Genomic DNA, 69,252 nt, shown 5'->3' with positions numbered 1-69,252 from the left:
CCCGGCTGTGGGGCTCGGTGCCCGCAGAGCCCCCGCGATCTTCGCAGCTGCTGCTGAGGTCTTGGTGCGGCTGCACCATCGCCTGCAGGCCTGCAGGGCCTCCCGCTACAGGAGTTTCCCCCTCGAGGGCAGTTCAGGCAGGAACAGCATCTTCGCACAGAGAAGGAGGCCAGGCCTGGGAAGGGGGCTGCACCCCAGTGGCACCCACAGCCCTCTGGGTCCAGGGGCCACCAAGGGGCCGGGCTCTCCTGCCCACCTACCCAGCTCTCCCCATCAGATGCTGAGCAAGGTCTTCCCTCTGACCCTCGGGCAGCCATGAGCTGCTCGGCTGGCCCGGGACACTGACGTCAGGACATATGGTCACTTGGCCACAGTCGCCCAGCAGGTCCCATGTGTCACACCGCCTCTGCACCTTGGCTTCTCCTGGGAGGCCTCCTGCCCTCAAACCCATGGCCCATCCAGGACCCCAATGGCCCCCCTCCCCATCCCACCGCAAACCCCACCTGCACAGTCCTAGTTCCCTGCATGGTTGCTGAGCTCCGTGGGGAGATGCCACCCAAGAGGGGCTGCGTCAGCCCAGCCCTTGTCCCCGAGGCGTCCCCAAGGCTCGAGGCTCAAGGACGCCACGCCGGCGCACAGCTGGCACTGGGGGGACCGACAGTGCCCAGCAGCCCTTCCCTGGACCACTCTGGACAGGAGCCCTGCCCCAGTGTGGGCCTGGCACAGCAAACCCCCATTTCCTGGCTGGGATGAGAGCCAGCCTCCAGGGAGAACTCATCGTGCGCACATGAGCCCATCCTCCCGGCGTCCTTGATGACCCTGCCCCTCCCCCAGGAAGCACCAGGGGACAAAGCCTCGCTGGGCCCCTCCGGGATCTCGCCGAGATGCCGGGGGGGGGAAGCTTCACTCAGGAGTGAGAGGCCTATTCTGGGGTAAGTTGCCAAAAGGGCATAAAAGCACGTTCCACAGCTTTTGTTCTTTGTGACAGCTCCGCTCCGAGTCACGCCGCCCCAGAGGAGCCAGCGGCCAAGGACACGAGCCTGTGCGGGCAGGTGTGAGGCTGCCAAGGGTCCCCATGTGCGCTTGGAAGGCGCCGTCGGGGACAGGCTTCATATGCTCGGGGCCCTCCAGGTAATTACCCTGGAGCCATCATTACAGGGGGCAGAGAAAAGAGAGAGAGAGAGGCAGAGAGAAAGAGGGGAGGGGCTGCAGGACCATGCAGGGCAAGGGGCCGTCTGACGGGAGGAGGGACACCTAGTGGTTATGGCCTCTGGTTCTGGAAACTTCTGCCTGTATTTGAAGCCCAGTCTGGCCTGTCTGTGGCTGTGACCTCGGACAAGGCACTGACTTGCCAGTCTCCCTTCCAGCCCAGTAAAATGGGGCTAATGACAGTGGTCTGGGTGGAAGTGTCGCCACGAAGAGGGACTGAGAACACAGTGTCGGGAGGGCTCGGCACCAGCCTCCACAGCGTTCTCCAAACACCACCTCCAGACCTTGTTTTTAGAACAAGCCTATGCCCCACCCCTCGCCCCCTTTCTGGGCCAGGAGGGGCATGACACTACGGAGCGCAGCAGTTTCTAGAATTTACTGCCATGCTTCCCAAGGAAGGAAATTAGGCAAAGCCCTCAGGGGGATGATAAAGCGAGTCCAGGCGCCTGCTTTCGACAGGTGCCGCACCCCTGCCCGGTGGGAACCCTCCGCAAAGTGATCCAACTGCTGTATCCATTCTGCAGATGGCAAAGTGGAGTCGCGTGGGCCCGGAGCTCACGCACCCCACCCCCACAGGCCTGACGCAGCAGCACGGAGCTCGCAGCCGACTGTCGGCGACACCTGTGCAAACGGTCAGCTCAGGGACACGCCTGGCTGCGTCCTTGGGCTTCCCCCCCCCCCCCCCCCCCCGGGAACACCTGGAGGCGGAGCTGCACCACCATGCCATTCGGCGCCGGTCCCCCAGCACCTCCCTGCGGCGGGATGCGCCCACTGCTCTCTGCTGCCCTTCAGCCAGGCTCCAGCGCCCTGGAGCTGTACGCCCTCCCCCCCAGGGCGGACACCACGGGGACGGCCACGGCAGCGGTTATCAGCATGTCATTATTAATTATTAATACATCAATACAGTTAATACAGTCCCGCCTGAATAATTCACGCATCGGCGCTCCATCTGTGGAGGGCGTAGTAGAAGCTTGTCAGGACTGTTCTCAGGCCAGGGCGTCCCCAAATACGGCGAGTCTCCGTGTTAACACCCTCATTCCAAGTTGTGCCCAAAACCAAGCAAGCGTTTTAATTAACTTGCTGAGAGTCTGATGAACGGCGCTCGTCTTCCAGCTCGAGGGTTCGTGTGATAGAGCTGGGGCTGTCCTCCTCGGGACAGACAATCAGTGCCTGAGACTCCGAGACACACGGAGGGGAGGGGACTGGGCGCCGGGTTCCTGCAAACCCACGTGTGCCCACGGGCGGCCTCAACTCCCCGGCCCGCCCAGCGCAGGGTCCGCCTGGGGACCGGCGGTGAGCAGTGCAGCAGGAGCTGTCCGCAGGCAGGTCCTGAAAAGGCTCTGACAACGTGGCATTTTTCTACTGTTGAATGAAGCGCTGTGCCCACAGCCTCTGGCCTGACCCGGCTGGCCTTCTCGGGCAGGTGTCGCTCAGGTGCAGAGGGCAAACGACTACCCAGGGTCCCTCCACGAACCACTGGCCCGTCCTGGAAGTTCCTGTCCCCGAGCCTTCCTCTGTGCCCCATGCAGTTCCCTGAGCCATCACTTCCCAAGCAGGGAACTCCTGGCGGGGGCAGGAGGGCTTTCCGTTTGGGGGTGATGAGGCACGTGGTGTACAGATGCTATTTTTATTATTGTGTTAATATTATGACAGAACTGATTGGAAACTGTGTTCACTGAGAGTGGCCGAGGTCACTGCTGTGGATGGGGAGACACCCACCAGGATGGCTGAAGGTTTGGAGGGGGGCCTCTTGGAGGGGGGACCTCTGCTGACCTGGAAGGAGGGACAGGAGTAAGGCTGGCGTGGAGACCACGGCGCCTTCCCCCTAGTGAGAGACTTGGGGTCCAGGGGAATTTGGATGTTCAGGGGAGCACATCCTGCATCCCGGGGGGCTCCCCACTTCTCTGTGCCCCCAGATTCCCTGCTTGTCAGACTGCACGAGACAGAGCAGGGCTGGGGGTGGAGGGGTGCCCCTCGTGGGCTGTGAACCCCGGGCCCTGCATCTTTGGTCCCTCACCCTCACCGTAGGAAGAATGCAGGGCAGCCCCGGCTTACAGATGAGGACAGGCTTGGGGACCTTCCCCAAGGTCCCAGACCAGGAATTTGCTGAGGCTTCCGCACGCAAGCCCAGGAGGCTTCAGGGGGCACATGGCCTCCCTCGGGGCTTTGGCCCGTGGGCTCCTGGCGCCGTCCTCAGTGCAGGGCCGGCTCTGCATTTAGGTTCACCTAAGAGGCCTCTCCTGATCTCCCAGCGCGCTTGGCCCCGCCCCTGCTCTGCTAGCTCCCATCTCCCTCCCCGGCTCTCATCTGCCTCGGGATAGCGGCCACATGGACAGGAGTCCAGCCTGCAGCTACCAGGGTGGGCGAGGCGGGTGGTGGGTGGCAGCCCTGCCCCACACGAGCTCAACCCAGCTCTCAGGCTCCAATGTGTCTGATTTGCGACAAAGTAACAAGGACAGGAGAAGCCCGCTCCTTGGGGCAATTTCCCTCGTTCTTGGTTCCAGGAATTCACTCTCGGAGGGGATGCTGGCCTCTGCGGCCTGAACAGAGAAGCTTCTCGGACAAACCTGGGCCAGGGACCCAGTGCCCTTCAGTTCTGTGACAAAGGTCAGATGTCCGTGGCCCTGGTTTTCCAGGGACCCAGTGCCCTTCAGTTCTGTGACAAAGGTCAGATGTCCGTGGCCCTGGTTTTCCAGGGACCCAGTGCCCTTCAGTTCTGTGACAAAAGTCAGATGTCCGTGGCCCTGGTTTTCCAGGGACCCAGTGCCCTTCAGTTCTGTGACAAAGGTCAGATGTCCGTGGCCCTGGTTTTCCAGGGACCCAGTGCCCTTCAGTTCTGTGACAAAGGTCAGATGTCCGTGGCCCTGGTTTTCCAGGGACCCAGTGCCCTTCAGTTCTGTGACAAGGGTCAGATGTTCGTGGCCCTGGTTTTCCTCAGCAGACGCCAGCCGGCCTGCCTGCAGCCCCGCCACAACTGCCAATGACTTCAGCCCACCTTTGTGTCTCTGGTGTGCCCAGCAAGGAGAGGGCTGGACCTGGAGTCCCCACTGGGGCCCCTTCCACTCTGTGCTGGCCAGAGACCCCTCCCCTCCCTGATGGACTGAAGCGTCCAGCCCCACCCTCGACAGGTCTTCAACCAGAGCGTCGGCCCCCCTGCTCCTGACCAACCAGCTGGCTGGGGGAACGTGGGCTTCTGCCCGCCCCCCACGCCCCTCTGCGGCCTTAAGAGGAAGGGGGACTGGAAGGGGGCACGCCAGGTTGGAACAATTACCCTGGCAATGGTGCTACTCTAAAACCTCCGGAAAACCTTGTCCAAAGGCAGAGGCAACCCCAGATACCCTCAGAAAAAGTTCAGAGCCCCCCAGACCTGCTCTCCAGGCATTTTCCAAGTTCTGGGGGACACAGAACACCCTCCTCTTCAGCCCAGCCCCTGGGGCCCTCCGGAGAGATGCCTGCACCAGCCCCCAACACCAGCAAGGGGGCAGGTCAGGAGGAACAGGCCCAGCCAGCGAGAAGCAGATCGGGGAAGCTGCCGTTCGGCTCATTCGGGAAGAGCAAGTGTGTGGCTGTCGATCGGATGTCTTTATGTAGACGGGCCACTTAGCCAAAGCGAGGGGCGAGCAGATTCACACACGTCGTCATCGGTGTCTCTGCAGCCATGTCGGGCTTTCATTTAACAGATCCAAGCGATCCCGTCAGCCATTATGGCCCCTGGTTGGTGCTGGAAGACGCAGAAAGCCTCCATCTAGAAGTTTCCGTATGGTCTGGCCCTGCTCCCCCGAGAAAGCCCATTTCTGGCGGGTGAGCTGAGAAATACGGTCCAGCTGTGTATGGGTGGGAAACGCCTTGTGATCTGTTGTTTGTCATGTGTTTTTCACTCCGATCTTGACTGGGAGCAGACGACCCCACCGTCTGCCAGTGAACTTACTGACGGACCTCGCCCACAAGCTGGAGACAAGCCACCCACCCCGGATGCCTGTCAGGGCTCCGCACTGCCACTCACCGCCAGGAAAGTGCCCCGTGTCTTCAGACACTTGACCCCCTCGTAGGAGGTGCGCCCCCCAGGGGCCAGTCTGTGTCCTTCTGTGGGCCTCTCTCACTGTGGACGCAACGCAGGCCTCGAAAGCGTTACTAAAATCCACAAACACAAGCCCCTCGACGGCCCTCACATTGTCCATCCTGGTCTCAGTTATGTTAAGTTTACAAGATGTGTGCTTCTTCTCGTTGACGTCCGCATTCTAATATTTCTACCGTCACTTATTTTTAGAAATAAAGTAAGGCCAAAGCACAGTAAAGCAGCTGGACAGCCACCCGCCACTGCAGCAGGACGGCTGAGCTGTGGGAGTGAGCCCAGCCCTCGGCCGGCCCTCCCGTGCCCGCGGCCCTCAGCACGGCGGGATGGCTCCACGGGCAAGGAGCCTGGCTCTGTCCGCCCCGCATCCTTCTTCCCCTGTTGCTGACAGCTCCCTGGTTTTCCTTTGGAGAGCCTGGGCCATTCTGGTGGGTGGCCTCCTACCCTGCCCCCCCGGTGAGCCGTCGAGCGACCCGCGCCTGGCCAACGAGTAGCCACCGGGGCCTCTGCGGGTTCCCCTCCCTCCCTCCCCCTCTGCCCCCCACCATTTCTTCCTCCCGTGCTGCCCTGTTTGGATAGATGAGCCTGGAGCTGTCAGGGGCCGCCTGTGCCCCCACCTGGGGAGAGGAATGAAGGCCCGGAGGAAAGGGAGCAGAGACGTGGAGAAAACAGATTCCTGATGACACAGTTTGAGGTTCTGGATCCAGCCCTGTGTTTGGACCCCTGGGCCGTGGGAGCCGGTAAATTTCCCTTGGGTTTATATCCGCAGCCAACACAGTTTGGACCACGGGAGAGCGAAGGCAGACGCGTCCCTGTGCCTGCAGTCGGGCTTTGGCCCCCTTCTCCCGGGGGGTCCACAGCTCCCAGGCCTCCTGGAAAGGCAGTGTCCACCCCAGGAAACGAAATGCTGCTCGGCCATGGGAAGAAAGAGGCGCGCGGCGAAGAGGCACAAGGACAGCACGTCGCGAGGCAGGTGCCAAGCGCACCAGCACATACCGCGCCGTTTCGTCATTCAGACTTCTGCAAAAGGCAGACCCGGTCTCCGGTGCCAGAAAGTGGATCAGTGGGGAGGGGAGACAGGACCCCACGCTTCATGGGCTGCAGGGGAGGCCCCTGCCCCCGAGGCAGCAGAGCAGAAGGGTAGTGAGTGGCCCTGGGCCCGGGGAAGGGGAAGTGGGAGCCGGGAGCTTTCCTGGAAGAGGGCCTGGGTCTTCAGGGAAGCAGGGGGCTTGCCAAGGAAAGCCCACACAGGCCCCGGCCTGGCCGCCGCACTCTGAGCCTCTCTCCCAAGAGCTCGCCGTCCCCACCCTCCCCGGGTCCACCACGGGTGCTCTGCCCCTTCACCCGCAGCCCTCGGGCTGCCCTCGCCCCTCCCCTAAGCCCACCTGCCTGCACCTGCCCACCCTGGGCTGCCCCCCGAGCTGGGAGTCCGTGTGCGGGGGTGGCAACGCGCGTCCACGTGAGCGTGTGCGTCGTGTGTGCCCACACGTCTGCCGGGTAACTGTGCGCTCCTGCGTCTGTGGGGCCCCAGCTGTGAGCGCTGGGGCTCGGGGCAGAACCAGACCACCGACGTGACAGGAAGCAGCGCGCTTCCCCTGGCACTCGGCATGACTGCCGTGCTTGCTTGAGAGCCTGGCAGTGGGAGGACTTCCCCGGAACAGGGAGAGAGAGGATGACAAGGCAGGTTGGGCCCCCGCCTCCAGTGGGGCAAACCTGGAAGCCGGTGTGGGAGGCTCCGTCTGCAGAGGCTGCTGAAGTGACGGGGAGGACGCTTCCCAGCCGGTGGCCCCGCAGCACCTCTCTGACCCCACGTGTCCTCGTAGGAAGGACCCGCCACCTTTCCCACCATCACCAGCTGCCCTTCTTACACTGAACCATGGGGCTGGTTACTGGGCGAGCAGCCATGTTGTCAACGAGAGAGAGAAAGATGAATCTCTTTCAAACAAGGATTTCCTTTTCTTCACTAAAATGTAATGGACATTTCAGGGCCACCTTGTAAGAAAGAAATATCCAGGGCAGGAGCAAGGACCAGGCTTCCCATGCAAAAGCCACAGGCTCCTCCCCGGCACAGACGTCCATCCCCTGGAACGACTGGACACCAAGTGGAAAAAACAGGGAGTCAGGAGTGGGGTGGGTGTTCTCTCTCCCTATGAGCTCAAAATCCAGGATGAAAGAGAAGCCCTGAGATCAAAAGCTCGGCCTCTGTAAGGAGTCGGGGTAGTGGCTGTGGCAGCCGGCGTCCCAGGATGTGCGTCACTTTCCTTCTTCGTCAAGAGCTTCCAAAGCCCCTGAGGTCACAGGTTCTCCCCAGAAGCGTGGAAGGCCGGGTGCTTGGTCCTCCCGTCCCCGCCTCCTGGGCAGGTCCCCGGAGGTACCTCTGCCCTCACCTGGAGGACAGCCCTGGCCAGGCACACAGAGCTCAGGGACCCCAAGGCCAAGTGGTGGGGATGAGAGACACCTGAGGATGCTGGCAGGCACCCCAGTCAGCAAGGCCTGGGGAGGGGCAGGGCGCCGGGGCTGGAGATGGACACGGCGCGGGGGAACAGAGTGGAGGGGAGTAAGTCCGCAAGCGCTCGGGCACAGGGGGCTGGAGGGAGACCGGGGCCGGGCCGAGGGGCCGAGCGGGCAAGCTGGAATATATTGGAGGCAGTGGAATCCCAGGAGGTCCAGCCAGGGTGGGGGATCATTGCTGGAGGGAGCCCGCGTGGACATGCACAGGGCGGCAGAGGCCGCGGCGGGGCCGTGCACACATCCCATCAGGTACATTGCTGTGGACACAGCGAAACCCCCGAACCGCCAGCAGGAAGATGAGCAGAGGGGCTAAGACGTCGGGGACGGGGAGGGCTGGGCCCCGCAAGCCCTCTGAGCATGGGGGTGGGGTCACCTCCCACCGTCACCCAGGCCTCGGCGTCAGGCTGCGCCAGGCGTCACCCTCCAGCACGGGCCATTCAGACCCTCTCCCGGGGGATGAGAAAAGATGGAGCCAGAGCTGGCGAGACACAGAGCCTCCACCCCAGCACGGGAGCCCCGGTCCCCGCCTGCCCGCTCTCCCCCGAGCCTCACCACCGCGCAGCCGAACAGTCCCCCCAACGCAATGAACGCTCAGCACAGGCGACCACGTGTGGGACCCCAGGGCGGCCTGGCCAAGGGCCCCCAAGAGGAGAGCCAGGCCTGCATGTCGAGCTGGGCGGGGGCTGCCGTGTGACCGTGGGCGAGCCCCTCCCCCCTCTGATGCCCAGGTGCTCAGCTGGTGGCTGCACCCCACCCGGATGGACTCGGGGCCTGGGATTATGACAAGAAGACGGGGCACAAGGCAGGAGGCTCTGTGGGTCCTCAGGACGAGCCTGCGTCCCTATGCCGTGCCCCACTTGCTGGGTCCCGGTTCCCTGGAGACCCCTGCTCCAGAGATGGGCACTCGCCTGCCATGGGGTGGGCTGTGATGGGAGCGGGGCTTCCTGGGGCCTCCTCTCGTTTGCTCACCGAATGTCTACTAGGCAGTGATAACAGCAACAAAACGCGGGCCGTTTCTGTGACACGGCGCGGAGCACGTGTGTCTGCTGCTCACTTACCATCCAATCTGCCCAGGGTGGCGCCCACGGCCCAAGGCGGAATCCCAGCCGGCTGCTTTCCCGCTGCCTAAAAGCTGAGAGGGGCTGTTACGTTTTTGAAGCTCAAGGAGGGGTAAAAATCAAAGGGAGAATAATATTTCACGACCGGTGAAAATGACCTGAGATTTCCGGTGTCCACCCACCCAGGCCTGTTTGCCCGCACGCTGCCCACGGCGGCTGGGAGGCCGTCGGCCCTTGGCTGGCCCTGCTCGGCATGGCGGAGGCTAGGTGGTGTTCTTGGTCATTTAATTCACAGCACCCGTGTGGTCACCTGCGGTCAGTGAAGCAGAAGTTGACCTGGGCCAGGACGGCAGCTCTCGGAGTCCTGAGCCCGCACAGCCTGGGTGGGCGGGCCAGGAGCCAGCAGCACCCCATCTCCAGGGATTCGAGCTGAGGGCCGTGCTATGGGTGGAGGTCGGGGCATCGTTGCATTTACAGGGGAGCTGCAGGCAGGAGCGGGTGGGGTCTGGGGCTGGGGCGCCCGGCCAGCTGGGGCAGCGGCTGGGCTGGACCCTGGGGTGACCCTGGTCTGTTCTGAGGCCCTGCCTGCTGGGGTGGGGATCCTCTGTGGCAGTGATTTTTGGCTGCGGTGCCGTCACCACTGGCAGAGTCAACATGGGTCAGAATCAGAACCACAGGCGCCGCAGGGAAGACGGGCAGCACGGGCGCGGACAGGAAGGAAGGGACAGGCTGGGCCTAGGGGGGACCAGGTGTCGCCATCCACGGCCAGGGTCATGTCCCGAGTCAAACGATGGCTCATATTCAACGGGCCTCTGCTAGTTTGAGGGCTTCCTGAACAGGTGCCCGGCCAGCAAATTGGCCCCTGGTCTGGGCACAGTATCTGCACAAAAGCCTCCCACCGGGACGGGTCCTCCATTCCTGGGCTGCTGACAGCTCCGGCCACCACGGGAGATGGATGTGAACTATATCGAAATCAATTGAAAGCTAACTGACCAGCTTCTGGGGCGATAGCCAGCTTTGTGGGGGGCGGCAAACTGCAGGACCGGGGTTTTCCTTTCCTGAGGACGAGGGGTGGCCCCTGAGTCCCCAGCGGGTGCAGGATTCCACACCCAACTGAGAGTTGCTTCAGCAGGAAGGACACGGGGAGGCCAAGAGCCCCAGATCCTCAGTTTGGGGGGGTTTCCAAAGCAGGCTCACCAGCGCGGGCCCAGGCCCTGCTTCTCCCGTCCGCCCTGGAGCCCCATCAGGAGCCCGGTGACCCAGCAGCCGGCCCAGGACATGGGGTGGCTGAAGTGACACCAGGACACACGGGCGCAGGGACTCAGCGGGCCGCCCCCCCAGCCACCACCCTCTGCACCCCTAAGGTCATGAATGCCCAGCACCTCCTCCTAGGCCGAGGTCGCTTTGAAGGAGGAAGCAGAGCAAGCCCGGGACGGCAGGACGCAGGCTCCAGACCCCAGACCCCGGACCCCGGACCCTGGACCCCGGACCCCAGACCCCGGACCCCGGACCCCAGACCCCGGACCCCACGCAGTGCAGGCTCCTGGACACACGCTCTCAGGTGACGCTCTGGTGTGGAAACGGACATTTATTTTCACGGTCATCTGGCGAGGACAGCAGGGGCGGGGCAGCCACAGCTCTGCCGCCACATCGCCCTCGAGGGGAGGGCGTCTCCGAGGAACCCACCTCGAGGAGGGGCGTCCTGGTTCCCCGGCCGAGCTGGGCCCGCGTGGCCGCGTGTCCTCCTGCCAGGCCGACGGCGCCATCAATGCTCAGCTACAGCTGGTTGAAGGGGACCAAATCCATCGCACAGTTGATTTGGTTCCATTTTACCAGCGTCAGCAAAGCATTTGGGTCCCGGGTCCGCGGGAAACAGCGACGTCGACGACGAAGGCGGCTTCCGTGCGACGTCCGGACGAGATGGGGCCACGGGGTGTCCAGGCTCCACGCCCCCACCCTTCCCTGAGACCGCCTGCGCCGAGGGCCCCCCAAGCTCTGCCAGTCACAGCTGGAGTGGGAGGGGGGCGCGAGGGCGGGCGTGTGAGGGTCACGCACACACCCAGACACACACACACCCCGGACACACAGACACCAGAAACAGAAACACCCAGACACCCAGACACACACAGACACGCACAGACACCGGACACATGGACACACCCCCACCGACACACAGGCAACACACATAAGCCCAGAGAGACACACACTCCAGAAACAGACACACCCAGACACACACCCACACTCACGGACACACACATCCCCCAGACACACAGAGAACACACACACTCCCAGACAGACACACACACACCAGAAACGGACACACCCAAACACACACACACACACACAGATACATAAACACACCCCCCAAACACACAGAGACACACACCCCAGAAACACACACGGGGACAGAGAGACACAGACACATGCCCCCAAAACACACACAGCCAGACACAGACATGCCCAGACGTAGACACACACACTCACAAACTCATCTTTACAGACCATTTGCACCCACTCGTTCTCAGAAACACACGTAAGCGCACACGCTCACAGACACACACGCCCCCGGCCCCCCTGCTGGCCCACCAGGACTCCCCGGTCGGGACCATTGGAGGAAGCTGGGGTGGGGGGCAGGCAGAGGCCCCTGTTCCTGGCGCTGACGCCCCTGCCCCACAGCACCTCCCTCCCTCCCCTCCCTCCACTGTTCACTCACGGATTCTTTAGCAATCCTGCCTTTCGTCCGGCGCCCACAGCACCACCGCTAGTTTTGGTCCTGGGGCCCAGCTACCACCATCTGGACCTGCCCTCATGGGCGAACATCCTGGGGGCCCGGGATCCCGCAGTCTTGGGCCCTTGTCCCCTGCCCCCATCACATCCCCAGCTGCAGCTGAGGCAGGACCGGCCCCTGAGCCCGCCTTGGGCGCTGGCTGAGCAGAAGCCCGGCTTGCAGGGGCCTCAGCCCAGCCCGGCCCGGAATGGGTGGCTGGGCTCCGCCCCACGGAGGGGGCTGTGGTTGGACAGGGGCCCGAGCCTTTCAGGGAAGCCAGCCCCGTGTGGCGACGTGAAGGAAGACGGGAACCACACAGAGGACCCTCCCCAGGGCCCGGGCTCCTGGCCTGGGGACCCACAGCCTGTCAGAGTGTGAGGGTGGTCCCCTCAGCTCCCAGCACAGCCCCTGGGTCAGTGTGAGGCCAGCACGGGGCCAGCCCAGCCCACGTTTGCCTGATGACCCTCAGTGACTTGGAGGGGACAAATTCCCCTTTAGAAAATTAGGTGTCCTGCCAGCGCCCAGTTCATCAGGAGTCGGGCAGGGGCGGGGGGTGCCGGTGCCGGGAACGTGACGCCCTGTGTGTGGACCTCCCTCTGAGCACAGACCAGCCCGGCCGGGCCGGGTGACCGCGCTCACCCCTGCAGCCCCCTCTCCGCCCGCTGCCTCTTCTCTGGGGCCCTTTCTGGCCCTGCCTCCTGACACTGTAGCCGCAGATGCTCGGGCGGTGGCGACAGGCGGCACGGCACGGTGCCCACCCTCCAGGGCCACTCCAGGATGCCCAAGACCTCAGCCCCCACCACGCAGGCCGCCACCTTCCCCTCCCGTCCCTGCCGCACTGCCCGCTCCCCAGAGCTGAGCTGGGCTGTGCCGCAGGGTCCCCCTCTGTGCATGGCCCTGGCCTCTCCCCTCAAGACCACCTCCCCAGAGCTCGCAGGGAGCCCAGGGGTGGGTGCCAGGCGCTCTCAGCCTCACGTCCCGTGACAGACGGCAGAGCTCAGCCCCGGAGACAGAGGGGCCGGCTGGACCCAGGCTCTGCAAACACCTCTCTTTGTTTGACTCCAGGAGCACAGAGACGGGGGGCAGCCCTGAGGCTCCCCAAAGCGGCCGGCCCCCAGCCCCGGTGAAGACACCGCGCAGACGGAGCCACCCAGCCGCGTGTATCGCCTCTGTCGATGTTCCTAATGAAGCGGAAGGTGTGACAAGCAGTGGGATTGACCCGTCGGCCCTGCGCCCCGGCCGCCACGTGGGGAAGAGGAAGAGCGCCGCGCAGCTGCACCCCGTTACCCACGCGCTGGCTAAGTCCTTCCCAGGCCCACCCAGGCCCCGGCATCAACTTGGGTGCGTGACACACACACACACCCCACGTCCCCTGAGCCGGCGCGTCCCTACAGCCCACCGTTGCTCTTTGATTTCTCTCCATGTGTCACTGCGTCTGGAAGAACTTCCCCAAATGCCAAGCCTTTGCTTCCTCATCAAACTCTCCACTCCCTGGCACTCCCCTTGCACATTTCTCTCCACTTCCGGCCTGGCCGGGTCCCTGCTCGAGGCCATTGGAAACCAAGGCAGGAGAAGGCAGAACACCAGGCCAGAGCCTTCGTCCAGAGCCCCGATTCTTCTCTGCATCTGCCGAGGAGCACGGCAGACACTCCACCCGTGGGCACCACAGTGAGGGTGCAAAGCCTCGAGCGACCTCGGGGGACAGCCGACGGCCCTGGGGCCAGGGCTGTCTCAGTGAGCTTGCCCCCGCCCCCCACGTGCCTGCAGGGCGTGAGCACCGAAGACGCCGCCTGCAGCCCTGTGCAGTTCCAACTAGGAGGGCAGGGGGCTCGGGGGTGGGGGGGGGGGCGTCGCCTGCTCCCCAGACTCAGCCCACCCGTCTCCCCACCCCCGGGCCACTCTCCTGGGGGCGGTGGTTGGATGTCCAGCCTCTCCCTCCCCTCGCCCCCCATGCCCTTGTCCAGGGAATGTTCCAGCAATACTTTGCTGAATACTTGATTGTGCCTTTGAAGGGCACTCGGGACTGCATCTCAGCACAGCGGGGTCCACTGTGAGGCGCACCTGCAGCCCGGGTGCCTGACTGTCCTCCTTCTCTGACAGGCGCCCTGCTCGGTTGTTTCAAGTCACTTTGGCAGACGTTCCTGCATCCCTTCCCCTCTGCATCCTGGGGTCTCTCACCTACCATCAGGGATCCCAACTTCCTTGCAGTAGTTTTTCTTTTCTATCTGGAAAATTCCAAACGCTAATGTCCCACAAGCCCCAAGCTCCCGAGCAGCCCGTGGCTCAGAGACCAGGTGCCCCACGAGCCCAGCCCCCCAGGACCCCACTCCCCTTTCTCAGGCCCTGAACTCACCTCCCCTCACCACGTGGCTGCCCCTGCCGCTCCAGGGCCTCTGACCCTATAGCGCCAGCCACGCCAAGCCCTCTCGGTGACTTGCAGTCGCGTCACAAACTCTGCATTCACGTGAGCGATGCCTCTTGCCCAGGGCAGGACCTGCCCCTGGGCCGTGGCTGCGGGGTCTGGCACGGAGATGGCCGTGTTCTGGGGAATCTACCACTCGCCGGAGAGGCGGGGCTGCGGCTGGAGCTGGCGGGGGTTTCGTCGGCACAGCCGCCCCCGCCCCTGCCCTTCTGCCTCTCTTTTTACCAGGGTGTGAAAGGACGAGGCTGCGGCTAATACAGTTTGTGCATTTTATGAACCAAACAATTAAACAGGTTTTAAAACATCTGCTGATGGAATCATTCCACACAGGGAAGTACACTCAGCATTTTTAAGCAGCGACTGATACAAGATGCGGGGAACCACTGCCGAAAACACCAGCAGCCCCGTTAAAATCAATAGAAAATTAGATGCTATGAAAAATGTGATATGTGTCTAATTAGTTCTAATCGGAGCAAACAGCCCCGACAAAGGGCAGCGCTCCGAGATTTCGCCAAGATTTGCCGCCTGCAGGAGGCTCTGGCCCATGCCGGCCAGCCTTGCCCAGCGGGCCGGTGACACGCTGACACCCCCAGGCCCTGAGCTGTGGCGGCCACCTCATCCAGGAAGTCCTCCTGCATTTGATAAGGCCCCAGACCCAGAATGCAGGCTCAACGAGCAGGCACTAAACTCAGCACAACCTTGCCAAGTGAATTCCACCCCGGGCCACCCCTGCACCCCCAGCGGTGCCCAGGTCTGACCTTGGTGGAGCAGAGGGTGACCTTGGGTTCTGGAGCACTACACGCCAAGCTGGGAGCCTGTGGGGGCTCCCTTGGCCAGAACCACACAGCCCCTAGTCTTTGTCACTCCGTGCCCTGTCACCACTGTCACAGCTCAGTGGGGTCCCCTGGCCACTTGCCCCTCAAGGGTGGACGGGCAGCCTCTCACCCATGCTGCCCCACAAGCCCTGGCCCAGGACCTCAGAGAACAGCGTCCACTTAGGGCAGAGGATACCCCCCAGAGGAGGGCTCACAGTGGGCACTACGGCCAATATCCTTAGTGAAGACGTGGCACAGAATTCTGCTCAAGGGTGACCAAGAGCCCAAACACACCTGAGGCCCCAGACGCTGCCCTCAGAGGCCACAGGGATGAAGTTCTACACCCCAACCCCAGTCACCACAGAGCCCAGAGTCCCAGACAACGGCCCCCTCCCCTCCAGCCCATTCGCACACCCTCGGGGAAGGGGGCAGCCGCTGGCCACGGCACCTCCCTGCCAGGTTCCCCCCCCTCCTGACCTGGGCGGGTGTCACTGACTCATATCTGGATCTGTTTTGTGGTTTTTACTGCGGAGTTTTAAAAATGTAAACATGGACAACCTAATATTTTTTCGGTGGCAACATTACCTAGTAACACTCAGATTCACCACTAAATTAATTTTTAATTCCAGATTTTGGTTAATTACCGAAATAAATGGCAAAGAACGACGGTTAGTCCTGGGAGTGAGGGCAGCCCCAGCCAAAGGAGCCCTTCCGGGGGTTCTGTTCGGGCTGCTGGGACCGTACAGGGGAGTCTCGAGGGAGATCCACAATGAAGGGGCAAAAGGAACCCGCGCCCCTCAAAACCGCTCTGTTTCTTATTATCGCCAGCACTGACCCCCGCCGGAAGCTGACCAGGACCCACTCAGCCCAGCTCAATAACTTTTCTGTCTACTCCAAAAAAAGGTCTTATTTCTCAACGCTGATAAAAGTTTAATACAGAGTTGCCCGGGTTTTTAATAAACTTGTCAACAAAAGAGCAGAACAAATTGATGGGCCCCTCCTAGAGATAAATTTCACCTCAAATAGACCCAAAGAGCAGGAAGGAACGGGGCAACGGGAGACGGGGGCGGGAGGGGACGCACGATTGTTTTGCTGTCCTTTGCAAAAACGGCAAGATAGATTTTTGTGTCTTATTATCTCAAAGACAGGGCCGGGGTAAAAGCTGGTGTGATCTGAGGAAAGAGAGCGGCTTGTGTGAGAATCGGATGTGAGAGCCCTGAGGTCGGGGAAGGGGGTGGCAGCTCCGGAGCAAATTGACAGCCGATGTGTCCAGAGGTAAGAAAAAGGCACTCGGCACCACAGGGCCTCGCAGGAGCCCCACTGCATCCCACCCGCCTGCAGAGATGAAGCCGGCACCGCAGGGCTCAGCGTGCAGGGGCGGCCGTGTCACCACACAGATAAACTAGCTGGACGTCCAGTGCGGCGGCCCACGGGCCCGGGACGCAGTGGAAGGCCCGAGCCGCGCACACGCATCGCCTGTGCTAGCTGTCCCTAAACTCTGCCCAAGTTCTCTGTCCTCCCCCCAGTTTGGTGAGATCTTCTGGATGGGGAGACGCGGAAGTGTAGTCTGGACCGCGGGACTGGCATCTGTGCTTCGAGGGGGACTCAGCAGGCCCTATATTCCCTCACTCAGGGTCCCCTGCTCCACTGGCCTTGGGGGGCAGTTTGAAATTCCACTGTTAGAGATTCACTTTTTGGATTAAAGACGGAGAGAAAGCAACTTCCCCTGGTAAGGTAGAGACAAGCTACTGGCTGTGAGTCCTCTGGGGCACGTTGCCACGTCCAGCACAGGAGGGAATGGCCAGAGACAGATGAGGAGGGACCACAGGGAGTCAGGGCTCGGGGTACCCTAGCGCCAGCCTCTACCTTCTGCAGGACTAAGCCCCCTCCGCCCCACACAAAAGCCTCCTCAGCCCTTCAGTGGGCAAAGGCTCTGCCACGCCCTTGGAGGCAGACAGCAGGAGTCTCCAGGTACCACTGGATTTGATGCCCACAAAGGGGGCAGGTGGGGAGGGGAGAACAAAACGCGGGCCGGGGGCAGAGCTCAGAGCCTCACCACCTGTCCTGTCGTCGCCACCGCAGCTGCGATCCACCGGGCACTACGGTGGCAGGCGGGGTGTGAGGGGGCCGCCCCGGGCCTCCCCCGCCCGGAGTCATCCGAGTTCAGCCTCTGCAACGGGACAGCTGAGAATGTGGACTATTTATACCAGCCACGGCGGACAGGCGGCTGGAGGGACACGCAGCCCGGTCGCCATATGTGGGCATGACCAACGGTGCGCAGGCCTGCCAGGGGGATGGGACCCAGAACTGCATGTCTGTCCTGGGTGTCCTTCGACCTCCAAAAGTCCCCACGGGTACGGGTGACAGGATCTGGGGACAGCTGTCCTCTCCCCACCCTACTGTTAAAAATACCCTGGCCACTGTCCCTCTGTCCCCCAGAGCCCTCCCGCACTGGCTCGCGCACACACCTGCCTCTGCCCCACAGAGCCCTCCCGCACTGGCTCGCGCACACACCTGCCTCTGCCCCACAGAGCCCTCCCGCACTGGCTCGCGCACACACCTGCCTCTGGGCCCAGCCGTCCTGACTGGCTCCCATCCCACGCTAGAGGCTTGACCCCACGGTGGGGGGACCCCAGACTCTCCACAACCAGGTCCTTTGGAGTCGCCTGGATGGGGAGAAGCCAGTGACCCTCCCAGCAGCACTTGCGTAGTGGGCCTTCTCGCCTTTGTTTTCTGCCTGGGCTGGACACGGGGGCCTGGGAGGTGCCTCTGTGCCCAGCGTCGCTGGCCCTCACTAGCACACGCACCCAGTCAGCCCACCCCCTTAGCCTGGGAAGCAGAGCTGTCCTGAGAGTCAGTGGGGCCTCTGAGGACCTGGGTGGGTGGGCCCAGGGAGCTGGCGCCTTTGCCAGAGCCGCTGCCTGAGTCTCTCCCGCTAAGGAGCAGCGGCGGGGCTGTCAGAGTCGGCCCTCTCATCCCTGCCCTTGAGATGCGCAGCCCTGCATCCCGCAGCTGCACCTCCACACTGCAGCCACCCGGGCAGCAGCTCTGCAGCAGCCTGCACTGCTCCACCCCCCAAGCCTCCACTGCCGGCGGGCCGGGCCTTCCCGGAGTCAGAGAGGCCTGGAACTCGGAGCACTAAAGGCAGAGTCCCCACTGCGCAGCCAGAAACACAGCCCCGGGCAGCCCAAGCGCCGCCCGGCCAGGTCCTGGCCTTGCAGGGCCGGTTGAGAGAGGCCCGGAGCGCCATTCGGGCCAGAGCGAACAGCACGAGCTTCCGGGAGCTGCCGATGCTGTGCTGGGGGCCCCTTCCCTTCCCAAAAGTCACGCCCACCTCTTCTCATCCGGGAGGCCGGCCGCTGATACGACAGTGGGCAAGGCCAGGGTCCCTCAGAAAGCCCCAGGAGCCCCAGGCACGGCCACCCCGAGAAGCAGTGGACATCAAGGCGGGAGCAGAGCTGCAGTGGGTAGGAGGCCCTCTGCAATGGGACGTGCAGCCAGCCGCACGAGGCTGAGTCAGCACAGCGCTCACACAGGACCATGGTTAACCTTTATGCTAAGGTGGAAGCAATTAATGCAACGTGCTGGCCCCGCCCTCTGGCCCCGCCCACTCCCCCGCCTCCCCAGCCTGCAAACTGCTCCAGGCCCATCTTCCCCGCCCAGTCCTGGCCCCCAAATTACTCAGGTTCCCTCATTTTTCATTAGGACATTTTGGGGGGGAAATTTGCCATTCAAGCAGTGTCCACCCTGATGGGCTGGGGCTACGGCAGCTCAAGCATCCGTCCTGCAGGTCAATCTAATCATCTCACTCGCAGTTTGCTCTTCAAAATATTTTTCACGTGGGGCCGACGGCTGTAGAAGAGGTCGCTGATACCCCTTCACGGACGCTTTCACCAAGCCCCCCACCAAGCCTCCTGCCATCTAGTGCTTTCTTGCATTTGACGAACCACCAAACCACAGCCACAAGGTGTTCTTTGGAAGCCGGCCTCGAGGGACGAGGGACGTGGCCACCTGGCTCCAGACGAAAAAAGACCCTGTTCTCCGTGCACAACACAGACGAGCATGCCCACGCGCACGCGTGCAGCGTGACGGGGCTGCCCCTCCCTCCTGACCCTCAGCCCGGACTCAGACCTGCTTTCCCTCCAGTGCGGAAGCTGCACGTGGAGCGTGGCTGGAGTCTGTGAGCCGTAACACAGACACATTTGACTAATTTGGCCCTGACTGATGAGCTCCACAATTCTCGGACCTACTGTTTCCACCAGTGGAGCCTGGGGCTGCCATAGAACTGCCGTGGGCCAGTCCTGGAGTGTGTCCGGGAAAGCCGGGAGGCTCCCTGAGGACCTACCCCTCTGCAAGCTCAGAGAGAGGGACACTGGCCGCTGCGCCCAACCTGGGTGTCTCCCCACAGCCGCACAAAGCCACCTGGGTCCCCCGGTTGGCGGGCGAGCCCCCTGGGTGTGGGGCTGTCCTGCTCTCACCCCACCCAGCTCACCCCAGGCTCCCCTCCCTCCGCTGGAGTCCCCGAGCCCCCACGGCAGTCTGTCTGGGGGGTGCCTGTCCAGCAAAAGCCCCTCTGGGTGGAGCACAGACACCGTTCCGCCGGCCTCTCCCTCCCTCACACAGAAAGGCCCGAGGACCCCACTCAGCGGATCGCCATCCTCGCCCGGGGGACCGTCGCCAGCCCCTCCCCTGGAAAGCCAAGAGCCGGAGCTTCCAATACAGAAAACACAGCCCCGTCAGCGTTGCCGCGAGGCAGCAGGGCCACTGGGCGAGGGGCGCACACCGGGGAGGGGGTCTGGCAGGAGGCATCCCGGTGGCGCCCCTGTCTCATTCGGCAGATGAGAGACCTGACGTGATTTACAGCTGAGGAGGCCGCGGCTCTCTCCCTGCAAACTCTAGTTTTACTGCTCAGTCAAACCTAATTCCAAAACACTAATGCTTTTATTTAAACACCACATCCTGCAATAAAGCCTTAATGTGCAGCGGGATGTATGGAGGGGAAGCAAGTGCGTGTCTGCGGCCGGCCTCAGTGGCCGTGGCCGGCTACTTCCCTCCCTGTGGCCGGAGCTGGAAGCAAGCAGGGCAGAGATGACCTTCCCGGGGATACTGGGCGCTGACCCCTCTGGGCCTGCTGGCCGGGAGGAAGGCAGTGCCCAAGGACAGTCCCACCTCCCTGCTGCGGGGTCAGAGGCGGGGAGACTTGAAAACGGGGTCAGACCCTCAACCACAGTCAACTCCCCAGGAGGTGGCGGCCACACAAGAGCTTGGAACTGCCCACGCCTCCTGGTCCCCAGCTCCTAGGAAGGGCCTGAGTGGCTCAGGGAACTGGCTGCTCCCAGACCTTTCCAGCAGCTGGAGGAGGAGGCCTGCTCCCTCCCTCCTCCCTGTTCCACCCCTCACCCCCAGGAGCCAAAGTCCTGCCAAAGGTCAGGGTGCAGGAGGGGCTGGGGCACCTGCCGTGGGCCCGGGCGGCAGTGCCAGGGATGGCAGGGAAGGCAGGATGACTCACACTTTGGAAAAATGGCCCTGAGGCCCATGGAGAGCGTGCCCTGGGTGGCGATGCCGGCCTCATCCCGGCTGCAGACGCCGCCGCTCCAGGAGCCAGAAACTGACAGGGCCACCCCGTCCCCCAGGGCCCCCTGCCCTTTGCCTTGCCAGGAAAGGACTCAGACTGCGGAGACAGGCTTCGAGGGCTGGCCACAGCAGCTGTCCCCAGTGCCTGGGTGGCCACAGTCCAGCCATGGGACCCACAGGACATCACCCCAGCCCCTGTCCTGACTGGGACCTGGCTGGCGGCAGGGTAGGTGAGATGGGTCCTGGTCTGCACGATGCCAGCCAGCGTGACCCCGCCATCCTTCACAGATCAAAGTGCTTTCAGCTGGAGTTGCTAAAGTCAGAGAGCAGCGTGAGGCCTGGCGGGGTGCGGGGGGCAGGAGGCAGGCCCAGGTGGGAGCCGCACAGGTGCCCGAGGTGTCCTCGAAATGCTGGGCCGGGGTATTTCAGAGGAGGGAGAGAGGCCTGGGGTCAAGGGGCCGAGCCACAGGGTGCTCTGCCTTGCAGGCGGCCGGAGAGCAAAGACCGAGTGTCTTTCCCTCAAAGACCCTCTCGCACGTGGCCGCACAAGCCCCTTCCCTCCCGGCAGCTGGCCGTCCTTTGGGGAACAGGCTACTTTGCTTGGCCTCTGAGCAGTTTTCTGCCCCCATCACACAAACAGCCCTTTCTCCTGGCAAATGACCCTTCCAGGTGGCAACAAGTGATGCCCAGGGCCCCGCTGCCCTGCCCCCTTGCCTCTGCACGCCCCCCGGGGACCCCACGCCTGCCACGGGCCACGTCCCCTCTGCTGCAGTCAGCACGCTGAATATTTAATGTCTGGCGAACGCTTCCACCTGCTGACACAGGCAAAGTGACAGAACAATACCGGCAGGGGACAGGCTGGCCACCGACGCCCAGGCAGCTTGCCACCGAGGCCCAGCCCAGCCACAGTTGCCGGCCTGTCTGTCCCCCGGGCGACCCCACAGGCACGCGCCGCCCCCTTCCTCCAGTGAGAGAGTTCCTGACCTGAAATACATACTTCTTTACATTCCATAGCTTAGCAGGTCCATATGGGCACATAAAGAAGTATGTTTCCCAAGCAGGCAGTTCAACGGCACAGCTGTGGCGCTTGGGGAAGGGTCCCCCTGAGAAGGCTGCACAGAGGCCGTGGCTCTTCCACCCGATCCAGTCCCTGGAGCCAGCACGCCCCACCCCGCGCCCCCAGCCCGTCTGACCTCGGCCCTCTCCTCGCTCTCTCTCCCTCACGCGCACGCGCACACACACACGCGCGCGCGCGCTCGCGCACAGTCAGGAAGGGCAGAAGCAGACAATGAGCTCCAGAAAGTCGCAAGAATCCCTCTGGTCGCCGCCGCAGTTGTTTAGTTTTGCGTCAACAGCACAAGAAAGGACCCAGGCGGCCACCTGCCACCCTCACCCCAGCAAGGATGTGTCATTCCCTCCTAGAGACCGTGCCCGAGCCCCCCCTGGCACCCTCCCCCTCCACCTGGGCGCCCCCGTCCTGACCAAGTGCGCAGGGCGGGCTGTGTGAAGAGACAGCCGCTCAGGAGGACCCCTCCACGAGGGGCCAGGGCCAGCAGGGAGCTCAGCGCTGCTGGCCATGAGCGCAGACGACCAAGAAGCAGACAGGCCTTACCTGGGCAGCTGGGCATCTTCCTGGGCAGGTCCCTGATGATTCGGCCTCCAAGGGCCAGCGCCCCTGACAGCCGGGCTCGTGCCCCTGTCTTTGAAGTTGTGCACGAGAAGGGCGGCTGCAGGTGGACCTTGCGTCCTCGGAGTGCGGCTGGGAGCTGCTGGGAAGTGGCCCGGGCTGCGGCCAGCTCCCTCAGTGCCTCGGCCTGGCCACAGTGCAGACGCCCAGCCCAGTGAGGGACTGGTGCCGGCTTGGCCTCCCGCCTCTGGCCGCCTGCCCCTCTGACCCCCTCGCTCCGTCCCTCTCTCTCTCCGTCCCTCTCTCTCTCCTCCACCCTTCCTCTGCCCTCCACTCCTGGCGCATCCCCACCTAAAGCGATGCTTGCGCCAGTGGACAGCTCACACGGGCGCCCAGGGCAGCTGGTCCTCACCTGGCTCTTTGTGGCCTGTGCCCAGCCTCCGCCAGGTCTGATCAATACCAATTTACAGTCAGACGCAGGGGCTGCCTTCCTGTTAATGAATTTCCCTGGTGCTCACCGCTTCTGATGAACCCGATAAACAGGGTTTAAGTAAACTTAGCAAGCGACCAGCTAAGCGCTTTGGAATACGTAATTGTGTCGATCCTGTTTTCCACAGCGTTTCAGAATTTCCCTGTGACGGAGCCGCGGACGCCCCTCCTTCCCCACCACCTTCTACGTCCACCGCAAAGCCAGGAGCTTGAACACCACAAGAGTCTGGAGCAGAGTAGCGGGTCACTGGGGTCCGGTCTCCATGCAGGAAGTGAAGCCACCCCAGCCCAAGCCTGCGCTGGGAGGACAGAGGAGCCCACAAGGTGTCAGGAGCAGCGTGGGACAGAGGCCTTGCCGTGGCCCAGGTGAGACCCACAGGTGAGGAGACAGGACAGGGAAGGAGGACGTCACTGACTGCCGGACGCTCGCTGGGGGCAGGCAGCCGACCGGGTGCAGACACAGAGGGTCTGCCTGCTGGGCCCGGGTCCTGTGTGGCTGGGAGCTGACCCCGGCCTGAGGAGGAAGCCCTGGACCCACGTGGACTTCTGATTCTCCCTCCGTCAGCAAGACGAAGTGTGGAGTGACCCTGCCCGCCCCTCTCCACCGGGCAGCCCAGCCATCCCTGGGTGGATGGGCCCAGAGAGGGTGTCCCGCGCTGCTGCCACCCGGGGCAGGGCAGTGTCTGCAGAGCCTGCATCATGCAGAGGCAACTGGGCGATTTCTCAAGTCCCTGGGCTTGGCAGCAGCCCTGGGCGCAGCTGGGTTGGCGTTTATATGGGGGGGCGGGTGGGGGAGGCATGATCAGGGCTCCAAGGGGCGCCCCCACTAAAAGGGAAGAGCCACCCGGCAGGAGGACACGGGGGAGCGATGTCCCACTTCCACGGGGCTGCTGCCTGTGTCATCTTCACGGAGCCAAGGATAAATAAAGGGCAACCGAGACAGCTGCTCGGGCCCCCGACTTCTCCTCAAGCCCCCCAAGAGTGGAGAGTGCCTCGAGAGGACCTTGCGCGATAGCTGGAGTCTGAAGTCTAAGCTTCCCAGCTGCCCTCTGACCAACGAGGCCTCAGAGGATGGGAGGCATGGCCAAGGCTCAGGCCCAGGATCGCCCCCCCACCCCCATCGCCACCCCCAGGCGTTCGTATGGATGGTGTCTGGAGGTCAGGGGAAAGCTGGGAGCCCCAAAGGGCAGGAGAGTCACCCCAGGTCCAGCCAGAGCCCCAGCGAGCTTCTATCCACTCAGAAATGAACTGCAGCCACTTTTCAAAAAGTTTCCCACCTTGATAGAAAAGGAGAACCCAGCCACCTCCAAGGGGACCCCACAGGGGCAGTGAGCTGGCACCGGGCCCCCGTGCCAAGCCCAGGCCCTTCAGCTGTGAATGCGCCCAGCCCCCAGCGGGGTGGAGGTCAGGATCTCTCGCAGGAGACCACTGGGCTGCTCCCCCTCCAGCCCCAAGTCTCCGCCCACGTGTGCCCCTGCGGCGCCCGCCCAGCACAGGGACCCTCCCCACTCTGACCCGGGCTGTGAGAGCCGCAAAAGTCCGGAGTCCCCACCTGGGGCAGCCTCACCGCAGCCCCTGCTCCGGGCGGGACCCCTGCCCCCAGCGTTTCCACGGTTATTGCTGCAAGTTCCAAGGTAAGTTTCGCCTCGTTCCCACCCGAGCTGCGCTTGGCTGCGGGTTAATCACACCTTCCGCCCGGCCCCCGCGGCCCCCACCCCAGCGCCTCGACCCCCGCGCACCCCATCTGGAGGCGCCGCTTCCTTGCAAAATGCCCTTATGTCAAAGTTCTTGCCTCCCGGCTGGACGCGCCCTCCCTGCCCTGCTGGCTGCTGGCTCTGCAGTTTTCCAAATGCGGACGATGCCACGAGCCAAGAGAAAACTCCAGAGCACCCCCGGCTGGAGCCACGCGGCGCCGGTACCACAGCTCCCACCTCGCCGGCGGGCACACCCCCACCGCAGCGGCCGGCAAGTTTGCGGGGGCCGTCCGGGCGGGCTGAGCGGGACTCACCGCGGAGCCCCTCCAGCCGGGCTGTCGACCGCGGCCGTGGGCTCAGGGTCGTGGCTCCCGGGTACGATGCGCCCCGTGCGGCTCCCAGAGAGATGCTGCTGCAGCCGCGGCAGCGCCATCCACCTTCTCCCGGAGCCAATCGCGAATGCAGGGGTGGGGGAGGCCGGAGCTCCCGACGCGTCCGCACTTGGGGGGCGGGGTGGGGGGGGCAGGAAGAAAGAAGACACCAGGCACCCCCCTCTCCGCACCCTTGCCCTTCCCCCAGCCCTCCTCAGCAGCGAAGACTTAGCAGGGAGGGAGATCTTGAGAGAGAGGGAGGGAGAGAGGGAGGGAGAGAGAGAGAGAGAGAGAGAGAGAGAGAGAGAGAGAGAGAGGGAGAGAGAGAGAGGGAGAGAGGGAGGGAGGGAGGGAGGGAGGCTATGCGGAGTTACCAAGAGCGACCTCGCAGCCGCACACCTTGAGCCCTCCCTGCCTGGGCTGTGTCTGCAGGACGCCCCTGCACCCCTGCACCCCGGCCGGGGTCAGCACAAGGTAGAGGTCAGGTGAACAAAAGGGGAAGGTCCCAAGGGTGTGCAGGCTCACACAGGCGAACGGCCGGCCCGCACGCGAGACCCACACAGGTGGGGGAGGGGAGGGGAGGGGAGGGCTGACCCGAGGGGCCAGAGCAGGCGTGGCCCCCTCCTCGGATCAGGAGCCGGCCTCACCTTTGCAGTCCTTATATACCCGGACAAGCATCCCAAACACGCGCCCTGGCCAAGTGGCCCCTCGGGCTGTGCTCTCTGACCATATTTAGTCAAGCAGGGGAAAAAATAGCCTGTCAGCTGGGCCGCGGCTGGCCGGCCACCGGGAACAGGGTGGGAGCGCCAACGCCATTGACGGCCGGTCCTGGGCCCAGGCTGCCGGGCTCTTCCCCTCCCGGCCCCTCCCCACGGGCCTCCCACCGGCCGTCCCTGCCCTGCCATCCCCCTGCTATTTTTAGCCCAGCCCAGTACAGACGCGCCTCGCGGCAGCCGGGCAGACACCTCTCGGCCACACAGCCCGCTCCTAGGGGTGCCCTGGGGCGACTCGGCGGCTCCCGAGACCCGCTGCCCCTTCCCCATCCTTGGCCTCCAGCGGGCTGGGCGCCACCGCTGCCCCCTCCGCTTGGCCCTTTAGCCCGGAACTGGGGCCCAAATCAGGGGGTGAGGGACCGGCCAGTTTTCCAGAGGCTCCCAAGCCAGGCCCGTGATGACGACAGGTCACCTTGGACAGAGAGCCAGGTGATGAGCTGGCCACACTCTACCCTGCCTGCAGCCGGGGCCACGTGGGAGCGGGACACCCCGCGTGGGTCCGAGTGCTGGTTACGCCTGGACACCCCCTGGGCTCACGCCTGCATGATGTCATGGCTGTGTGCCGGCACAGCCCACGGGGACCATCCTCAGGGGGCCAGGACACAGAGGCCGACCGTCCCCCGCCATGTGTGGGCCGGGCAGGTCTCCTCGCCTCCCTGGAGTCCCCCAGGACCAGGACAGGGGACGGCAATAACGGGGTGGACCCACTTCCCCAAAGGCTAGGTGCAGGGTTCACGTGGGGAGGGGGAGGGGGCAGTTAGCATCTCTGGCCCGAAGTGGCCGCCCAGAGCGTGGGCGGTGAGAGGCCCGCTGTTGTGGACAGTTATTTCACAGCCCTCCGCCCCTGTGCCGCCTTGCAGGCATGGCCCAGCCAGGGACATGGGGTGTCTGTGCCTCTCACCCTGAGCGCAGGGTCCCAGCCCTGGGACCCGGTGTGGTGGGGACGTTCTTTGTGGATCACCCCCTGGGATCCAGCCTCTCCCCCCAGAGCGGCCCAGGGTGGGGAAGGGAAGCTGGCGCATCCCAGCAGTGCCATGCGGGCCGGGCCGGGAGAGCAGGGGCGGGGGCTGGGGTGCCACGGGGGTGGCCCTGGAGCAGGAGCGGGACTGGGAGGAGTGGGGGGCTGGGGGCGGGCCCAGCGCTCCCGGGAAGCTCTAAGCGGCCCTCGGGTCACTCTGGGTGCGGGGCGTGGACCCTGGGAGGTTGCAAGCTGCCCCCATCCAAGTGCATTTCTGGGAACCCAAAAGCCACTTGTCCTCCAGCTGACAGTGGGAGAGCAGCCAGTGTGCGGGGCAACAGCGGAGCTGGTGCTGCACATGCCCCCTGTGCCCGCTGTTCCCCTCCCCACCCCCCTCCTCTCTCCGGGCAGGCAGTGGGCGGGGGAGGGGGGCTCACAGAGGTTGAGCAGGGAGGGTCAGGGAGTCCAGGGACCCTTGGCTGGGCCTGAGGTGGGGGTCACCCCTGTGAGTGACGCTCTAGGCCGTGAGGGCAGGGAGAGGGTGTGGAGCAGATGCTGCCGTGAATCACCTCCATAATCACCTCCTGTGGCAGCCCAGCCCTTCCAGACCAGGACGGGGCACAGGACCCCCTTCCCCGGAGAAGGGGTGGTGTGTGTGGACCGTCCCAGGGGTCCCCAAGGTCCCCAGGACCAAGCCAGACGACAGAGCGCTCTGTCCATTTATCCACACAGCCAGCTTCTACAGCTATTCCAGAAGCTTCTCTGTGGATTACCTCTATCTTCAAAGCACCCCTAAGAGGTAGGTGTCTTGCTGTCCCCACTTTACTGGGGAGGAGCGGGGCTCAGAGGGGGAGCTGACTTGCCCGAGGTCACACAGTGGGGGCAGAGCTGGGCAGCGTCCTGCGGTCCGGCCACTGCTCCGGCCCCCTCACTGGGGCAGTAAAGACAGACCCAGCGTCGCCTGCCTTGGGCACCGAGCTTTGGATGTCCTCAGGAAGGCGGTGAGTGACGTGACGGCGCTTCCCGCGTGAGGATGGATAAGGCAACCCTCCCTCATTCATTCACCAGCAAGGATGTGCAGCTCGCCCGCCGAGACCACGTGGGGCTGGCCGCGCGTGTCCGGTGGAACATTCCACCGTGGCCGGATGTGCCTGCTTCCCCCACGGGCCACCGCGCTGCACGTGGCTGCCGAGCGCTCACGGGCGGCTGGCGGGGCTGCAGACCTGATCTGCGATTTGATGTCATTCAATTAATTTTAGTTTCAGTAGCCACGTGTGAGCAGCGGCTACTGTGCTGGGCGGTAGGAGAGAGAGGATGGGGAACGAAGCAGGAGGTCCTGGGCCACAGAGAGAGTAGTTTGGGGAAGGGATGGGCTTGTAGGTCAGAGGTCAGGGGAGGCCTCCGTCGGGGATGGAGAGGGGCCCAAAGGACGTCTGAGGTGCAGCGGCTGAATGTCTGGGGAGCACCCAGGCAGAGGGCGCTGGCAGGACAGAGGGCAGGCGGGAGGGCGGACGGACCTACGGTGGGGCTGGGCACAGGTGTGGTGCTCAGGTGGGAATGCTGCTCAGGTGGTGGGAATGCTGCCGGGGGCAGGGATGAGCCGCAGAGCCCCAGGCCACCAGGGGTGACGCTTCTTAGCGATGCTGCGGTCCAGCGGGGAGGGGCACTCAGGTCCTGGCCAGACCTTGAGAGTTTGTCCGCAAGATTTGCTGACCCAGGGGAGATGGTTACAGAGAAAGGGGGGAGGGGTCAGGTGAGCGGTCCCCGGGGAATAGGGTGCCTCTCCTGAGAAGGTGGGAGGGAAGGAAAGGGCAGGCAGGGACTTCGCTTCGTGGGAGGGACCTCTGCCCAGAGCCGGCCCACCCCCCACGGGGCAGGAGGTACCCGAGTGGCTGTGAGGGGTGGAGGTGCTCCCTGCTCAGAGCCCCTTGCGGGGCTCGGAGGGGTCCCCACGACCGGCCTGGGGGACCGTCTCCCAGTGAGGAGCCCCTGGAGCTCGGGTAACTGGAGGCAGGTGTGGTTTCTGGGTTCCTCGCCCAGTGGACCCCTCGCCCCTCACCCCTTGAGCCGAGGTCGGGGAGCCGGGAGCAGCTGCTGGAGAGCAGTGATTTCCTGGAAGCGCTGAGGACAGTAATGGAGCCTGAGCTGCCCCTGGGGGAAGTGGCTTCTGCCTGAGAGCATTTCCTGAAGCTCCATCCCTGGGGGCACAGGGCGGGGGGTTAGGGTTGGGCAGGCAGCCCTCCCGTGCATCCCACCCCATCTGCCAGCCTGGGAAGAGAGGGGGTGCAGAGCCCAGGAGGCCCCACAGAGCCTGGCTCCAGCCTCACTGAGAGGCCCTCGGGGGCCTGGGTGGGACGGGACAGTGAGAGGCCACTCTGACCTCAGAGCCTCAGCTTCCTTGTCTGCGAAGTGGGGCCACAGCCCCTCCTGGGTGGTGAAAAGGCTGCGGTGTGGACAGAGCCCCTGGCCGAGGCCCCAGCCGGGGAAGCCCCCAGACAGGATCACTGTCTCACCCACCAGAGGAGCTACTGGGTGGATGGGTGGATGGATGGATGACCTCATCAGTGGGTCAGTCAATGCCTCGGCCACTGGGCAGCCGGGGCGGTGGGCAGCACGTAGGGGGCAGGGTGAATATGGCTGGACCCATGTCAATGTACGTTCAGCTCTGGGGGTGGAGGTGAGGCTGGGGTCTTATTTGGAGCGGGGAAGGGCAAGGCTGGGCCAGTGCCCTGGGAGCCACAGTCAGAGGGTGGAAGCCCCTTCACCCTAGCCTGGGCACCCACCACCCCAGGAGGCACCCAGAGCCGTTCGCAGCATCAGTCCCGGGTCAGCGCCGTCCCCTCTGACGAGACCCTGTTCCCGCTCACTTTGCTCTATCCTGAGTCTTTAAACAAAACAAAATAAATCCTGGGTTTTATTTTAATGTTTCACTTGTGCTCTCCGGCAACAGCCAACACAGTCTCTGCAATGGCCTCTCTCTGCTGGGATGAGCCCAGCTTTCCCATCGGAGCACCTGAGCAGTCAGACGTCTCTCCAGCGAGTCCACGGAAGACGCTCGTCGTCACCAGAACAATGACCGCAGAGGGACACCGCCTCACACCACCGGGACGGCTGGAAAAAACAAGAGCCCCAAACCAGAACATAACAAGGGATATTGTTATCAGCGAGGATGTGGCGAAATTTGAACGTCAGGTGTTGCTGGTGAGAATGTAACACGGCGCAGCCACTGTGGGGAATCGTCTGGCAGCTCCTCAAAAAGTCAAACCATCACAACCAGCAATTCTGCTCCTCGGTACGTGCCCCCAAATGAAACAAGGACCCAAACAGGAACTCGCACACGAGGGCTCACGGCAGCCAAATGGGGAAACCCAACGCCAGCTGCCAGTGGGCGGCCAAACTGCAGTGAAGGGATTCAGCCACTGGCCACATGTGGATCCACCTAGGAGACACGGTGCTGAGCGAACAGGCCCAGACGCAGAAGGCGCGTGTCGTGCAATCCCATTACACGAGCCGCCGGGGCAGGAGACGCCACCGAGACCGAGCAGACGGAGGGAGGGGGAGACCAGCCACCTGACGGGAACCGGGCCCCCTTCGCGGGGAGGAGAACGTCCTGGAACCAGAGAGGGGTGGTGCTTGCACGGCGCTGTGACTGTGCGAAATGCCACGGAACTGTTTGCTTGTAAATAGCTAATTTTATGTTGTGTGCGTTTCACCTCGATTAAAAAACAACAGAAAAAGATAAGTGAGCTCAGGGTCCAGCCCCAGCCCCTCTCCCCACTGACCCCCACCGCCTGGACGCAGGACCACCCAGACCCGGGCATGGCCCCTGGGCTGTGAAGGCTGAGCTCCTGCTCTCTTAGGGGCCTGAATGATGGACTCTAACCTGTCCCAACACCCCGACACCCGGCTCCACTCAGGCCGGGGAGGGGGCGGCAGGAGCAGGGAGGAGGGGGGTAGAGGCGGCTGCTGCCCCTCTGGGCTAAGGATGGCTACGGGCACAGACTTTGGGAGGGTATCACGTTGCCCAGTCCCGTCGCTGCTGGAATATTCCCTGTGGGATGGACAGAATAATGCCCCTCCCCAAAGAGGTCCACATCCCGACCCCCGGAACCTGTGAATGCATCACCTTCTGTGAACGCATCACCTTATGTGAACGCAGCTTCTCTCCTGCCTGGATGGCGAGACCACAAACCTGGAGGCACAGAGGGGCTCCTATAGCACCTCGGGGGTGTCTGCACTCAGCCGGTCGAGAAGACGTCCGCCCGCAGGACTTCTTGGGGCCTTTCTGAGGCCAGTGCCAGTGTGCATGTCGAGTGCCCAGCAGCCCAGCCTCAGCTGACCACCCCCTGCTCTGCTCGCCCATACCCTCACCCGCCAGCACACACAGGCACACGGCAAACCCCAGTGCCCAGACCCTCAGGTACACACACATACAGAGGCGCACGCACACACACACATGCACGCACGCACAGGCATACGGCAAACCCCAGTGCCCAGACCCTCAGATACACAAACGTGCGTACATAACCGTGATGGCAGTGGGAAAACCTCCCTAACAGCTCGGAAAGAAAGTTAGATTTCATTGCCATGATGTCAGCAGAGAGCAGTTTGCTTCCAGAGACGTCCCAGCCAGAACGGTGGCAGCTTCACCATCGTGGAGACGCAGTATACGTCGGGGACCTGGCCATGTGCACCACCGGAGCCCCTGTGAGGGTTAGTGCAGCTTCGGGTCAGCAGGGTGGCCTTGGACCTGCCCTGCAATGGGCCCCCACCAGCCCAGAGCTCCGGGGGGAGGTAAAGGAAGGCCCCGAGAGCAAGGGGCACTGGAGGGGAGGAGTGCTGGGGGTCCAGGCTGAGCTCCGAGCCCTCAGGGGTCACCCTCCTGCTCTGAGGGCAAAGACCATCCCGTCTCTTCCTCCGCCTCCCTCTCCACGCCGCCGTGTGTGCAGGGTGTGACAAGGGCTTCTCCACCTGCAGAAGCCTCCCCCATGCGGAGGACTCACACGGACTCATCTTAGAAGAAAATGAACTGAAGCCAGGGAGTTTGCTCTGAGCCCCAGCGCCGGTGCCCCGCCCCCTCCTCACACAGACATGTCCACAGAGGGACCCTCACCACCCGGCTGACCTCGACATCGCCCCTGAGGACAGGGCTGGTACTCCCACTTCCGCCCGTGGCCGGTCCTACAGGGAATGAGAGGCAGGAAGGCGAGGAAGGGGGGTGGCCAGGTCCCCTCACCCCACTGGGTCCAGAGGCCCCCTTGGGGAAGTATTTTTCTGGGTCAGTCAACAGACTCGTATTTCCAGGGAGAAAGAAGCCCCTGATCATAAAGCCCGGGCCGGGGTGTGGGGAGGTTCGGGGGCCGTTTCTGGTGGCGTTTTAAGGAATCCTGCCTTAAATGTGGAAACTCATCACAGCAGAGAGCTTTCCCGGCCCCTGCAGAGCTGCAGCCGTCAGAACAGTCTGTAAAACAGAAGGGCTCACAGCTCTGCAGGCGGGTTCTGGTGCCCAGCGCAGCTGGGGGACCGGGCAGCTGGTGGCCTCACTCCCCCGGGCTGCCTGCCCTTTCTGGGGGCTCCTGCCCCGTCACGGTCATCACGTGGTCGTCCCAGTCACCGCAGCCAGTGCTGAGTGCTGTGCGAAGCCTGGCAGAGGCCTGCTCTGCTCTCCCAGGAGTCTGGGGAGCAGCGCAGAGTGGGAAAAACATGGCCTTGGTGGCCAAGAGAGCCAGGGAGTTGGGAGACAGGCCGTGCGCAGGAGGGCTCTGGGGGGAGAAGGGGAAGGGTCCCAGATGCCCACGATCATCGTTCATCCTGCGTTTGCAAGCAGAGCCAACTGTTTCCAACCCTGCCTCCAACCCTGCAGCGCACCTCCGAGGGGCCTGAGCCGGTGTGGACACACAGAGCAGACCGGGCTGGAGAGCCCCGTCTGGCTCTCTGGCGGGAAAGCCCTTCTGACCACAAGTCGCACGTCCCTCTTCCTTCTGAGCCAAGCAGAGCTCCCATCCTCCATGTGACACGGGAGCTGGCTTCTGACCTACAGGGTGAGGGGAATTGACAGAAACACAGGCGTTTAGACCGTTGACCTGCAAACCCATTTAGCCCCCAAAACGTTTCCCCTCCATAGTGTTGGACGTGGGGACAGAATGTCCACCAGGTGGGCAAGCGTCACCTTACCTGGGCACAGGCTCCGGCGCATTTGGCTAACTGGACTCTTTGTGTCCAATGCCTAGACATGCCCTGTGCGCCATCCCTTCCCACCCGCTCTGGGCAAACACAGGGGTGATGGCTGAGGGGCACCTGTTCCCTGCCCCCTCCCCTCCCTGGGGAGCCCCTCAAACTTCTTCTCTCCCCAGGTAGACCTCAGGGCTCTGGGGCTGCCCTGTTGGACGCCCCAGGCCCAGTGGGGCCCAGAGCCCTGGTCATCGCCCAGCGGTGCGGGCAGGGCCCCAGAGCCCCTAATGCCCCTTTCACGCCAGGTTGCTATCTGCTTGCTAAGGCTAGCGGTGGGGGGCATGGGGGTGGGTGCGGGGGGGGGGGGTCCCGCCACTGGGAGCCCAGCCCGGAGCCCTGAGACAAGGGGAGCCTGGGAGTGTTGCTCCAGCAAGACCTCAGCCACAGTTAGCTGGGGCCCTCATCGCTGCCTTATAAATATTCATTCTGCCATTGTTATAAAGGTGCTTTAAAAAAAAACGCCAAACTCACGTGGAGTCAGGGACGGAACCGCTGCCGCCACGCAGGCCGCCACGCCAAACCCCCTGTTGGTGAGCCGCAGCCGCCACCGGGATGGCTGCTCGGGGCCCACGTGGGCGCTCTCTGGGGTTTTGCTTAATTTGGGACAGTTTTTTTTGTTCCCTGCATGTAACATTTATAAATGTCACAGTGTGCCCAGGCTGCTCTGTGCCTGTGGGCGTGGCCTCCCAAGGGGGCGGGCCCTGCAGCCGTGTGGAAGGGGTGCTGTCGCCCTCCCCTCGGGGGACCCTTCTGCCTCCACTGGGGGGTGGCCTCCTTCACTTCAGCTTCCACACCCCGAGGCCGGAACCCCCGCCCGCTCTGCCAAGTTGTTACAGCCCATCTCGACCCCCCCGAATGGGCACAGGGATGCCTGCGCCGGACTGGATCTAGGATAGAGCCGGAGGTCGCCTAGTCCGGCCCTCCTGTCACCAGTAGCTGGATGCTTTGCTTAAATGCTTCCTGTGATGGGGTGCTCACTACTTCAGAGGTGCCCTCCCCGCCTCAAGGGAGCCGGTGATGGCAGGTCACACAACAACGATGCTGACCATTGGTCAGGCTACTGAAGCCCGGCGGGTGGCAGGCGCAGGGGGAGGCCCCTGAACCTGCACGCCTGTAAATGCCACCGTCCCCAGAGCCGGCCACAAACACAGCGTCAGCAGAAGGAGCGGCCGCCCTTCACAGCCACAGACCCCCAGTATGTGTTGGGGGAAAGGGACCCCAGCCTGGCTGCAGGGACAGCTCAGCAGCCTCCCTCCCTCTCCACCTGCCCTTCCTGGCACAGAGGCTGCTCTGCTCTTGGGCCCCTCTCTGGGGCCACGTCAGACACGTCCACAGAAGGCTGATCACAGACGGACACCCGCCATGTCCGGCTCTGCCCCAGCGAGAAATCCTGGGCCTGGCGGGGCAAAGGCTGCCCCATCTCCGGCTCCACCACTGGTGACGGTCAAGGGGATGCCAGCGGAGGCTGGTGCGTGTCCAGCAGGAAGTTGGGGTCTCATCACAGGGTTCCTGACAGAGGCCCCAGCATCGTGGGCAGGCACGTCTCCACACAAATCCCCCAGCCACGCCAGAGCCTCCCAGGTCAGCCTCCCAACTCCTCATAAACACGGCCCCTCCTGGCCCTGCAGGCGGGTCTCCATCAGCCCCGGACGTTAGGGTAGGCAGACGTTCCTCAGGGTGGGCACAGCCCAGCGCCTGGCCTAGAGAGGGGGCCGGGTCAACCCGCCCACACCATCCGGGTCAGGGCCAGTCCCCCCAGAAGAGGATGTACCGCGTGTACCGCTCGGGCAGCTGCGCCCGGCAGCGAGGCCTGCGTGTGGACCCCTCACTCCCTCCGCGCCCTGCGCGTCAGATGCCAAACCCGCATCTGGCCGTGGCCACCCCCCCTTCCCCTGGAGCCCCCCACTGGCCTCTGCCCTGGCCAAGTTTCTAAGCATCTGGACCAACAGAAGTTCCCAGGCCAGGGTGGGTGCGGCCACACTCCGGGGCCCCTGAGGAAGCTTTTGCTTCTTGACAGTGCGGGTTCCCTGATAGCAGGTGTTCGGACAGTGAGAACCGGGGCCCTGCGGAGAGCCGTCCCACTTACCAAACGGAGCCCTGCTCAGTCCTGACGGATGGCTTAGCCGGATCGTAAAACTCCGGCGGAAGTCAAATTCAGGTTCTCAAAACCTTGGAGATACTCCTTGAATTTATTATGTGACCTGATAAATCATTGAATCCGAGTCCTCGTGGATGTGGAACAGGCCCGGCAGGCGGGCTGGAACACTTCGAGTCCCGAGGGTCGCGGCGCTCGCCTGCTGTGAGCTAAGGTTCCCCGAGAAATGCTCTTCTGGGAACTTGCGCTGGAAATCCAGAATCCCCGGGAGGCTTTCCCGAGGTCAGAGGGCAGCAAAGCCTGAGAGGCTCCCGGCGTGGTCTTTGGGACCCTCTGTCCCCCTCGGCCCAGGGTCTCGGCTGTTTCTCTGGCCACCCCTCCCTGGGGAGCTCCCCCAATTTCCTCTGAAAACAAACCTGTGGGAGGCGGAATCCCTGCACCATGCCCCCCAACCCCGCCTTGCGCAAGGGCAGGACCAGGAACGTGGTGGGGAATCACTCCCAGGCTTAGGGCGTTAATCTACCAACTGCAAGTTCATCAGAAGGAATGTTCTGCCAGGTGAGCCAGCCCTAATCAGGCGAGCCCTTCAAAGGGAACAGCACAGAAACACGTTGTCCTGCTGGTCTCGGGAAAGGAACCGACAGCCAGGTTGTGGCCGGCCCATGGGGCCACGTGGCAGCCCCCAGCCCCCAGCCCCCAGCCACAGACAACGCGGAGTTGCAGGAACGAATCCCACCAATAATCTCACCGAGCCTGGAAGAAACCTCAGCCCCGGCCACACCTGATTTCAGCCCAGGGAGACCCTGAGCACAGGAGCCACGCCGGGCTTCTGAGCCACGGGGACTGTCAGAGAATAACTGGGTGGTCAGCTGTCCCGCAGAGCAGACAACTAACAAAACACCGAATCTCAAACTCAGGACACAGTTCAAGTCACGTCCATTGGCTCCCCTAGGGAACCCGGGCAGGTGATCTCCGCGTCCTTGGCCCCTTCCATCTCCCTGGGGCAGCTGGGCCATGTTGAGAAGAATGCTGACGTACGCCTAGGCTCCGTGGGAAGGGCACCACGGGGCAGCGATGCCCCGTGGGCGGTAGCACGTGGGCCATATATGCAGGTTCAGCTCCACTGAAGGCTCACAGTTTGAGGGGCCGTATGAGAGCCTGCTGGGGAGATGCCCCGACAGGTGCTTCCTGCCCACGCCCCAGCCCCCACCCCCAGGACGAGAAGAGAATAACAGATCCTGTGTGTCACAGGCCCGGCTATTTTCACTGAGATGATGGATAGACAGTCCTGCTTTCTGGTCCTGGCAGCAGTGAGCGTCTTGCTCCAGGACAGCAAAACTGGGAACCACAGCTGCTGGGGGTCCCATCCACGGCGCCGTGAGGAGCCCCCGTTACCCTCCCCTCCCCCCGTTCATGACTCTGTGCAGGTCCCCCTGGTCCATTGCCTCTCCCCCCCCGAGATCCTTCCTGGCCCCCAACTCCTCCCCCAGCCGGCCCTCCACCGAGCTCATCTCACCTAGATTTTTGAGACTGTCAATCAGCTAAACCATGCTGGTGTTGGGGTCATTGCCTGATGGGGCAGAGTGCCTGCAGCCGCAGGGGGTGAGGCAGGGTCGGCCCAAAGGGGCACCCACGTGGGCACCCTCTGGGGTTCTGCGGTGGGGGATCTCTGCAGTGCGCTAGGCCCTCTGGGGCCCGCCTGTGTAGGGGGGCTCAGCCCCCAGAGGCCTCCACCCCTGAGGCAGCCTCTCCGAGCCCCAGGAGTGACCTTCGCCAAGGCTGCGAAGCCTGCAGCCGGTTCTGCTGAAGCACCGCGCGTTCACGGTTATGAGCTATTTTATTGCCCAGTCAGTAAAAAACCTTCTGATTAGGTCATTGCAGAGGCAGGCGGATGCCAGAAAATATAAATTTCCTTGTGTCCACCACTGACCCCTCCACCTCCACGCCGGCCTCCGTTCTGGTTCCTTCCCCATGTTTGCATTAATTACTGAGACACGGCAGCCGTGCCAGGCTGCTCCCAGGCCCCAGGGCTCCTTTCCAGAGGCCGGGGGTGGGGGGTGGGCAGGTGGTGCTGGAGGACATGGGGGTGTTCTCGGCTGGCTCTGGGATGGGGAAGCCCCCCGCAGGCCATGCCTCTGAGTCTGGCCCTTCCAACCAAGGGTGCAGGCACAGGGGAGGGCCCCGGCTGGAGGCTGTGCCCACGGGGGCCGGGGCCCCTCTCCAGGAGCCGGGATCTCCCAGAAGCAGCGCCAGCCCCCTTGGAGCGGGTCCTCTGCGCACCTTTCCCCAGACTGCACCGAGGTGGGGCCTGTCCATTCACGCGGTCATTCAGGAGACGTTGGCTGGGCCCACACCTCGTGCCCTGTCTGCTGAGCACCGGGGCTCTGACCCGCCTCTGTGAATCGGGGGGGCTCGGCACCTGCCCCTGGAGAGGGGGCCTGGCATAGGGGGTGGTGCAGATTCAGACCCAAGTGCCAGCTCAGACCCAGCCCAGGCCTCCCCAGCCGAGAGCCCAGCTTAGAATCAGCAGTGACGCGGTAAGAGGATGGGGACAGGCAGGGAGGACTTCCTGGAAGGGGTGGCATCCACCTCCAGGTCAGGGCTCAGGCCCTCTCTCTAGCTCCTGGGTGAGGCCTGCAGACCTCCCTGCAGAGCCAGCCCAGGGGCGCTCGTCCAGTCGGGGGCAGAGGCGCCCAAGCGGGACACTGGGAGGCGGACACCATCGTGGACCCCAGCTCCACCTCGGCACCTGTTGGGCAGACTCAGAATAGCCTTTCCCAAGAGGTCAGGCTGGGCTGGGCGATCAGAGGGCTGGGCGGGCTGGGGGACCCTGGGGGCGTGGCTGGAGGGCAGCTGCTGCAGTCACTCTCCCTTTTAGGCCGAGGGGGCCGTCCCGCCCGCCTGGTCACGCCCCCACAGCTGAGCAGCGAGGGCCCAGCAGACAAGCAGGACAGCACTTTGAAAGTCACATGACGTGGGGCACCCTCAACCACTTCCATCACAGCGGTCCGCTGGGGGACTGTCCCCCCCAGAGCCCAGAGCACACTGGCTCCTTCCTGGCATGTTCCAGACCTGCCCGAGGATGGGACTGGCACGTGGTAGATGCTCAGTAAACCTTTGCAGGCCCCCGGGACAGAAGTTGGGGCAGCACAGTCAGCGACGCCTCAGACACCAGCTCAGCCCAGTTCCCCTGCAGGGGTTTCCCCTCCCCCCCACCGTCTTCCCCAGACGCCCTCCCCGGTCTGGCCCCACCAGCTTCCTCAGGGCCCCTCCCTGGGCTGGAGACAGATGAGCAAAGAGCCTTCCCGGGGCTGGAGGCCGCTTGGCAGCTGTGAGGGGCCGGGGATTCACCCAGCACCCCTGCCCGGAGCCCCCGCCCGGATCCCTGCCAGCCCAGGCAGCACCACTTCTCTAGTAAGTTCTAACGGCGAGCTCGGCTTTCCAGAAGCGTAATTAAGTGTGACGACCTCACTGCTGCCCCTGCCCCACGAGATCAGGTCGGGCTTTTTAATTAGCCCCACCAATAAATATGTCAGAGTCCCCTTAAAAATATATCTGTCTCCCAAGGCCAAGCTGAGTGACGGCGTAAACAGGGGCTTCGAAACCGGGCACAGGTGCCTCAAGCTCCTTATGCCAGTGGCACTGCCTGCGAACGGAGGAGCCCACCGCCCGCCCAGGGGCTAAATGCTCAGCCCCGCCAGGCCCCTGACCGTGGCGGGGCGGCCCCTGGGGCCCCAGCTTCGCCCGGGACGGTGGCCGGCAGGCTGGAAGCGCCCGTTTCTGCAGCCTCTCAGGCCCAGACCCCGTCTGGGCCCAGAAGCTGGGGGGCAAGACAGCAGACCCCCACCCCGGCAGGGCGGCAGGCAGGCCTTTGTCCTCCACCCATGTCTTAGGGGACTTCCTGGTGTCCTGGGGGCTTTCTCTCCAAAGAGAATTGCCTCGGGGGCTGTCAGGGGGGAGGTGCCCACCCTCGATAAAGCCTTGTAACGGGCTTTGCACGTCTCTCCAGCCACCCCCCCCACCCCCCTGCTGTCAGTGGGCACCGCAGGGGTCAGAGAGACACGTGACGCAGAAGTTCCAGAAGTTCACACTCAGAAAGTGACCTGTTAGTCCTGGTTTTCCAGCCCCTGCTGCCTGGGGGCGTGGGGGTGGGATCGGCAGGGAGGCTCTTTAACTTGGGGTCTCCCCCTGCGTGGGAGGGATAATTTCAAGAACCCCCTCTACCTCCTAGGAGGGTTCCAGAAACTCCCCTGTTCTTGCCACTGCCTCGTCCGGGTCCGAGCCCGAGTCCAGCGAGTGCCCCCCTGCCCTCTCCGGGGGGCACTGTCCAAAAGGGGTGGCTGCTCGAAGCCCAGGTCCCCCGAGTGCAGGCTTGCCAGGGGCTCAGCCCGGCGTGAGCATGGCCCTGGGAAGGGAAGGAGGGGGCGGAGGTCATGACTCGCCTGGAGGAGGGCCCGGTTCAGGCGGGACCTTCTCCACCTGCCCCGGCTCCCTGCACGCAGCCCCCAGACAAGGAAGAGAAAGAGGCCAAGGAGGCTAAGCGCCCTGAGCGGGGCTAAGGGACCGGGCGGGTATCAGGAAAGCCCCCTCCCCACCCCCTGCACAGCCCTGGGGAGGGCCCGGGCCCCAGAGCCACCAGGGCACCCACAGCGCACTCCCCTCTGAGCCCCAGCCGAGACCAGGGAACACGGGCGACGTGGAGGAAGCCCGAGGCTCTCACCATGGGTGCCGCTAACGTTCATTGAGTGCTTGCCGCATACCTGCCTCTTGTGTTCATCACACATCATCTTCACGACAAACCGTGCGGTCAGGAGGGCGGCACGCTGACTTCCAGTAAGAACTGAGGGCCCCCCCGCAGGGCCCCCAGGGCTCGCCGACCCTGCCAACCCCCGACACCCCCGGAGCCCCCAGCTGGACCCTCCGGCTGGCTTCCTGAGCCCTAGAGAGCCTGGCATTGACCGCGCGCAGACGGGGCATTGATTGGCTGAAAGGTGAAACCTGAAATAGTCCCCGTTGCCAGTAAACGGGAGTTTTCATTGTTGAGGCAGCTAATCTCGGGTTGCCTCCCAGGAAGCTGGGGGGCACGGGGCAGGCACGGGAGCTTTGATGTCCACAACCGCAGGGCAGGCCTGGTGGGGGCCTGCACCACCCACCCTGTGCAGGGGCCAGCAGGAGGTCTGTCCTCCCGGGAGCCCAGGCCCGGGGCCCTGGTCAGGGTGGCAGGCCTGGGACACGCTGCAGGAAGTGGTACCAGCTCTGAATCCCAGGGTTGGTCCTGGCTCAGCCGTGTTCTCCGACTCCCTGGGCGAGTCACGTCGGTGCCCGCACTTCCTCATCTGTAAAATAAAATACCAGCCACGGAGGACGCTTGCCTGGCCGAGGTGACGTGTGCACCGCCTAGAGGAGCGTCTGGCCCGGGGTGTTTGTTCAGTTAAAGGCGGCCATTACTTTGAGCCTAACCCCTTAACAAAACTCATTAAAGTCATTAAGGATGTTCTTAATGTGCGGCTAGATGGGTTGAGAGGCCTCGGCAGGTGCTGTTACAGAAACAAGTGCACTTCAGGGGCTTCCCTGGTGGCGCAGTGGTTAAAAACCCGCCTGCCAATGCAGGGGACACGGGTTCGAGCCCTGGTCCGGGAGGATCCCACGTGCCACGGAGCAACGAAGCCCGTGCGCCACAACTACTGAGCCTGCGCTCTAGAGCCCACGAGCCACAACTACTGAGCCCATGCGCCACAACTACTGAAGCCCGCGTGCCTAGAGCCCGTGCCCCGCAACAAGAGAAGCCACCGCAATGAGAAGCCCACGCACCGCAACAAAGAGTAGCCCCCGCTCGCCGCAACTAGAGAAAACCCACGCACAGCAACGGAAGACCCAACGCAGCCAAAAATAAATAAATAAATACATTTATTAAAAACAAAAAAAAGGAAAAAAGAAACACGTGCACTTCGGAAGCATGGGGTCATGGTGACGGTGCTCCCCGATGCTCCTAATAGGTCAGAGTGTACATCTTCTGCAATTCTACGTAATTCCAAATGTGCTGAGCGCTCCCGGGGTGAGGCGGGCCGGGCTCAGGAACAGCCCCCATCCCGGACATGCAGCCCTGGGGGCTACAAAGATGTACGTGAACAACAAAACAATGCAAGGACGCCAGAGACTGAGAGAGCGAAGGTGGGAGGGGGTCACGTGGGGCTGTAGGTCAGGATGAGAACTCTGATTTTATTCTAAGGGTACAGGAAACCCCTGAGAGTACCAGGAAGGGAGAGTGATGGGTCCAGGAGGGGAGCCAATGGGAGGCCAAAGCAGGGGCCATGCTGGAGCTGGGAGGGAGGGAGGTGGGCACCGGCTAGGAAGCCTTCACAGCACCTCACTTCTGGACCTGGGGCCCTTGGCACTCTGACCCCGGAGCAGTGACCTCCTCCTCCCCTACTTGTCCCCCCTCACCAAGGCCACCAAGGCCTGGAGCAGGGGTTTCAAACCCCCACGTGCCCACATAGGTGCCAGGCCTGAACACGGGCGCCTCGCCCTGCCCTGCCCCCAGCACCCCCCGGTGCCCCCCTGGTGCCACCCCCCCCCCCGTGTGCCAGGGAGCAGCTCTGCCTGCACATCTCCAACCCATTAGGGCCCAGCTGACATTTCTCCCAGAAATAATTAACTTTGACATCACAAAGGGCATTTCCAGCAGCCAAGGTCATCCCAGGGCTGGCCACGGCCTCCCTGTCCGCGGTCCCTCCCCAGCCCACAGCTTGGATGAATGGGGTTTCAGAGACCTGGCTGCCGGCTCGAAGGAGTGAAGAGAAGCTAACGCTGCTTTTCTTGCAGGAATAACTGCTGCTGCCTCGTCAGCTGCAAACTGCCTGGCGGGGGAGGCTGGCAGAGCTGCCTCGGACTCCAAATCCCGAAGGGACCACGGGGCTGCAGGCATGGGGGCTACTCAGGGTGCCCTCGCTCACTGTCAAGGGCTAGTGTCAATCTCCTGCTCTTTGAGCACAAACTTCCCTGGCTCCCCCATAACCTGAGTGTGGGCTGCAGGAAGCCAGCTGGGAGTGGGGCGACCGGGGCCACCTACCCCCACCTGCAAACGAGTGATAGAGCCTCGCCTTCACAGGCGTCCGAGGTCAGTGAGGTAGTGTGCAGGCTGCCCGGCACACATGCGTGCTCACTGGGCGTGGAACTGTCCTGGGGCCACCACAACAAAGCCCCACAGACCAGCTCTGTTCCCGAGGCCGGTTCCTTCCAAGGGAGGATGTGCCCCAGGCCTCTCTCCAGCTCCTGCTGGCATCTTGGCACCCCTTAGCTTGTCGAAGCATTGCCCTCACCTCTACCTTCATCTGTACATGGCGTCTCCCTGTGAGCATGTCTGTCCCAACGCGCCCTTTCTATACGGACACCAGTCGTTGGTTAGGAGCCACGCTTCCCCAGGGTGACCTCATCTTAGCTAATTACATCTGCAACAACCCTATTTCCAAATAAGGTCACGTTCTGAGGTCCTGAGGGTGAGGACTTCGACATACAGGCTTTTAGGAGACGCAATTCACCCCACAGCACTAGGCCTGCGAGGCTGCAGGGAAGGAAGATCCCCTCCTACACAAAAGCCTGCACACGAGTATTTATAGCAGCTGTATTCACAGTGGCCAAAACCTGGAAGCAACCAGGATGTCCTTCAGCAGGTGACGGATAAATAAACTGTGGTGCGTCCAGACAGCGGAACATTATTCAGCCCTGAAAAGAAATGAGCTGTCAAGCCATGAAAAGACATGGAAGAAACTTAAATGCCTTTAACTAAGTGAAAGAAGCCAACATGGGGGCTTCCCTGGTGGCTCAGTGGTTAAGAATCCGCCTGCCAATGCAGGGGACACGGTTCGAGCCCTGGTCCCAGAAGATCCCACATGCCGCGGAGCAACTAAGCCCGTGTGCCACAACTACTGAGCCTGCATGCTACAACTACTGAAGCCCACGCACCTAGAGTTGGTGCTCCACAACAAGAGAAGCCACTGCAATGAGAAGCCCGCGCACCACAATGAAGAGTAACCCCCGCTCACCACAACTAGAGAAAAGCCCGTGAGCAACAGCGAAGACCCAACACAGCCAAAAATAAATAAATAAATTTATCTTAAAAAAAAAAGAAGCCAATCTGAAAAAGCTACAGACTGTATGATTCCACCTGTATGACATTCTGGAAAAGACAAAACTATGGAGACAGTTAAAAAAACAAAACAAAACAAAACAAAAAAACACAACAGAGGTTGGTGTGTGCAGGGGATGAACAGGCAGAGCACAGAGGATTTTCAGGGCAGTGAAACTACTCTGTATACTGTAATCGTGGACACATGTTATACATTTGTCCAGACCCACGGAATGTGCAACACAAGAGTGAGTCCTGACGTAACCTCTGGACCCTGGGTGGTGATGAGGTGTCAATGCAGGTTCATCAGTTATAACAAACGCACCATCCGGTAGGGATGTTAGTGGTGCAGGCTGTGCATGTGGGGCTGGGGATATATGGGGAATCTCCGTACTTTCTGCATGGTTCTCCTGTAGAGCTAAAACTGCTATTTAAAAAAATAACCTCTTACTTTTTTTAAAAGTTCACCAGAGGGACCCTGGAAATAGGACCACATTTCCATGAGGGTCATAACTAACTGTGCCCTCCCTCCCTCTAATCTGTAACCAGGATGACGGTGTCTGTCCCCACCCCCCGGGAGCCATGCTCCTCTGACCTGGTGGGGCCGGCAGTGAACTGAGCTGGAGCTCAGAGCCACCAAGAGGCAGGATGGGACGCGGACACAGACGTGGCCAAGGGTGGCCCCAAGGAAAGGAACTCAGGCCCCCGCCACGGCTGGAAGCCTCTGGGGGGGGGGGAGGGTGAAGGCCGGCTGGGTCTCTGAGGGTGGATGTTCATGAGAATCGGGCCTGCGGCGGCTGTCCCTGCAGCCCCTTTACCTGCAACTTCTCTCCAGCCTACTGGGCAGGGGGGCTGAGGCTGCAGACTTGGCCACAGGTCCCAGGGCAGCCCAGTGTCCCCGCGACCCCCGGCAGCTCCCTTCCTGTCTGGCTTCCTAATCCGGCCCAGCAGTGACCTTTGGCCCAAGCAAAGTGATCTGATTAGAAGGCATTCAGAGGGGACACAGCTGTTCCACCATCCTCTGGGAGGGTTCACACAGAGACCTGTCGAGGTTTGATAGAAGCCAGGCGGAGGCTCAGAGAATCACCTCGTGGTGTGGTGAGGGCAGCGCTCTGGCGGGGCTGGTCCACCTGCACGTCACAAGTCCCTGCGTCCCGAGTGGGAGGCAGAATCAGAGCCCCCAAAGACACCCACGTCCTGCCCCAGAACCTGTGAGCATGTCACCTCCCAGGACAGCAGGGACTCTGCAGGCATGATGCAGTTAAGGACCGTGATGGGGAGGTTATCCTGGGTTCCCCAGGTGGTCTGAATACAGGATCACAGAGGTCTTAAACCAGCCAGAGAAGGACATGTGATGTGGAAAAGAGACGGACTGGAAGGTGACAGCTGCTGGTTGTGCAGATGCAGGGAGGGGCCTCCAGACACGGAACTGACTCTCCCCGGAGCCTCCAGTAGGACCAGCCCCACGGACCCCTCGATTTTAGCCCAGGACCCCGTGTTGGACGTCTGACCCCGAGGACCACGAGATGACGAATCTGTGCTGTTTTAAGCCGCTGGATTGATGGGGATTTGCTCCAGGCAGCAGCAGCACTCTAGTGCACCCTGTAAATTAACCACGGCTTCTGGCGCCAGCACGTGCTGTCCTGCCTGACCCGTCACCACAAGGACCACAGTCCACTCCCCGGGGGACGGAGGGACGCCGGGAACGCCCCAGGGGCTGCCCCACGGGAGTAATGTTTCTGCTTCCGCAGAAGCCTTCTTCCCATCACAGATCAGCGTCCGGGGAGGCGTCCCAGGCCCTCTTTCATCGCATCAGTGGCAGCACAGGTGCTGAGATGGGGGCCCCGGCTGGGTGAGCAGCTCGTCACCCAGGTGATGGGGTGCAGGGGCCCACTGACACACCCTGTCTCTCTCCCTCCCCATTCACCTCTGCCTGAGCACGCTGGTCCTTGCTACCCCACGTGGCGTCCCTGGCTCCGTCCACTCAGGCTGCTGTAACAAAGACCACAGACTTGGGGGGAGCTTAATCACAGCTGATGCTTGTTTCTCACAGCCCTGGAGGCTGGAGGCCTGAGATCAGGCTGCCAGCAAGGTCGGGTCCTCGCGAGGCCTCTTCCCAGGTGTAAACGATGGTCTTCTCCCTGGGTCCTCACGTGGTGAACAGGGTGAGGCTCTCTGGGGCCCCTTTTACAAGGGCACTAATCCCATTCATTGGGGCTTCACCCTCACGACCTCATCACCTCCCAAAGGCCCCACCTCCTGACACCATCGCCTTGGGGATTAGGGTTTCAACATAGGAATTCGGGGGAGACACATACCTTGGGCCCCTTGAACTGGGTGAGACTGGACAGGTAAGAGACCCCTCTGGCAAGCACAATGGCCCATCTGCCCATTGCTGGCAGCCCCTGAGGCTACTCCAGGCAAGCATAGCCCCGTCTGGCTGCCAGCCCCTTCCCAAGCCAGCCTGGGTTGCATTTTCTCTGCTTTCATCAGTCTGTGCCTTAATCAGCCCCCGTCTCTGAGGCCCCTTCTTTACAGGTGTGCCCACCAGCCCCAACCACGGCAGGGCTGTGAACTCGCCACCGTGACGCAAGCAAAGAGCACCACCTTGCTGAAGGAGGCCTCCCTCTCGTGTCCCAGCACAATTTGGGTTGGAAGTTGCCAAACAGAAACTTCATTTTTACTCCACATTTCTTGCCCAGTTCAGTGTGTAACTGGCCTCCCCCTGGCGATTTAGCAGAGCGCACGGCAGCTTATAAAAAAAAAAAATCTATATAAAACCAGGAGAAAAAGGCTGCAAACCATTCAGCCCTTTTGCCTTTTAAAGGAAAACCATCTTCAACTAAGGGAACGTGGTTTTGATGATGACTCTTTAGATATGACACCAACCCAAAGCATGGTCCATGAAAGAAAAGATTGGTGAATTGGACCTCACCGAAATTTTAAATTCTGCTCTGCAAAAGACAGAGGTAAGAGAATGAAAAGCCGAGCCGCAGTCAGTAGAAAATATTTTCAAAACACACAACTGATGAAGGATAAACACATCTGTTATCTACAAAGAACTCTTTACACTCAGTAAGAAAACAAACAACAAGATTTACAAGTGGGTTGATGACCTTACGAGACCCCTCGCCCAAGAAGACACACAGGTGCAAAGAAGCACATGAAAAGACGCTCGCGTCATATATCCTCAGGGACATTCGAACAATGAGACGCCACTATCTGACCCTTAGGACCACCCAGATCCAGGACACACACACACCAGGTGCCGGTGAGGATGCAGAACAGCAGGAACTGTCACTCACGGCTGGTGGGGCCGCGAAATGCTGCAGCCACTTCGGAAGACAGTTCGATGATTTCTTATAAAACTAAACATACTCTTACCATGTGAACCAGCAATTGTGCTCCTTGATATTTACCCAAAGGAGGTGAAAACTTAGGTCTACACAAAAACCGGCACATGGATGTTTATAGCCACTCTATTCATAGTTGCCCAAACTCAGAAGAAACCAAGATGTCCTTCAGCAGGTGACGGATAAATAAACTGTGGTGCCCCCGGACAGTGGAATATTATTCAGCCCTGAAAAGAGATGAGCTGTCAAGCCATGGAAAGACATGGAGGAACCCATTTGACTGTTGGTAAAAAAGTATATTTTACTCTTTTCCACAAAGTTTGGATCCTGTTTTATCTCTGATTATAATTAACACTTGTTTCTGCAAGATTAGCAAAATGATGACAATTGATGAAGGTCTGTGATGGGCACGTGGATATGTATTGCATTATTCTACTTTGTGTTTGAAAATTATCATAATAAAAAGTTAAAAATTCAAAAAAAGAGGGCTTCCCTGGGGGCGCAGTGGTTGAGAGTCCGCCTGCCGATGCAGGGGACGCAGGTTCGTGCCCCGGTCCGGGAGGATCCCACATGCCGCGGAGCGGCTGGGCCCGTGAGCCATGGCCGCTGAGCCTGTGCGTCCGCAGCCTGTGCTCTGCAGCGGGAGAGGCCACAACAGTGAGAGGCCCACGTACCGCGCAAAAAAAAAAAAAAAAAAAAAAAAAATTAAAAAACAGAAAAGACATGAAGGAACGTTAAATGCATTTAAGTAAGTGAAAGAAGCCAATCTGAAAAGGCTACAGACTGTATGATTCCAACTCTATGACACTCTGGAAAAGACAAAACTATGGAGACAGTAAAAAGATCAGGGGTTGCCAGGGGCTGGGGGGAGGGAGGGATGAACAGGCAGAGCAGGACGTTTAGGGCAGTTAAGCTACTCTGTATGATACTGTAAAGGTGGATACACGTCATCATACATTTGTCCAAACCCACAGAATGTACAGCACCAGGAGTGACCCCTGATGTAAACTGCGGACCTCAGTTAATAATAATCTGTGCGTACTGGTTCATCATTATAACAAACATATCACACCAGTGCAAGATTTTAATAATAGGGGAGGGATATATGGGAATTTTCTGTACTTTGCACTCAACTTCTCTGTAAACCTAGAACTGCTCCCCCAAAATTGTCTATTAATTTTATTTAAAAGTAAAAAAAAAATTACCTACCGTAGCGATTCACGTTATCTTCTGTATTGAAAATATTGTACATATTTGAGGTCATCATGCGTACACAGTTTGGAATCCAGAAAGCCACGGTTTCAATAAAAAACTTAAATGTGATGGAGAAGAAACTAACAGCCTTGAAGCCCAGCGCTGTTCCCAATCCTCCGAGAAAGCCCTGCTTCCGGCCTCAGGCTTGGCTGGCAGCTCCCGACTCTTGCTGGGCACTTAGGTGATCTGGAAGGAGACCCACCGACAGGGCTGCTTCAGGGAGGGGGGACCACTGCGTGCTGGTTCCCCCGACATTCCTGAACTGGGCGCGCCTGGCCTGTGCAGGCACCTCTAGGGGAGGGGAGCCTGGGGGGCCAGGGGAGACAGCGTAATTCCAGGGGGGCTCCAAAGAGACCCCACCCAGTGTGGGGGGCAGCGGCTCCAGAGAGGCCAGTCGTGGAGTAAATATGCCCCCCCACCCCCGCCCGGCTGCCTCCCCGCTGTGGGCCATCAGCACCCCGTCCTTCCCTTGAGAGTTCCCAGGGCCTCGTCACGCTACGTTATCCGTGTGGTCATGTGTCCTGCATGGCCTCCTTCCCGGGCCCTGTGCCCCAGGAGGACAGCAAGGGACCAGCGTTTTCCCACCGCTATGCCCCTCGCACCCGGGGGGCCGGCCTGTCGTAGGTTCCCAGCGAACAAACGGATGGAGGCCTGCAGTCGGGGAAGCCCTGAGGGCAGGGGCTGCTCTGGGCCAGAGGCCACAAGGCCAGCTGCCCTCCTGCTGGGTGACCAGGTGATTCTCGGGTGCTTGCAGGTGCAGGGAGGCCACGCCCCAGGGAAGAGGAGGGAGCCTCCCAGCACCGCCAGGGCACCCCGCTGGGATCGGCCAGCACAGCTATCCTAGGACCCTTGATCCCCAAAGCGTTTGAGCTGCCACGACAGGTGGGCCCACTCGCGGCCCCGCGCTTCCCACGCAGCCTCGGGACGTGGCCAGAGTGGCCCCCGTGTCCCACAGGGGGGCCTGTCCTGGAGCAGTCATTCGACATGCCCAGGAGGCTCTGGGCGTACCTCAGCGGCCTCACGTGTGCCCCCAGAATCTGATTCCCTGTGAGGGTGAACGTCCACTCCCGGGGTGGGGGAGACCTGGTGCACAGGGTGCCCCCTCATCCCGAGAACCCCTGGGCACAGCTCCAGCTCCAACTAGAGTCTCGGGCTCCACGGAGGGCCTCAGAGTCTTCAGACAGAACCGCGTGTCCCTGGCCGGACCTGGCGACCACGTGGCCCAGCCTGTCTCCCCAGGTGCTCTGACCACACCCCCCAGGGCCTCACTGGTGACACCTGCAGGTTTTCATTTGCTCTATGCAAGTTTTGGGGATGCTTGATCTCTGCCAGGACCACCACGTGCCCCCCCGCAACATACACACACAGGGGCCATGCTCTCCTGTGAGGAATGCTCCCATGGGCCACTGTGGGCCCAGCCCTGGGCATGGCAGCCCGTTCCTGCTCGTCTGTGCCCCAGTCTGGGGTGGGGAGGCATGCAGTTACACCCCGGGGCAGGGAAACTCTGGGGCTAAATGCAAGAAGGTACCCGAGGCCCCCTCTCCCTCTTCATCTGTGATTCTCTCAGTCACTCAACGAACGTGTTTAAGCAGCTGCTCCGCGCCCGGCCCTGTGCAGGGTGAGCCGTTCCTGTCCACGAGCAAGTGCAGTCTGACAGGTTCCCATACCAGAGGCCCGTGGCCAAAGCTGGTCTGTAGACGTGCCTGCTCTGGCCGGCACAGGCCTGAGCTCTCAGGACCCCCCAACGGGCACCACTGTGCAGGAATGAGGGGTCATGTCCCCCGAGGTGGGCAGACGCCCCCATTTCTCCACAAGCCCCACTGCTCCCTTATGCCTCACACCAGCCGGCTCACTTGTTCATGCCCCGCCAGCCTCTGTGGACTTTGGCGTCTGCAGTGTCTGCTCCAGGGCCCAGCCCAGGGCCTGGGGTGTGGTGGAGGTCAGGGGGACCTGGTTTAGGGCATGACAGGCCCCAAGGTCTGGCCTGGGAGTTGGAGCGGGCTCCCATGTGTTAGTGCTGGGGACTCAGACCTGTGAATGGACACCCCAACTCCCTGAATGGTCAGCGGCCATGCTTGACCCTGCCTGATGGGGTGTCACTTACATGGGGTTCACAGGCCCAGGCTGGGAAGGTGGCAGTGTCCCCGCCTGACAGTCTGCAGAGGGCTGACTCCAGGGTAGGGCAAATTTGGGGTTATTGGTTAAATCATGAGGTAAATATTTAGATTTACTCTTAACTTCAGGGACTGGAGGAGTTCTCAATTATATCATTGGCTCAATTAATGCCCACTAAAACGTTTATGCCACGTGTGACATTAACATAGCACCTCTGAAATAAATGACCAGGCCCGCAGCATAAGAAATTCCGGCATTTACGGGCTTTACTGTTTAATCGATCACCCTCAACTGCCTTTTATTCTCATCTGACTCTGCCTGGGGAAGCAGTACCGCAGGCTCCGAGACCCCAGGCCCTAGGACCTGAGTGGGGCCCCTCAGGGCCGCTGGGCCGGCGCAGCCCCCAGCAGCAGCCCGCGCCCACACTGCCCCAGGCCCACTCCGGGCTGCCCTTCGGGCTTGTACAAGGGGTGTGTTTTCTGAGGCCCGGCAGATTTTTGCTCTTTCCCACCGACTCACACTGATTTTGTTTCCTCCCTCTTCCTCTCTCTCCTGAACGGAGCTGAAATGAACAGTCTGACTGGGAGCAGAGGTGGCCTCGTGGACACGATGCTTCTGGAAGGCCAGGTCCCACCAGCCCACCTGGGGGATGTGGCCTTGGGGCCAGGAGGGGGTCCCCTTGAAACAAACATCTCCCTCAGGGACACAGTCCCAGGACAGTAGCTCATAGGACCGTTTGAGAATCAGCAGGTCTGATCGAGCCCCAGCTCTGCCACCTCCGTTGGGGTGACCGTGGACACGTGGCTGACCCTTTCGGAGCCTTTAAGATCTGGGGACGGTGACACCAGGTCACGGCTGCAGCGAGGCGGCCTGCCACAGGTAAAGCCCATCACACCTGAAACATTTTATACCCACCTCCCCTCCGAGGCCTGCTGCCTGGCTCCCCAGGTAGGGGGCCAACGTCTGCATCTCCCCCCAACCCCAGGCAGCTGGGCTCGGGAGTTGCTGCGCACTGCTCAGGACCCCGGGTGGGGGCAGCAGAAGCACTCCTGCCCTCCCAGCTCCCAGGGAAGCTCTCTCTGCCCTCTATGGCCTGAGGCCTCCAAGCAGAGGCCCAAGTGGGAGGGGTCATGATGCCGGGGCAGCCCAAGGCCCCCCAGTGAAGGGAGAGCTGGAGTGGGGGGGCTCTGGATGGGAGGAGCCTGGTAACAGGGGGGGCACCAGGAGAGAGGCCTGGGGAGAGGCTGGCCTCCAGTAGGGACGGGCCGCGCCCCTCTGCCGGCGCCCAGAGCTGTGTCACTATTATTATTAAGGCCATCACTGCTCTAATTAGGTTTTATTTTAATTTTCTTCAAAGACAATATAGACACATGTTTTGTTTTGTTTTAAATCTGACAGGCCAAAGGCTACACTGCAAAAATGAGGCTCCCTTTCACCCACAGAGGCCCTCGGCCCCCACCGAGACCAGCCTCCCACAGCGCCTGTAGGTGTGCACCCACGACAGACGGGTCCCTTCCTCTGTGCTTTCCGTGCCACGAGCCACACCCACTGCTGCTCAGGAAGCCTGGCCTTGGGGTGGCTTGGGGTCTGTTCAAAACGTGACGTCACAAAATGACAGGTCTTCCCGGAACCAGATCAGAACATATCTGCCTTCTCAGCAAAATTAGTTGCATCAGACCATTTGGGGTTCTGAAGAAAGCTCTAATCCGATCCCTAAAGCCACCCGGCGGTTCAGAAGACTGGAGGGGATCGTGGCCGCCCAACAAGCCCAGCTCCAGCCTGCACCCCTCCCGCAGCCTCGTGGGGCCAGTGACAGGGCGGCCCCTCACCTGGGAGGGGCCAGTCCTGGGTTCCACGCTCCAGGAAGCAGGTCCTCTTGGGCCACCACCACTGCCCCAGGCTCTGGGGGACCCAGGCCCTGAGCCCTCCATCCCAGCCGTGCCCCAGCAGCAGGCACGATTTCAGAGTTATATTAAGGAGTGACAGCGGCGTGGGGATGGGTGTCTGTAACCAGATAAGACCAGCAGGACACAGTTGTCAGAGGAGCCGGATTTATCCTGCCCCGGTCAGCTGATGGGTTCCAGTTACAGCCCCGGCGGCGGGCTGGTGCGCGAGCTTGTGGTCCACGCCAGGCAGCTGCAGGGATTGATCGGGGGCGCGATTCTCCTGGAGAAAAGCACTTACCACACGCAGGTTGCAAATAGCCACGGGCAGAGCACCGAGGGGCCGGGACCAGAGAGCCTCCCGTAAGGTCCCGCCCCGGCAGGACAGGCCCTGGCCCGCCACTCCCAGACCGGGGGTGGGAGGGATGCACGCACTCCTGCTGACCGGGGCTCTGTGGCCGCATCACCACCGGCCGGTGCACAAAAGCGGCTCAGATGGCCGCAGCCTTTGGGAGAAGGCAGCGCCAGACCGGGGAGGGGAAGGGCTGGCCACCAAGGGCCCCCTCCCAGGCTCGCACGCCGGCCACCACCCTGCTTCGGGAGCCGTCGCCCCGCACCCGCCGCTCTGCTCTCCGCCTCGAGTTCACAGCAAGCGGGAACCCGGGCATCCTGGCTCTCCAGCCGACCAGCGCCGCGTGTCCTCTGGCTACTTCCCGGCTCTGCTCCAGGGCTGGCCAGCCTGCCCATGGCAGTGGGAAGGGGCAGCTTTTTTGGGAAGTCTGTGCTGTGGGTGCTGGCCCTGGTGGGGAGGGAGGAGCATGGCGCCTGGTCACAGCTATATAAAGGCCAGGAATGGACAGGTGTGGAGGCCGGGGCAGGAGGGGGGATGTCTGTGTCGGGTGTGAGGGAGGGGCTGGCATGCAAGGCTCCCCCCCAGGGCAGGAGGCACCCCAGGGGCTCCTGGGCACCCCCTGCACGCTCCCCATTGGGGCCAGGGTGGTCCCGCTGCGTGCTGTGGCAGGAAGGGAGAGACCTCAGTGCCCACCGGTGAGGAGGCCCCGGGCTGGGTTGGGACGGGGTGGGGGGCAGCAGCCAGGACGGCGTGTCCCCTCCCAGGTCAGCACCCACACAGGAAGCTGAGTCAGGCCTGCAGCGCGAGCTGGCCCAGGCTGGCCTGGAGGCCCAGAGGCAGTTTTCAGGCCCCCAAAAAGGCCAGAAACACTTGCTCCCAGGGTCGGGAATGCACAGAGCAGGAAGCGAGCCTTTTGTGTCAGTCCTAGTTGGGCTTCAGCCTTCCCACTAAATCATCATCATCATCGTGATGGTCAGAGGTCCACTCAGACCCTCCTGGGTCAGGCCACGTTCCCGCCACACTCGCTGTAAGACCCTGGGCAAGTTCATTTATCTGAGCCTCAGTTTCCTCATCTTTAAAATGGGAGGATGGTGGCACCCCTGCCCAACAGGCACACTGTAAACAGTGGCCACTGCGGAGCCCCTGGGAAGACAGAGCAGCCTGGCCTAAGTCTCACTGATATGTCAATGCCTTCCACAATCCCCCACTCTCCGGGAAGGGCCCCGGGGAGGCAGGCGAGGGAGGGAGGACAGAAAGGCTAAAGGGAGGGACTCTGCCCGGGCACTGTGGGTCTCACCCCTCCCCCACCACAACTCCATCGGGCTCCCAGACCCACTCTAGCCTGACTTGGGCCTGGTTGGGCTGGGGCAGCGGAAGAGGCTGAGGGTCCCACCCCAGGACCCCCACCCAGGTGCTCAGAGCCTAGGCTCTGCGGTGGTGACGGAGCACAGCTGGGCCCCACCAGGGTCCGCTAATGGGGGTTTCATCCTGCAGCGGAGGGGAGGGGCTCCGAAAGCACCCTCGGCCGGTGGGGCTCCTCTGGGGGTGCGGAGCAGAGCCAGCCAGCCAGCAGGGCAGCGGCTCCACCCGGCTCCACACCGACAGCTCGGGACTCGCTTGTGTCTGCAGCTGGCTCCTTCTGCAGAGACGAAGTTGTCCTGTGCCTCTTGCCCATCGACTCCATTTCTGAGCCGATTGAATGCAGAGCCCAGGCTGGCGTCCGGAAGCCACCGGGCCATCGGGCCCCCGGGTGTGTAACGGGCAGCGGGCGGAGTTTAGCCTCCACATGGTTCATCTCACCCAAAGGCTGGCCCCACTGAGATGCGGCCCCGCCTCCCCCTCCTGTCCCCAGAAACCACAGCCACTAGGTCACATCCACACCCCTCACTAGGCAGGGCCCACCCCGGGAGCCCCCATGGCCCTGGCCGAGAGGGCAGGGCAGGGGTCCTGGCAGCACCTCCACTCTGTCCTCAGTGCCATGTTCCCAGCCGTTTGTGGGGGGGCCTGGAGAGCCCTGAAGACCTGCTGTCCCCATCGTCCCGAGGGGCCCTCCAGGAGCCCCGAGCGCTTCCGCAGCCCCTGCACCTCCCGTCCTGCTGCCATCGGTCTAAGGCTGCCCGGACAGGGATGTGCTGGGGCTGGACCTGCAGGCCAGCTGGCCAAGGAGGCCAGGATGGGGGTAGGAGCGGAGGGCCTCTGACCCCTGTGAGCCCCAGGAAACCGTCCCCAGCACCTCCGAGCTCTGAGGGGCATGGCCCAGCCGGTCCCCAAAGGAGGTGGCTGGTTCACCTGGGAGCAGGGACCCCTGACAGGCGAGGGCTCACCTGATCCATGGAGGGGGGTCAGGTCTGGGTGAAGAGAGGAGAAGGGGGGACACAGAGAGACCCAGAGAGGGGGAAGGGGGGGCACGGAAGGGGAGCTAGAGCAAGAAAGCGAGCTCAGAAAAGAAGAAAGGATGGCAGGGGACTAGAGGTCAGCACCCCAGAGGCAGGACCGAGTGAGGAGGATGGGGCGGGGGGGACCACGAGGGACGACGGGGGCGGGCACCCCGGGGGGCGGGCGTGGCGGGGCTTGTCTGCTCCTCCTTTGTGCAGTTAAATCGCCCAGCTCCCGGGACAGACACTCGGTTTGGCCAGCATCACCAGGCCACGTGGCCATGTGCCCACCCGCGGCCCCGGGAAGAGCCCAGAGCAGCTGGGGCAGGCGGGGAAGCCCCACATTTCACAGGAGGCAGAGCCCAGCCAGGGCGGGGTATGGAAAGGGCGCCCAAGGTCACCGGGCAGAGGGGCCCAGACCCTGGGGGCCACCGGCCTCATGGCTGGGGCGGCGGGGACGGGAGGGGCTGGCCAGGCATCAGCCAGCTCTGCCTCGCCGCACAGAGCCGCTCAGCCGGCTGCCGTGGCACACCCAGCGGCACACAGCCCCGGGGAGAGCCCAGGGCCGGGCCCTCTCCCCACCTGCTGGGGGAGGGCCCGTGGTCACTCCCTCCAGGAGAGCAGGCGAGCCTACACCTGTGCACACCTGTCCCCCAGCATCTCCTCAAAGACGGGGCACACACGCACCCGCGGGGACCTTGCAGCAGCCTGTCAGCCGTGCAAGATGCGCGCTGTTCCGTAAAGGACGGGCCAGCAGGAGTACGGGGGAAGCTCGAGCAGGAGATGGGGGCGGGCAGCCCGGAGGGGCCGAGCACCACGGGTGGCTGGAGAGGGCCGGGGGGACACGCGGGGGATCTGGGCCGTGGTGGAGCTCGAGATGGCCAGGGCAACCACGATGCAAAGAGGGGGCAGACACGTGTCCAGTGTCCCCATCACCTGTCACCGCCTGGCCGGCCTGAGAAGCCATCCTCTGCCTACACCCCCAAAGCCTTGGTAGGAATGGGCTGCCACCCACGGTGCTCTGGGAAACTGGGGAAGGGTCCACGTCCACCTCTGGGGGCTTCAGTAGGGGAAGGGGAGGGGGCTCGGGCTGTGAACTAAGGTGGGAAGTCTGATCACAGAGACATGGGGCTGGCGGGCCCCCCACTGCACCTGCTCTGCCCCAGCCCGTACCACCTGCCTGAGGCCCTCAGATCAGCACACAGCCTGGCAAGTCAGAGACAAGCCCCCGGGGCCCTTCCAGAAAGAGCAGATGAAAACGGCAGCAGGAACGGAACTCCTGCTGGACACATCGTCGGAAGGAGGAAATGTGGAACCTCCCAAAAGGAGAGGCAAAGTCATGGCTGGAACTTAGTGGGGAAGGTGAGGGAGCCAGAGTCTTGATGTGGCCAGCAGGGGCGGGAGGCTGGCGGGAGGGCGGTGCCGCTTTACGGGCCGCAGGTCCCGGAGGCCACCCACTCGCCCAGCTCTGAGCGACGCACGTCCGGCCTCCGGGCCCCGCCAGGTGGGCCCCACCTCCAGCCCTACCCGACCCGAACCCGCAGGGCCAGCTCTGGTCTCGGTTCAGCCTCTCTCTTCTTACCAGGCCCCCACAAGTCCTCCCGCTAGGCCAGGAGCAGGGAGGCCCAGCGACGGGAGGCCCCAGGCCGAGGACACACCTGTGTCCCCAGACTTAGTTCAGGGGACCCATGGGTGGAGACGCAGCACTGAGGGGCCAGTGGAGGGAGTCAGGGTCCCCCCAGGAGCTTTTCGCCAATGGAGGGCTCACCTGCACGCCCGCTCTGACCTCTCCTAGTGGCTTGCTGGACGACTGTGTCCAGAACGATTCTGAGGCTGCGTCTGGGCTCAGCAGTAGAGAGAGGAGATTGATTGGTGATGTCTGACGAGGACATAGGAAGAGCCCAGGGGCGTGAGTGCTGGCATCCGCCATCTCCGCACTAACAGGTGTCTCATCATTCCCAAACTGAGCTGAGCAAGTGTCGGGAGGGCACGGGAGCAGAGGCCTCTTCCTCTGACAGGCAGCGTCCTCGGCCTGCAGTAGCTCTGCCTTCATTCCGTTGGGGTCACACACACCGTCTTCTTCCATTTAGATAACGGCTTCTCCATTGATTGGCTGAGAACCAGGCCATCAGCAGAATGCTTTCCCATCGAAGCTGTCCCCTCCCACCATCAGATTCCACCCAGTGCTTCTAATAGAACATCAGAATGGGCCGTCCAAGAGCATGCCCTTGACCCCCACCTTCCATGGCTCTGGAGCCTTTTTTGGGCATTTTTATAAAAATAACATGCGTGCAAATACAAATAAAATGGAGTGTGGCTGTTGAAGCTGGCGTGGAAGAGGAGAGGACCAGGACCCTCACCTGCTTGGTCTAACCCCCACCTTCCCCACGGCTCAGAGCTCCCAAGTGAGGGCCATGCAGAGTGACCCGCACTTACCTCCCACTGGACAGATGGGGAAACCGAGGCCTGGACAGGGAGCAGGGATGGGGACGGGGGAGGAGAGGGGGGGATGGAGGGAGGAAGGGCAAGGACGCCCATGCCCCCTCCCGCCGCCCCTCCCCCTCACTGCCCAGTGGACCACAGAGAGTCACGGCCCTTCTTGTTCTACGAGCCCTGTTCCGCAGTCAGGATGGCTCGTCAGACGACTTTCAAAAATCACCACTCACAGGACTTCCCTGGAGGGCCAGGGGTTAAGACTCCCCGCTTGCAATGCAGGGGGCGCGGGTTTGATCCCTCATCAGGGAATTAAGATCCCACGTGCTGCACAGTGCAGCCAGAAAAAAAAATCACCACCATAAATTTCCAGGGAAACTACATCTCTTTAAAAACTGTAGTATTAACGTAGGGGGAAAGAAAAGACATACATGTAATTTCTCCCGATTTATTCTTTCCTGTCATGCTAGCGGTACAATCTCACCTCCAAGTCTAATCCCAATCCCGGCCTCTCTCAGCCATTTCTGGGACCAGAGCCTCCCAGGGCAGCACCCCTCCCAGCCGGTGGCCGCACGGGGTCCGCGCTGGGGCAGGGAGCCAGGGCCAGCAGGCCTCAAGCCACAGGAACAGACTCGAACCCGGCTCTGCTGCCCCGGGCTGAGCTCCTGTCCCGATCACAGAGGCGGCGGCAGATTCGTTCCCTGGTGGGCGGTCGGAGGATGTGGGCAGTTGGGGTTGCAGGCAGTTGTGGGATTCAGGCCGGAAGACCAGACCCTACACTGAGATCCATACAGCACCTGGGGCCAAGGGAGAGGTGGTCAGTCTGCATGAGTCCAGGCGCTTCCCCGGGCCACTCTGGGACCCTGGACCCACCCCCGCAGGGTGCTATTTGGAGAAACTTTGAGACCCTTGGAATCGGCCCCTGTTGGGCAGTGTTCTCTAAAGACAGAGTGTCTCACCTGAGACCAAACCCACGTGAAATGGGCAAACTGGAAGGAACTGTCAGAGCGGCTTGGGGACCAGGGGTGTCTCCCTGCCAGGTGGCTCCACGGGCCAGGTCAGGTGGAGGGACAGGTCAGCAGCTGGGCTGCTCGTCCTGTGTCTGCCCCAGGATGAGTCCAGGTCTTGTGTCCAGGCCGGTCCAGGGCACGTGAGGGCACAGAGACCCCTCCGCAACTGGTCCACATAAAGCCCATTTCCTCAGGGCCTGGGCATACAGCCCCTGCTCTCAGGCAAATCTGCTATCCAGGGATTAGAGGCAAGGACGCGCGCTGAGGAGGTGACCCTCCATGGCGGCGCCTCCGCCCTCCAGGACTTTGCTGGTGACGGGAGTTGTGGCCGGGCTGTGTGGAGCCTCGGACGCAGACGCAGGCTTGGTCCGGGAATCGTTGTGTCAAGAAGTTCTTGTCCAGCCTGGCAGGGCCGTGTCCGGAGCTGCTGCCAGTGCGCCCCGCAGCCAGGCGTCCGCTCGAGGTGCAGCGGGGACATGGGCTGGCCCAGTGCCCTGAGGGGCCTCGCCTGCTCCTTGGGGAGGTTTGGGGGCGCTCAGGCCAAGACCCTGCCTCCAAGACTCCAGGAACCCCCTGCTGAGGGCAGCCTCTGGGCCTTCACTGGATGCCCGGGCAGGGCTCGCTGTCTCCCCTGGACTTCTCTTCCAGACCCAGCACTGCCCCGGCCCTCTGAGTAGAGGCCCTGGTGACAGCGGATGCCGTCAGCAGCCTGCAGCTCAGCGGGAGTGAGTCTGATGGGGGAGACAAGCCCCCCGCTCTGGGTTCCAGGTGCGGACTCAGGAGACATAAACTAACGGGGGGCACGTGGTCCCGACACTGGCTGTAACGCCATCCCCAGGCCTGCTCTGTCGCCGGGTGGATGGGGCTAGCAGAGGGCGTGTTCAGGGTGTGCCCAGCGCCCGTTAGAAAGGCCTGGAGGGACCAGGGCAGATCCCTTCTCTCCAGCCTGTCTGCCCTCTGTTGTATGAGCCGGACTGGACCACTCGGGAGTCCTCTGAGGACCAGTGCTCTGAGGCTGACCTGGAGGAAGAGCCCACCATCACCCCACGCCCAGTGGACACCCCAAGGCAGGTGGGTGGGCTGGTAGGCAGCTGGGCAGCTCCCGGACTTCCAAAGGTCAGGAGGAGACAGAGGCCGGTGGAGAGAAGTGCAGGCATCCTCTCTCCCTTCACATGACTTGGGCAGCAAGTCTCGCAGGGCCAGAGAAGGGCCCCTTTAGCCCACAAACCTGACTGGGGTGCCCAGGGAGCCAGTGGCTCCTACACCCATGCCCACTTTAATGCCGCCAGCCCCCGCTTGGCATCCAGGATATGCCCCAGGCCCCTGTAGGTGGGTGCATGCCCAGGCCACCCAGGACGGAGGGAGGTGACCACAGGCCCCTTTCCCACGCGGCTCCCACCTCCCCAGAGAGGACACTCGGCCCACGAAGCCGCCGGCAGCTCCTATGTCTCTGCCTCCTGTCTGACACCTTTGTTATCAGAGGAGCCAGGGACCGAGGGACCGAGGAGCCTGACGCTGCCCCGTAGCGCCCTGAGGTCACAGCCCTGTCCAGAGCTGGGGAGGCCTCTGAGGGGGTGACACCAAGGGGAGGACCGGGACACTGAGGATCAAGCCTTCCAGACGGCGGGAATTGCAGGACCGAGGCAGGAACAAGCTTGGGAGCGGTCCCATGGAGCCTGCCCCGGGGGGCCCAGGATGCGGTCCTCCCGTGTCCGGTGAGGGGTTACCCACTCAGGCTAGGTGGCCCTCGGGGTTGTCCGGAGGTGGGGGAGGTGGCCGGGGCACCGCATCCTACAGGGTGGGGGCAGCACCAGCAGATAAATGTGCACTTCACCCTCTGCAGCTTGGAGAGCCTGGCTTCAATGTTTTTAGCTTAAAAATATTCCTATCAGGGCTTCCCTAGTGGCGCAGGGGTTAAGAATCCGCCTGCCAGTGCAGGGGATATGGGTTCGAGCCCTGGTCCGGGAAGATTCCACATGCCGCGGAGCAACTAAGCCTGTGCACCACAACTACTGAGCCTGCGCTCTAGAGCCCGTGAGCCACAACTACTGAGCCCATGAGCCACAACTACTGAAGCCCACATGCCACAACTACTGAGCCCGCGTGCACCAACTACTGCAGCCTGCGTGCCACAACTACTGAGTCTGCATGCCACAACTACTGAAGCCCGTGTGCCACAACTACTGAGCCCACGTGCCACAACTACTGAAGCCCGTGCACCTAGATCCCATGCTCCACAACAAGAGGAGCCACGACAATGAGAAGGCTGCACACCACAATGAAGAGTAGCCCCTGCTCACCACAACTAGAGAAAGTCCGCGTGCAGCAACGAAGACCCAAGGCAGCCAAAAATAAATAAATAAATAGATAGATAGATAAATAAATAAATAAATTTTTTAAAAATATTCCCATCAGAAGGTCCTTTAAGACATGCATCAGGGCTTCCCTGCTGGCACAGTGGTTGAGAGTCCGCCTGCCGATGCAGGGGACACGGGTTCGTGCCCTGGTCCGGAAGGATCCCACGTGCCGCGGAGCGGCTGGGCCCGTGAGTCATGGCCGCTGAGCCTGCGCATCCGGATCCTGTGCTCCACAACGGGAGAGGCCACAGCAGTGAGAGGCCCACGTACCACAAAAAAATAAATAAATAAAAGACATACATCAGTGACAGGGCCTTGTCATCTCACCCGCCCAGGGTCTGCCCTGGGATCCACCAGGGGCTCCACGACAACCAGGTTCAGCGTGCTGGGTGAGGGGCAGCCTCGGAGGTTGCGCGGGGTAAGGGAGGAGCTCTGTGGGATCAGAGGTCTCTGGGCCCCCCTAGCTGGCCTCCCGCCCTTCCCTGGAGCTATCGTTACCCCCACTGCACACACCGGGATGTGGAGGTGATGCCCAGGGGCAGCCTGGCCTGATGCCCCGGCCCCTGAACGCTAGGTCACAAGGCTACAGAGCCTGGAGGGGCCCACCGGGTGACCTGGCACAAGTCACAGCCCCCCCCAAGAGGGCCTCGTCCCGGTCCCGCAGCCACGCAGGAAGCATTTATTGAGCTCAGCTCTGAGCACACGACCTTCTTCTACACACAGCACTGAGGCTCATGGGGGCCAGGCAGGTGGCCCCTCTGTGGGCCTCCAGCGGAGCGGGGACACGTCCCCGCCGAGGGGCAGGTGCTCTCAGAGCAGCCCTTCTCTGCTGGCTGCACCACATTCAACAGTTTCCCCTCCTCCACCTGTGCTCAGACCCCAGATGTGCAGTCCCAAGCGCATTCCAGGAGGTCAAGGGGCTGTGGGCAGAGACCCTGGGGTCCTGACAACCAGTCAGGGTGGGCACGCCAGGGCAAGACCGTGAAACGGCGGTAGGAGTGGTCTCAGAGGGGACCCAGCACGTGCGGACTCACAGTCCCTTCCCATCGGCGAGGCTCTTCCAAACGGGAAGGCAGAGGGGCGCTGAGCCACGGCCTGGCTGGAGCCCCAGCTGAGCCCCACTGGCCAGGGCCCCCTCCTCCCTAGGAGTGCGGGGCTCCCACGCCAGCAGACCCTGCATTCTGCCTCACCAGTCAGCTGCTGAGGGTCCCGGCACCCCAGACCAGGAGGGCACACCCTGGGGACTCCTCCTGGTCAGGCCACCCCACGCTCAGCAAGTACCCTCAGGCTCTGCCTCAGGGGTGCTTGGCCAGGGCTGGGGGCACTGACTGTGCCCCTCTGAGACCCCACCCAGGTGGCTACTCGCAAACCCCCAGGAAGCATCCGAAGGGTGCTGGGGTCACACAGAGTCAGAGAGAAGATTCTGGTTCTGGGCCAGCAGCCGGCAGGTGGGCAGCCACGTCCACTGCTCAAGGCTGGTTTCCACCCAGGTCAGGGGTGGGGTTCCCCGCTTTACAGCCGAAGAAACCGAGATGCCACGTGACACCCCAGCTACTCGGAGAACCGGGGCTTCTGGGTTTGCATGGGACTCGTGACTCCCATCCCACAGCCGTGCACGCGAATTTTTGCTCAAACACACACTCACACGCACGGACACAGCCCCATGCATAGATGCACGCTCACTTCTACACTGATACTGTAGGACACACACAGACACACACAACTCACACCCACTTACAGGGTAAGACGTTCCTGCACACGCATGAACACAGGATCAACACTCAGACGCACGCTCACACTCACACAGACACACACACACAGACACGTGTGCACACGCTCGCACACACTCTCGCACCCCTATCAGAGACAAGACCTCGGGGCGCCCCCTTGTGGTGACACCCGCAACACGCACCACCCCAAGGAGAAAAGTCCCACCTTCCCAGGGCGTTTTCTCAACCAGAGGGCCTGGCACAGGCCACCTCCCTGATCCAAGATCAGATGCGGGGGCACCGCTGTGACCCAACCCTGAGCTTGCCCTGCTTCCAGAGCTCCTGACACCCCCAGATGACATTTGCATGAATAAAACGATGTTTTCTCCCATAAAACATTCTTAAATCGTGTTAATATGTGAATAATGGAAGTACTTAAATTTATTTTCCCAAGAATGTCCTTGTAAGGAGGAGACACTGCCCCACCCAGCGACTCTCAACGTCTGGGCCTCGGGGGTGGGGGTCATATGTGTGGAGGCAGGACCGTCTCCATCAACTGTCAGCCAGGGCCCCATGTCCCTTCCTGCCTCCACCTCTGTGACCTGGACACCCTCCCTTGTCTCCCCCTGCCCACTCATGTCCCCTGGGCCAGCTCGACCCAACAGTAATTGATAATTCATGACCTCAGTCTCCTCGCCTTAAACAAACATCAAGTGTATTTCAAAGTAAACTTGGGCCTCCAGACAAATGGCTGGAAGGCAAGCTGCTTCCTGGAGAACGTCTCTGTCACTCCCCCCACGCCGCTGCTTCCCCCTCCCTGAGTGGGGCTCTTATTAAATGTCACAGAGATGGCATCTTCTCCAGGCTGGGGAAGGGGCACGCACCTCCCTGCCCCCCGCCCCCCCCGCCCCCGTTCTCACCCCGTATCTTCCCCTGACTCTCATCATAGATAAATTTACTTATTGCATACAGATGTTTTGCTGGAAGAAATGATTCCTCCTCCAGTGTCCCCTGAGTGTGTCTTGGAAGGAAGTGCGAGAGGAACACGAGGGAAGCTCGGGCTGGGCAGGGAAGCGTTGACCCTCCTGGCGAGGAGGCCAGTGGGCGGCACTCAGGGTGGGACGGGCCCCGGGCCAGGGAGGGAAGGCCTCTGGGGTCCCTTCCCTCGCTCCTGGACCCCACCCTCCGCAGAGCCCTGTGTGGGCTGCTCTGAGCTCCCCGCACGCTGCTCCCTCCGCCCTGACGCTGCTTTTCCTCTCCCCACTCACTCCTGCTCAGCCGTCCTCCGTCCGCCCAGAGACCCGTCTCCTGCGTTCAGAGCTCATCACGGAGTGAGACGGACGGACGTGTGTGTCTCATGAATGTCGCCCTGCCCCTGGGGGGCAGCCACAGTGGCCCTGAGCCCTCACCTTTATCAGATGAAGCTGCCCCACGGCCCTGTGACCCGGCACGTCACCAGGCCCTGGAGACCTGAGCAACGCCCGGTGACTTTTCTCGACGGGTTGGGGTGCGGCTCTTGCCAGGTCCCCAGAGCCCGGCTCTCCAGCACCTGGCTCAGTCTTGGGAATCGTGCTTTGAGGCCCGGTGGGGGGTGGGGGGTGACGCCTCAGGGACTGCCTTCCCTCCCCGGTCCAGGAGGGGCTGAGCTGACAAAGCTGTGGGGAGGAGAAGGCTCAGCAGCGGCCAGACCGGATGGCGGGGAGGGAGGCGGGCGTGATGACCCCAGGGGCTCCGGGGAGACCTTTGTGGCCATGGCCAGTTCTGGATCCTGAGCCCTGAGCCTGGAGACCCTAAAGCCCTGGGGCCTTCCTGAGTCTCGACCGGCCCCTCCGCAACGCCCCTGCCCCAAGTGGCCACTAGGGGGCGCCCACCGCCCGACCGCCAGACCCTCGGCTGCAGGCAGACACCCCCAGCCAGGACAGATCTGGGGCCATGGGAAGGGGGCCTCCCACCCAAGACCCTGCGGGGTCCCCTGCGGGGTCGGCAGGAACAAGGGTGGGGCCTCCTTGAACCTGAACCTGAGGGGTCGGCCCGCTCGGCCAGGCCCTGCCCATGGTACCTCCGTCATGGTGGCCACCCAGACCACAGGTATAGCAAGCGACTCGCCCCGTCCAGAGGAAAGCCCGCCCCCGGAGGGGGTGCCAACCTCGGGCCAAGAACCACCCTTCAGATGCTTCCGGCGCTCAGCCTCTGTGCACAGACATCACCCCTGCCGACCTGAGTCACCCTCACTACCCCCGGGACAAGCCCTTCTGCAGGGGAAAGAGGGGGAGGGGAGGCAGGGCAGGGCCGGGATCCAGGGTGACCACCTGCCCAGGACCTTGGACGGCCTGGGAGAGAGAACACCGGGCTCGACCTTCCCGGGGCCCAGGCAACAATCAGCCCCAAGGGACCAGGTGACCCCCCGGGACAGGAAGCGTCGCTGGCCGGCTGGCCGTTGTCCCTGCTTGGGCGCCCCTCAGGCTCCCGGCTGCCTGTCATCTATCATGCTGTCAGCACACATCCTGGGCCTTTGCAGGGCAGGCAGCAGGGGAGACTGACTGGAGCCTGCACTTGGGGCTCCACACCCTGCCCGGGAAGTGGGAAAGACCCTTCGCCAGACAGAGTAGCTGGGGCTGCGGAGGGGTCTATGGGGGCCAGCCCCAGCAAGGAGGGCTTCTCAGAGGAGGCGACACCTGCAGCTTGTCCTGCCAGCACAGGAGGCTTCCCTGGGGCCCTGACGTGCGTCCTTGCCCTCCACGCAGGGATCACAGAAGATTCCGGAGGACGAGGGTGCCATTGTCTACCCTCAGCTTCAGCCATGGTCTGGCCACCCCAGGGGGCTGGCGTCTGTACTCCGCAGACCCCCCGGGCCTCTCCTGGGCAGGGGGTGTCACTGAGCCCTTGGAAGTGGGCAGTGACCCTCCTGCCCCTGCCCCCGTGGGACACGCAGGGTGGGCTTGGCTTTCTCGGCAGACACCGTGCGTTGTGGAGCGTTCACTGTTGGACACTTGGAATACTGTGTTCCGGGAAGTTCCACGGCTATATTTAGCCCGGTAGCTTTTATGCCCAAGGCTGCTCAAAGGAGAAGAGCCGGGCCCCACCCTGACCCCAAAGGCCCCACCCGCACCCAAAAGCCAGGGCCGGGGCCCCAGGGCAGAGCTCCCTCACTGGAGACCTGCTGTGTCCTTGATCTGTAAAGTGGACACCAACGCACCCATCCCAACTGCAGCCCGTCCGCCCCCCCAACAGGTCCTCAGTACCAGATCAAGGGGCGCCGCGTGTCTGCGGTGGCCCCAGGAGCCGTCTGGACAGCACCCTGTGGGCGAAGGCACAGGAAACCCAGGGCCGAGGGAGGCGGGAACTCAGGGGCGCGGCTGTAGGAAGTAGGCTGTGGGGTGGCAGGCTCGGGGTCGGGGTTGGGGATCTGCGGAGCCTGGCGAGGGAGCGTCCCTCTCCCCCCTCCCCAGGCCAAGGGGGCTGTGGGCTTCAGGAGTCTCTTAAGGAGCCAGACTCTCCGCTGGGCCCCTGGCCCCGGGCCAGGCGCACCACAACTGTCCTGCCGAAACGGCAGGGGCTCAGCACTGCCCCCCGCCATTGCCCCCGCGCTCCAGAGGCTTCTCTCAATGCTCTGGTCCCTCCAGCTCTCAGCCCTCCCTCAGGAAGCTGTAACGTGTGCCTGGCTGGGCCTGCTGGGGGGGGCAGAGGCACCCACACTCAGCTTGCCCGTCCCCCAGCTCCCCACACCCCCATAATCAGTGGCTCCTGGAGGACCCCCCACCTCCAGGGCCTGGGCTCCACAAGCAGATGGAGCTGGGCTGGCACTGCGGGGGCCTGGATCCACCTGGCCCAGTGCAGCTCCAGGACTGGCGGAGCTCCTAGGCTGAGCAGCCGGGGGCCCCCACCTCCTTCCTGGAGTCTGCAGGGTCATGTGGTACCCTCCAGTCTCCCTGCCCCTACTCAGTCTCTTCCTCTTCTTCAGCTCTGTCCCACCCCAGGGCCTTTGCAGTTCCCTCCGCCTGGAAGATGCCCCGGGTCTCCCCATCGCTGCCCGCCCGGTCCGGGTTCTCAGCACCGAGGTCCCCTCCTCCGGGAGGGCTCCGTGACAGCCCGTCTCACGTAACCCTGTCCTCTGGTCCATTTCCTCTGTGACCTCCTCGCCCTCTGCCACGATCGGGTTCTGTCTCTGTTTCCTTGTTACTGTTTCCCCCTCCTATGAGCCCATGAAGGCAGGAGCTTGTCTGCCATCCTCTTTCTGTCCTGTCCCCACACCTGCCACAGAACAAGGCCCACACCTGCAAGGGTCTGGAGGGAAGGCGCATCCTCCCAGCCCACCCCTCCCCCCACCAGGTCTGGCGGAGCTCCAGGAATGGCCCGTCCCAGGGGCAGGTGGGCAGGTCCCCAGGGGCCTAATGCTCAGGCCCCCACCCTCAGCAAGAGGGGCCTAGGGGAGGGGTGGTCCTGTCTACCTGGTAAAAATAAACAGATTCCAGGGCTCCAGAACCCCTGGGTCCTTAGGGAAAGAAATTGAGCCCTTTGGGGAAGGACAACAGAGGTTCAAGCGATGGGTCATTAGTAGGTGGGGACCGAGGTCCTGCACGGCTGGTGGCCTCTCCACCTCCACCTCCAGGCTCCTGCTGCTGCTCCGCTTTCTCCAGGAAACTCCTACTCAGCCTCCAAAGCCCAGCCCAGGAGCCCATTGCCTTGGGAAGCACCTCCAGCTGCCACACTCACTTGGGCCAAGTAAGGGAACTGGCTCAGAGCTCCAGCCTCAAGGTCAAAATCACGCTGAGAGAGAATTCCCACCCAAACCTCAGCAATACCCTTGGCAGTGGCCAGAGCAGAGGCGCCCAGCAGGGACAGAGTTCTGAGCAGCGAGAGGCATTCTGGTGGGGACCCAGGAGGGCTTCCTGGAGGAGGGGACCCCCAGAGGGCCAACAAAGAGAAAAGGGGGAGACAGGGTCTTGAGGAGACCTGGCAAAGGTTAGGGTGACACTCATGGGAGTGAGAAAACAAGGGAGAGAGGGAGTGAGGGAGCGAGGGCAGGGTGGACACACCCCAAGCTGCCCCTCACAATGATGGAGCAGAGAGTGGGGTGGGAGGCTGGAGAGGCCAGCAGGGAGCGCCGCCTGCCCAGGTGGCTGCAGGCCAGGCCGGTAGGTGGGCAGGTTGGCACATGCGTCCTGCCCCCAGGGGCCAGACCAACCCTGTGGACCGCAAGGCCCGATTCCTGGTTGGCCAGACCCCAGGGAGAGCATCAAGGGGTCCTGCAAAGGCTCCACTGGGCAGGCAGTTCACATGGCCACCGCCTGTTCCGGGATACCCCACCATCCAGCCCAGGACTGAGCCACCCAGGGTATCTCCTTCTTCAGAGGGACAGACAAGCGCCCCATAAAGAATGACCCTGTCACAGCACATCACCCACCCATCCTCCACCAGCCCGGTGAGGAAGGGGCAACCCCGAACCCCACTTCGCAGATGGCGAAACTGAGGCACTGAGCGGCTCAGGAGGTGGTCACTGCAGCTCCTGAGTCCACGTTCTTAGCTCTGTCCTCAGCCCTGCAGGAACCTGCTCCCTCCAGAATCGCCCAGGGGGCTGCATGTCTGTCCCTGAACTCAGCACCCCACACTGGGCTCCCCCTTCCCCCTACTCTGTAACAGAGGAGTGGGGGAGATGACCAAGGAACCCTGCGCCCATGTCCACTCTCTGTGCCACAGCCCTCCCCAGCCCGGGCCCGTTTCCCCAGCCGGAGCCAAGAGCAGGAACGGGTGGGTCTGTGTGTTGGAGCTGCCCTGTGAGGATGGAGCTCAGCTCAGCTCAGCTGCCGGGAGAAGCGGGTATGGTTAGCACCAGGGCTCCAGGGAGCCCGTCACCCCGACTTTATGGCCAGGTGAGCCATGAGTCACTGCCAGTTACCGGCCATGCCATGTGCCGCCTCCCATCTGGGGCACCCCAACTGCAGCTAGTCCTCCGCCCCCCAGTCTGCAGTCAGGGTGCTGCCAAAGGTCAGGACAGTCTGTGCTGGGAAACACCCTCTCCCAGGCACCACGGGCCCAGGCGCAAAGTCCAGAGCTGCCTGCTCGCTGGGCCAGGGCGTCTGTCCAAGACGTGCCCAGCGGGGCAGGAGGGGCCGGGAGCGACGCTGGGCAGAGCCCGGAGCCCGCGATCCAGAAAGGCCCAAGTGAACGCCAAATGGTCAGGCTGCTTCAGGACAGCGGAGGCTTCCAGCTCCCTCCGTCACAGTCAGGGAGGTTAAGGGTAAAACAGCCCCAAGGTGCACGCGGGACTTCACCCACCCGAGGGACCCAAAGTTTCCACTGAAAACCTTGGGTTGGGGAGGGGAGGAAACAGGCCTCAGGAGCAAGGCGGCCGCGTCCTTCGACACTTCTGGAAAAGAATCTGGCAGCATTTACTAAAATAACACGTCCTCAGAACTGTCCCCAGCAAGCCCCCTTCTGGGAATTTCTAAAGGTTCCCAGACATGGCAGCAGGCCACTCGACACAGCAGTGTCCGTGCGCCAAGAAATCACCCTGGATGCACCAGAATGTCCGTCCCCAGGGGCTGGTCAAACACACCATCACGCGTCTCACCACGGAATTCCGCGAGGCTGCTCAAAAACATGTGCTCACGTGGAAGGATTCCACGTAGACGTTCAGGAAAAAATAAAGCTAACGGCAGGAGCAATGAGCACAAATGAGCACGTTTCAGGACTTCCCTGGCAGTCCAGTGGTTAAGATTTCACCTTCCAATGCAGGGGGTTCCATCCCTGGTCCGGGAGCTAAGATCCCACATGCCTCGGGGCCAAAAAACCAAAACAGAAGCAATATTGTGACAAATTCAATAAAGACTTTAAAAATGGTCCACATCGAAAACATCTTTATAAAAAAAAAAAAAGCACCTTTCCATAGACTGACATCTGTGTGTTTGTACAAAGGGGTGGACAAGTCAGGAGCGAGAGCAGATCCTGGGGTATCCAGGGCGGGTGGGGGGAGAGAAGACGAAATATCATTGGTTTCCTTTCAAAAATGGTTACTGTGGACATAAATTACTTTTGTAATGAATAAAAAAGGCCAAAAGGAAATCCTATGGAAGGCTGTGCTTTGACCCAAAAAATTAAAAAAAAAAGATTCCTCTGCCTGATACACATGCTCCCCAGGTGTCTTCCCACCATCAGTCAACCCAGTTCCAACCACTTGCTCACAGCAGTCACTCTCTGTGTGCCTCAAAACCCTCTCCCCTGAAAGCCCTTTCCTCTCATGTCATTCAGCAAACTCCTACTCATACCTCAAAGCCCTATCCAAATGCCCTCTCCTCTGCAAGGCCAACAGACACACTTCTGTAGTGGGTAAGCCGCTGGCTGGGGGTCAGACTGACCTGAGGGCCTCTCAGCCCTTCCTTGCTGAGCCCTGCATTGCCCTCCAGCTGTAAAACGGGGCAGTGGGGCCTCCTGGCAGGGGTGTTTCCAGGATTGACAGAGGGAGCTGTATCCATCGGGCTCTCAACATTTGATGATACGATGATGATGACAATGATGAGTGTGAGAACCATGAGCTAGGCCAGGTTGAGCTCCCTGGGAGGTTGGGCTCATCACCCCACTTCTCAGATGAGGAGACTGAGGCTCACTGGACGCCCTGACCTG

General features: G+C 62.2%; 4 long non-coding RNA genes across 4 annotated transcripts; 2 read left to right on the top strand and 2 right to left on the bottom strand.

The window, feature by feature from the left end:
• Positions 1 to 10,423: 10,423 nt before the first annotated feature.
• LOC137208161 (uncharacterized) lies at positions 10,424 to 18,417 on the bottom strand. Its single transcript, XR_010935501.1, has 2 exons — positions 17,415 to 18,417; positions 10,424 to 17,322 (listed from the first exon to the last, which is right to left on the bottom strand). It is a non-coding gene; the product is annotated as an uncharacterized lncRNA (long non-coding RNA).
• A 6,544-nt stretch (positions 18,418 to 24,961) lies between these two features.
• LOC137208160 (uncharacterized) lies at positions 24,962 to 38,198 on the top strand. Its single transcript, XR_010935500.1, has 6 exons — positions 24,962 to 25,811; positions 26,934 to 27,139; positions 29,291 to 31,053; positions 31,318 to 31,545; positions 32,204 to 32,381; positions 37,545 to 38,198. It is a non-coding gene; the product is annotated as an uncharacterized lncRNA (long non-coding RNA).
• A 7,535-nt stretch (positions 38,199 to 45,733) lies between these two features.
• On the bottom strand, positions 45,734 to 52,197 carry LOC137208158 (uncharacterized). The gene is made up of 3 exons (XR_010935499.1): positions 51,698 to 52,197; positions 47,354 to 47,584; positions 45,734 to 46,778 (listed from the first exon to the last, which is right to left on the bottom strand). It is a non-coding gene; the product is annotated as an uncharacterized lncRNA (long non-coding RNA).
• Positions 52,198 to 52,290: 93 nt separating this feature from the next.
• On the top strand, positions 52,291 to 56,448 carry LOC137208157 (uncharacterized). The gene is made up of 3 exons (XR_010935498.1): positions 52,291 to 52,443; positions 53,378 to 53,498; positions 56,214 to 56,448. It is a non-coding gene; the product is annotated as an uncharacterized lncRNA (long non-coding RNA).
• The last annotated feature ends 12,804 nt before the right edge of the window (positions 56,449 to 69,252 follow it).

The sequence above is a fragment of the Pseudorca crassidens genome, chromosome 15, assembly GCF_039906515.1.
Source record: "Pseudorca crassidens isolate mPseCra1 chromosome 15, mPseCra1.hap1, whole genome shotgun sequence".
NCBI lineage: Eukaryota > Metazoa > Chordata > Mammalia > Artiodactyla > Delphinidae > Pseudorca > Pseudorca crassidens.
The sequence above is the reverse complement of the archived record's forward strand: the minus strand, read 5'-3'. Positions and strand labels throughout refer to the sequence as shown.